The sequence below is a fragment of the Lycium ferocissimum genome, chromosome 10 (assembly GCF_029784015.1).
Source record: "Lycium ferocissimum isolate CSIRO_LF1 chromosome 10, AGI_CSIRO_Lferr_CH_V1, whole genome shotgun sequence".
Taxonomy (NCBI): Eukaryota; Viridiplantae; Streptophyta; class Magnoliopsida; order Solanales; family Solanaceae; genus Lycium; species Lycium ferocissimum.
Genome location: NC_081351.1, coordinates 12,733,967 through 12,806,055, shown reverse-complemented (window position 1 = coordinate 12,806,055; position 72,089 = coordinate 12,733,967). Strand labels below are relative to the sequence as shown.

The following is a 72,089-nucleotide window of genomic DNA, read 5'->3' as shown; positions in this document are numbered from 1 at the left end:
TAACACCGCTAATGGGGAATAAGCTTGACTTTATGGTTTCACTCATAGGGATGCGGCAGAAGACCCCGACGCCATGGTCAATGGTATTCTAACTATATGTTCTCTTGAAACATATTCGCTGATCAATTCGATTAGACTCTTTCTTATATAACTCCGTACTTTGTCCTGCTAGTGTCCTCGATATTACTTTTAGAATCTATAATGACTGTGCGGTGTAGTTACGGATCATAAGACTACTTTTGATTTGTTAGAAATAGGAATGGTGAACTTTGAGGTGATTATGGGGATAGATTGGCCTTCCAAGTGTTATACAAATCTAGGTTGCCGATTAAAAATAGTTAGGCTTGTATTTCTGGATGAACCCGTTATAGATTGGAAGAGTAATATCGTTAAATCTCGAGGTAGACTATAGGTGTGAATTCCTTAATTCATGCTTAGGCTTCTTTTGACGTATGTCTCTTTTCGAACATACTTTTTCAAATGTTTAAGGTGTTGTTTGGCAAGGTTTGTGTGCGTGAGGACAAGCCCACACTATACCTTTATGTGTATTATATTATATATATGTATACATGATTTTCCCTTATTGAAGGATGATTGGAATTGAAATATAAAACTTTAATCTTTGAATATGGATTGCCCCATAAGGGATGCTTAAACTTGATTTCTGAAGGCTTGGATTGCCTTATGAACGGGGTTTCTTTGAATGGAAATTGAATAATGATTTGAACTTGATTTTTAAATTAGTTAATGATTTTGGTATACCACTATTAATGGGATGATGAACATAAATCATAATGAACAATTTGGCTATCATGTCATTTGGCTATCATGTCATATTTGAGATTCGACTTCAATTTCATAATTTGTTATTCGACTATTATGCCATGATTCTATTGTCTGTGTTTTGCCTAGCTACTCGGGAGAAAGAGTAGTCACGATGGATCCTAGTGGGGTTGCCTAACCATTCGGGAGGAAGAGTGGCCATCGTGGGTTGCTAGCCACATAGGTGTGATTCACGTCTAGCCATTCGGGAGGAAGAGTGGTCATCGAGGATTCATAACCCCTATGTGGTTTTGCCTAGCTATTCGGGAGGAAGGATAGTCATCGAGGGTGACAAACCCCGATGTGGAGCTTCTACACAGTTTAGGGAACTTAAAATGGTCATCCCTTCGTTATATTGATATAGGCCTGTAGTGGGATGAGTTATACTTTGGTTGCCTGTGAGTGGCTTGTTGATGATCTTGAGTTCATGATTGAAAGACTTAAATGTGATAAATGACATAATGAGTTGAAATTTATTTATTTCTCCTTTAACGGTTTTCATTAACGGTGTTATTAAATTTGATTATTTATTCTATCTCTGAATTTCAAACTGCTTTTATTGACATTGTTTTATTGATCCCTATTATATTATTTTATTATATTAACTATTGTCTCGGAGACACTCACTGAGTTCCCAGTACTCATGATACTCGCACAGATTAGGAGCGGTCGCCACTTTCTAGACTATTTGGTGAGCCCACATGCTTGTTCGTGGGCAACCATCCTATTTTTTTTTTTATTTTAGTTCCTGGGCTACGTTCTGAAGTTAGTTTATGTTCTATTTATCATCTTAGCGGTCCATAGATAGACGTTAATTCTATGGGTAGTTGTTGAAGTCTTTGCTTGACTCTTTGGGTGTTGATACGTTTTATAACGATACATCTATGGCGGACTTCCGTTGATTTTATTATTTAATGGTGATCATGAGTTAGTTAGCTATTTATAGCGTATTGATATAATTGTTGAAAGATTATCGAAAAATATTAGACCTTTATTGAGTGTATAAGGTGATTCCGGTGTTGTTCATAGCATCGGATGCATGTTACGCCTAGGGTGGTTTTGGGCTGTGACTTCGATTTTGGCTTAGTTATGAGACTTTTAGCCACTCATACTCGGCTCTGATACCATTGCACGGATCTTTCACTTTGGCTAAAATAAGGCACAAATAAAATGCGAAAAATAAATATTTAAAAGAAAATACTTACAAAAGCTTGAAGCTTTTTATTCAAACATTGAAAGCTTGAAGGGAAAATTTACATAGGGAGAGAGGAGAGGAGAAGGCTATTTCGAAGTGGGGGTATTTCGAATTCTGCCCTCCTAGTTACAACTTGAGAACCTTATATAGGCCTCTGAAAATGATTAACATTCTAGGATGTTTACACTTGGACGACTATCTTTAAAGATGTCATTCTTCTTTTTGAAAAGTTAGGGTGGCTACTTTTGTAAAGTTGTTTGCCACACAATAAATGTCTTCTTTTGAAAAGTTGGTCGAGTACTTTTGTAAAGTTTATCGTACTTTTACTTCACGACTCTTGCTTGCTACCTTTTGAAGAGGCAACCTTATATGAGGTCATAGTCAAGATATGCCTGGGCCAATCCATGTGGGTCCAACATATCTCCGTTGTCTTTTGATGATGACGAAGCTGTATCCAATAATTCTTGAATTTCTAGTGGATCTGCTTAAATCGATCTGATTCAAAGCTTTGTAGTAACTTCTTCTTAAGTTAAATGTCTTGGATTACTGATCTGTTCTGCTTCTTTAGTTGATGGTTGTTTCCCTTTTTGCTTTTTATCTTTAGGGATCCATCCTTTAATTTTTATGATTTTTCTTAGATGTTTAATCCTATGTACTTCAGTGATATCAAAAGACCAACTGATTATATAAGATATTCTTTTAGCAACATAATATTTGCATAATTTAATATGTTGTGGTAATGTAGAGATCCCTTGTTCCGTCTGGAAAGTCTCATAATGTTTTAGGAAGCTTTTGGGCATGGTAAGCTCATTGCCTCCAAATCTTTTCCACCAGTCATAAAACCACCTTGGGATGATGGACTTGGAAAACTGTTCGCTGTATTTTACGAACCATGTATGGGTAATAGGACGTACATACATAAATTTGTACCATGCTTGTTTATAATTGTAATAGTTCTAGGTCTGTGGCCTATGTTCTTCTGATAAAATCATAGGGGTATGTAGGTGATCAACATTCCATTGAAATGGATTGATGACCTTATTAATGGTGAATTTTGAATATTCAATACTGTCTGGGTCATTATCATCTTTTAGATGGTGTTCAATAGTTAAGGATCTTGTGTCTGTCAGGATGAATTCAAAATATCTCCTAGTCTTGATAGGATCATCTGTATCAACATAATTAAAATTGGTGTAGCAAGGTTTGAGTAAATCTGCTACCTTCCAATTTTCATACTGCTTATCAAGTGCCAAAATCGGTATCTCGATTTTGCTGATGATGGCAAATTCTTCTTGAGATACTGTATTTTCTTCCTTTGCGATAGGGATGTTAGGGTTATTTGCCTGGTGTGAAAGACTACAGGGGTCTTCATTTTGTAACAACTGCTGGTTTGAATTTTTTCTTTTGATGAGCTGGCAGAAGGATCTTGTTCCTTCTTGAAAGGGGATGAAGGTTCTATTTTGGGAATAGAACTGAGTATGGTTAAATTTGGACTGGTCGCTGGTAATGTAGGCCTCATGGGCCTTAGTAGGTTTGGAAATTCGGCTAAGGCTAAATATCTGTTTAGGTTTGGCCTTGGTTGATTGGGCTTTTTGGAAAGGGGATGTGGGGGCTCTGGCCTCATGACTTCCACGTAGAAATTTCCTTGTAAGAAAATCTAGTAAAGTTTAAATCACCTTTTATAAATTCGATTTCAAAATCAAAAATGGATAATAGTGCTTGCCATCTAGCAAAAATCTGTTTTGAAACAAGATTTTTAACATCTTTTTGTAAAATCTCTTTAGCTGATTTGCAATCAACTCTTAATAAAAAAGTTTTATTTATCAAGTCATCTTGAAACTTTGTAATACATAGTACTATAGCTAAAATTTCTTTTTTTAACAGTACTATAGTTTTTCTGTGCAGAATTCCAGATCCCTGAGATGTAACGGACTAATTGTTCTTGAGAATTCAAAGAGACTCTTTGTTTAAGAATTCAACCGTATCCTTCATTTGAAGCATCGGTTTCGACAATCATAAAAGCATCTGGGTTTGGAATACCTAGACACGGGAGTTTTTTGACAATGGTCTTGATTTTTCTGACCGTTTCTGTTTGATCTTGACTCCATGGAACTGGATTCTTTTTTAGACGTTTATAAAAGGGTTCACAGATTTTTCTGACATTTGGAATGAAATCTGCAACATAATTAAGACTTCCTAAAAACCTCTGTAACTGGGTTTTATCGGGAATTTCATTTGGAAACTTGGATGAGAACTCAATGGCTCTCTGAGATGGGTTTATAAGTGCCTTGGTAGAGTCATGTCTAAGAACCTAATTGTTGTTTGGAACAACTTAATCTTCTTAGCACTGTTCACTAAACCATTATGTTTAACAATTTTAAAGAAAGTATTTAAATGTTTGAAATGAGAATCAATGTCCTCAGAAAACATTAATACATCATCTATATAAACTATAGACATATGACTGTAGGGATTGAATATATTATTCATTATATTCTGAAATTCTGATGGGGCATTTTTTAACCCAAAAGGCATTACATTACATTCATATTGTCCAAAAGGGACATTAAATCTTTTTTATATTTATCTTTTTTCGGCAATTTGAATTTGCCAAAATCCACGATTTCATATCAAACTTACTATAAACATTTGCTTTGTAAGTTCTTTTTAATAAATCCTTTTATTAGGTATCGGTACCTAATCCATTGTAAAACCTTGTTTAATGGTTTATAATTAATAACTAATCTTGGAGATCCTCTTTCTTTTTCGGCATTTTTATTTACATAAAGCATTTGAAACAGCTCAGGAGATTTTGAAGGTCTAATTATCTTCTTTTGCAAAAGATCATTTATTTCTGTTTTACAAACTTCCATTAGTTCATGATTCATTTGAATAGGCCTTGCCTTTGTAGGAATAGCCTGTTCATTAAATCCATCAATATATGGGAGTTCTACAATGTGTCGCTTTCTTTCCCAAAAAGCATTTGGAAGATCACAACAAACTTCTTTTTCAAGTTGTTCTTGAAAGTTTTTAATTCTCCCTATTATTCCCGGGGTTTTTAAAGTTTGTTCTATCTTTGTAATCTTAATTTCATGTTTTAAGAATGAAACTTGATTAGATAGCCAATTTATTTTGAAAATTGTTTGATTTTTAACGGAATCACTTTCCTCTTGGGAAATAGCTGTTAAATAAGGAAACTTAATTTCCTTGCCTAAAATGGTGGTATAGATTGCGTCTAAACCAGCAAAATAAGGCTTGATTTGAGTTATAAATGGAGTTCCTAGGATGATTGCTTCATTTATATCCCTAGTAACTATAAATTCATTTATAAAACAAATTCCATCATTACAGATATGGCCTTTTGAAAGCTTATAATTAATATTTAGCTTTTCACACATGTGATATAATTTAGCAGTACTTTTGTCTAAGTACTTAGTAGGTATTAATCCTTCCATGATGCAGTTCTTATCTGCTCCTGAATCTACTAATGCTAATTTTTCGAGTACAATGGTTCCTACTCTTAAAGTGACAAAGATGTCCCAACTTTGAGCTTTAATCATTCGTACTCCACTAGGTTTATCATTATTTGTATTGATAATATCATTGTGATCTGTGACATCATTTGTGACGTCATCATTTTTGGAATCTTGTGATGATTTATCGGATACATCATTTTCATTATCTTCTGCAAGAGATTCTTTTCTTGTCTGAGATATGATTTGATCAGTGATGTAATCCATCTCAACTTTATTAAGCCTTGTTTTAATATCCTTAATTTCGTTTTTTACCGAAATTAATTCTATCTGTAAATCTTGGACTGTAGGTTGTTGTTCTTTTGAAGAAAACCTATTCATAACATTTTTCATGTTAAAGGGTTCAATTGAGGGTTTATCCCTAGGATGATTAAGAATGATATCTTTTAATTTAATAAGATATTCTTTCTTAACATCTTCATCATTAATATGATTAATTAAATCAAAAAGAAATTCTTTTGATTCTTTAGTGATTACTTTTATTGAATTTTGTCCACAAGTACAAAAGTTCATGTGCAATAGCATTCTTCATAATTAGAATTGTTAGAGAACTATCGTAGCAACAAATTCAATATCATTATCTTCTTCTGGAGAAGATGAAGAATTATCATTTTCTTCAAGAATTGAATATAATTCATGCTTAACCTTGTCATCAACATCTAAAAGATTTATTTTCTTTTTCTTTTTAATGTTGATTCTACATTCACTAGATCTATGGCCTTTTTTGCCACATGTCCAGCATGTGTCACCTAAATTCTTTTTAGGGGTTCTTTTAAATCTTTTCTTTTTATAAGATTTTTCTGGATCTTTCTTTCTCCTATGTTTTGAAGAACTAGATCCTTTTATCATTTTACTCGACTTTTTGGAAGGGGCGGAAATCTTTTCAAAACCGAAGTCTTGACAGAAACTTCCTAAATCCTTTCGAGATTGATATTGATCTTTCTTAAGGGATTGTTTTAGTTTTAATTCTGTGCAGAGATCAAGTCCTGTCACATTAATAAAACTAATTATATCTCCGTAAGTAAGATTCTCGTAAGGAATTCTTCCATTAAATCTATCTTTAATTTTTGTTCTAACCTTTTCGGCGAACAAAGATGGTAAACCGCTAATAAATCTTTCTTTCCAGAAATCATTATTGCAGTCTTCTCTTATCATAACTTTTTCTAAAAACATATCTTTGTACCACCTAAAATCATCTAATTTGGGGCACCTAAGATTTTTTAATAATTCTAAACTCCTATCTTGGAAAAGTTTTGGTTCTCCAATAAAGTGTTTAGCTGTAAATTAATGTTGCTGAAGTATCCTCTCTTGCTTCGTCAACAGTTGTTTGCATATTACCTTCCATCTTTAAGGTGGTTTCTATTGATACAACTCCTAAAATTTGGGCTCTATTAACTTCAGTAAGATAATTATCCCACCAATTTTTTAATGTTCCCGTGAAGCAGAAACAATCATGGTTCTTTGCGTGTCTATCACCCGACACTTCTAACTTTGTATCTTAGTAATGGCAATACCCATTTCATGTAATTTTTTATAGATTTGGCTTTCTGTAAACCATCTATATTCCATTCATATATACGATCCCATTTGTGAGATACTCCGGTTGGATAGATATCTTCTTCAAATTTGAACGACTGGGAATGACAGTCTTTTGTAATAATTCTTTTTTACAGGATGTCTAGTAGTAGTTATCCTCTGCACTTCTTTAGGAGTTTGGGATAATGTTGTTACCTTTCCAGTTGTTGTTTTATCCTGGGTTTTGTTTAATTCTTCTAAAGCATCTAGCTTTCTTCTAATCCTTTCTTCTAATTCTTTTGAATTATCACCTGAATTGGGATTACTAGAATTACTAGAACCGACTTTACTAGCTAGCTTGGTTTCAGTTATTTTTGACTGTCTGTTAATCTTATCTAGAATATCATCATCTAGATTAAATTCTTTATTTAATTTTGGGAATTTCAAAAATTCTGGTAATTTAATAATTAGATGTTTCTCCAATTTTGATTCTGTATTTTTTACTGGAATTGCTTGTTTACTAGTATCTTTTGTCATTTGATTAGATACAGTATGTAGCAATTGGTTTGTATAATTATTTTGTTGGATTATTTTGTTGATATCTTTTGTTTTGATATCAGCATTTGAATCTAATCCTTCTCTTTTAAAAGGAGAGGCAGTTATGGTTTCTTTGCCTACTGGTATAATTATTTCTTCTAATGGTGGAATCGGGGATTCTATGGTTCCTCTATTCCTAGTATTCCATCTATTAACTATCATGGATAAAGATTCCTTTTTACTAGGAACTTTTCCTGTTTTCTCAAACCATTTAAAGAATTTTATATTCTTTTTGGTTCTTCTTATGTCATCTAACCATTCTATCTTATGGTTAAGTCTGGATTCAAAACTATGGGTACTTTTATACCATTCAAACTTCTTTTTATGACTTTTCATTTCGTCATCTAAAGCTTTGTAATCTGGTATAAAGTTATCTTCTCTAATCATGTCCAGAGAATCTTTTTTACCTTCTTTTTGTAAGTCCATATCACTAGCGGTTGGACTATCTGAATTATCATCTGATTGTTATGAATGATAATAAACTTTAGGGATAGTTTGGTTAAAATCTACTCCTTTAAGTTTTCCATTAATTTCATCCACAAAATTATCATGATTTGTACCTACTTCCTCCGGGGGTTTGAAAGAAAAAGGTCTTGAGAAAGACATTCTTTGGCTTGTCGAGGGTCTTGAATAAGACATTCGGCTACCTGAAGATGATTCATGAACCGAGTTAGATCTAAGGAACTTCAAGTCAATAGATCCATGCGGAATGCTTCCAATAACTTGCTCAATAGTTGAACTCTCTGGTTCAGCTTTTGGCTGAGTTATGGCATTAAAATGCCATTCATCTTTTGATAAATGTCATCGCATTTTATTAATTTAGGGACAAAGGTACTACTATGTTCTTGGCTTGATTCCATGAGCATAGTAACTCCTTTGGGAATTACAATTTTAGCTTTTGGAGCTAAGGTTATTTTCATTAGTGTACAAATATATTACGTATATTACAGTTATTTCTTTTGTATTAACTTTGCTATTTCATGTTTCTAGTTTTGATATTAAGGGTCAACGTATCTAGTACATTCTGATCATTAATATCCTTGAATAATTAGGATATCAATTAAAGTATACCGGGCCATTGGCTAAGTTACTTTGTAATACTCCTAATAATGAATCTTCAAAGTTTAATAATCTATCATCTCTTAATAAGAGACATAAAGGCGTATCTAAACCTAATCGATAAAGAGGTTTGACCGCAACTTGGATAAGTCCTATGTGCAAGAAATTGTAATTTCTTTGATATCTTTTAATAGCTTGAACTTGTAATAGTTTAATAGTTTCTAAAGAACTATTGATGGCTATGGTTGATTCACAAGTTTTGATATTGTAACTTTTTACAAAATCAAACTTTCCTGTATTATAAATTGAACGGAATGGTTCCTTAGGAATATTCCAATTCTGTAAATCATTTTCAACTTTAGCTATCTTAGTAGCTACAGCTGATAAATTATTACTATTTATTATCTCTTGTTTATCTGAGGTTAGACTCATGATTAATAAGAGTCTGAATAAAATTTCTTAAGTTGGTTGTCACACCACTTAATACTATTTTTAACTATTAGCAAATGTTCTTTGTTAAGTTTTATTAATAACTTAAATGTCTTGATTGAATCAGACACATCTTCTGGTGTAATGTTTCTACTTTCATCACCTCTGTCATAAAAGTAAAGAACTCTTGGGTTCTCTAAACACTATGTAAATTTTCCCTTCAAGCTTTCAATGTTTGAATAAAAAGCTTCAAGCTTTTGTAAGTATTTTCTTTTAAATATTTATTTTTCGCATTTTATTTTGTGCTTTATTTTAGCCAGTGAAAGATTCGTGCAATGGTATCAGAGCCAAGTATGAGTGGCTGAAAGTCTCATACTATCCTAGGGTTCAGTCGAAATCCTGTTATAATCTTGTCATGTTCTTGCAACATTGTAGTCAAGAACTACTGTTAAATCTTCCTCGATCTTTAATGTCTTTATTTTCCAGTGTCAAATAGTGTCAACTATCTTGAGGTCTTAGTGTGAGGCAACCAGATAAGTACCGGCTAAGACGTTGGTAAGCCTAAATAGACCGTTGTCGCTCGAGAAGCCAGGAGGGCGTAGATCCCAAGAAGATCGAAGTTGTAAGGGATTGGGTGAGGCCTACTTCAGTTACTGAGATTCGTAGTTTCGTGGGCCTTACGAGCTATTATCATCGATTTGTGATAGGGTTTTCATCGATTGCTTCGCATTTGACACGATTGACTCGGAAAGAATTTTCCTTTCCGATTAAAACGGAGTGTGAAGAGAGCTTCAAAAAAGCTCGATGCTTTGTTGACTTCGGCCCGATTGTGGAACTATCCGTGAAGGGTAAGGACTTCGCGTATATTGTGATGCTTCTCGCATCGAGTTTGGGTTGTATGTTGATGCAAGAGAGGTCGAGGTAATCGCGTATGCTTTAAAGGCAATTGAAGATTCATGAGAAGAACTACTCACTCTGTGATTTAGAGTTAGCAGCGATAGTCTTCGCGTGGAAGATTTGGAGGCATTATTTGTATGGGGTTCATTGTGAGGTATTTATTGATCACCGTAGTCTTCAGCATGTGTTCAATCATAGAATCTCAATTCGAGGCAGCGTAGATAGATGGAGTTGCTTAAGGATTACGATATCGCCATTTTTTACTATCCGGGCAAGGCTAATATGGTAGCTGATACGTTAAGCGAGCGATGAGAATGGGCAGCTTAGCTCGTTTGGTTGTTGATGGAGCGTCCTTTAGCCATGGAGGTTCAAACTTTGGCTAATAGTGTCGTGATCCGGATCACGGATCGCACGAGCGGCCCCAAAATCTCGCACTAGGTGGCGAACCCTTCCCTTATTCAATCATTCAAATTAATCATACCAAAGAAACAAAAAGTATCTAGCGGTCTCAAATCATATAAAGTATATAAGTGCGAAATAAACAACTACCAAGGAATGCGAGGTCAAGTCACAGTACAAGAGCTACTAAGTATGAGCATAAGTCTGAATAGTAAATACATCTAGTCTGAACAATATTGTCTTGAATTAAAGGGACAAGTATCATGATAGAAGAGTTTTTCGGGTAGCGGATCAGAACATGGCTCATGCTAGAAACTCCAAAAACGAATTAAAGAGACAAGTATCATGATAGAAGAGTTTTTCGGGTAGCGGATCAGAACATGGCTCACGCTGGAAACTCCAACTGACTGCCTCAGGAAACTCACTCATGAGGGGCTTGTGGAATAAGAATACGCAAAAACTACTTTCCGAAAAGAATGCACCAAGGTAGCATCGGTACAAATAACAATCTTCGGTAGGCATCATAGGCCGACAATAATTAATTAACATATATGAAGAAAAAAATCAACAAATAGACATGTAAGCAGTCAAATACAGTCACTAAGCACATTCACGTAAGACTCACAGCAATATGAACCACAATAGATCTCAGCAACCCACAATCATAGCCTAGGCGGAAATCCCTAGTCCTCGTATCCATCAAGTGTCTAGGTAAGTTATTAACACGCGCACGAACATCTCCAAGAATCATCAACAAAGGAATCAATGTGGAAATAAACCATGCAATGCAATAAATGCATCAACCAGAATCAGTGATACGATTAGAGGCAATATAAATGCAAGTGCGATGCAATGCAATGCAATACAATGCCCTGGCCAACTGTCTTATACCGTCCACACATGCTACGGACGAAAAACCTCCACGCCTCAGTAGTCATGACCCAAGGAAGACTTGCGAAGTCCTATGCAGGTCACTACACGACCCGAGAGATGACCTCCTGACACACCACTCCGCGCACGGCCCGGAGGTGGCTTCCACGTCCACGAGCTATTCCGTACGGCCAGGAGATGGCTACCATATCAAATCTATCCATAGTCACTCAGCACGACCCCGAGAGGTAACTTTCGTCCCTTCAGCACCTTATTATACGTTTCCATAATCTTTTTCCATTAACTTCTCCATTGGAGCCGCACATCACTATGAGAAATGCAGGATGAAATGTATGCATGAATGTCGAATTCAACAATGATCATGAGGGTGAATAAACATAACAATATCCATAAATCAATTACCAATACAAACTGATTTCCAAATTTGTGCAATGCCACGTCCGGAACAATTTTCCTACCGACCACATAGATAACGTCAAATAATATATGCAAGGAATGCCATATGAGATATGCATGTAGCAAACACCAGAATAAGAAGCCTCGGATGTTTCACTTTCTCTCTTGTCATTATTAGTATCAAATCACAGTTCATAACAATGAATAACGTAGAATGTGTATAAAAGATATGCATGATATGAATCTCAAGTATAAATCATAATCCAACCTAATTCGTGCCTCTCCATGAGCACACATCACAATAACAATATCAAATCCAATTCTTCCTTTATCAATGATAAATGACAACATAAGTGAGAGATGAACGTATATCCTGCAACGCAACAAGGCAAATAACCAACAAGCCCCGACAACACACATGGCAACAAGAAAAATCACAATAAGCGAGGTGACCGTACCCGTAAAGTCATCGAAGAATACCAACCTAAGAATATCCATCCCAACTTCATACCTGAAGGCTTAACATGCTTTCTCCATCAATAACTAACTTCTACCTATGCTTCGCTAACTAAAGTCTAACCGAAAAGTAAGTCGTAACCTACCTCGATGCCCATGAACAGTCAAATGTGGAATTGGTAACCCACAAGGGTAAAACTGGTATCTCAAGAGTGGAATTAGTAACCCAAAATTCTAGAAGCTCTGTCACGCCTCGAACTATGGCCTGGGCATAACACGGCACTCAGTGCCTTGCTGCATGTAGCCAAGCGAACCACATGGCTTGCTGAATCAACATGGGCATGAACTGATGCAGAATACACTTTAAAACATGGATAGTCTGAATAACATGAGTTATCAAAATATCTTTAAAAATACAGTTTAAACATGTGCGTAAACAGTCTGAAAATATAATAAGTACTGAGCCAATGTTGGCTATATGACTCTAAACATCTGACATGACATAACTAAACTTGTAACACCTCGTGCATTCGGTCTAGTGTTCGACTCGTAAGACAGGGGTATAATGAAACCAATATGAGGAGTATAGGAAGTTTTTGACATAAGAAGAGTCTTTGGACAAAGCAAACTTAGAAGCCACTTTCACGAGCATGTTTTCAAGTGAGTTTGCAAAAGGTCTTACTTCAAGCGACAACAACCCCTTCATTAATTAAGAATTTGGGAAAACTTCCTCGATGAAAGTTGTAGCCCTTTGAAATACATTTCTAACAGTATATTATAGAGGTCAACCGGACATACGGCAAAAAGTTATGGTCGTTTCTTGAAGGGTTGCCCGATCCCTCACATGCTAAATACGGACCAAATATACGGTCCGTATTTTGAGATACGGTCGGTATATATGGACCGTATTAAGTAAGAAAATCAACCTAACATTCTATTTTTGTGCCATGAGAATATACGATCCATAAATACGGACCGTATATCAAAATATGAACCATTTTACTGTCCGTAATTCTCCCGACGTAGTTAAGTATAAATTCACCAGTTTAGTCTTCTAATTCTATTTTTTCATTCCTTCAAGCCCCAAAACGAAGTTTCTCTTCTCCCATCAATCCAAGACATTAAGGTAAGCCATTCCAAGTCAATTCTAACATGTATTCATGTTATCTAATAAGGAAATCATTGTTCCTAACCCGGGGTTTTCAAGAAAATCCAAATTCACGGTTAAGGTTCGGGCTTTTGGATTTCTTCTTTGACACAAACTCTATTACGTATTATGGAGTGATTAGGTATGTAGGGTTTTCTATCTACATGTGGGAATATCATTAGTCTTTCCCACCGTGTTCTTCCATGATTATCTACGAGGATTCCTTTGAAACTAGTGTTCTAGACATGTTTATGATAACCCCCGAGCTCATGTACCATGATATACCATGTTTGTATTGATAATTCGTCATTATATGCTTAATATTCCTTTTTGGTTATTGAGAATCTGTCTGTATTTCATGAAAACCCATACTTTGCATTAAATGGGTTCTTAGATGGAAGATATGAACTATTATGCTTATCTTCAGGAAAATCCTACATGTCTCTATGTTTTCATTCAAGTGTATTATGTAATTATATATTCATGTTATATTATACTTACAATTTATGTCTACATATCATGTTTAAGAAAACTATGGGCTCAGATGCCACTTATTTTCATGTTAATATTTTTGGGAGTTGCACGGCGGAAGGCTCGGATATCCCGAAACTATAGCACAATCGTGAGGATAAGGATCGCTCCGCCCAGTTAGGACGATTCCTTCATGTTTTATTGATTGGATCCTTTCATGTCATGTTTATGTCTTATACCCCTGGCAAGGTATGAGATTGCTCTGCTGGTCGAGCCAGGTACCAGACTCCAGGTACCCACATGGTGATTCATGTTTTCGGTTATATTAAAGCTCTCCTAACTAAAAATGCTTTTACTCATGTTATATACATATATACTCATGTCGACGATACTCGTATTTATGTTCGGCTGTATGTGATACAGTTTTAGTTTAAGTTCTATTATTTCATGTGCCATGCTTATTTCATTCAGTTGCTTTACATACCAGTACAATTCGAATGTACTGACGTCCCCTTTTATTTGCCTGGGGCCTGCATTTCACGATGCAAATTTACAGGACGACGGATCAGCTCGTTAGGACTCTACACGTACCATCTATGGGTGAGCCCCATCTCATTCGGGGTTTTATCTTTATTTAATTATTGTCAGTTATGCAGTAAAGGTATGTCGGGGGCCTTGTCCCGGTAAAGAGTTTAGCAGTCAGACTCATGCCAGAGGTTTCATAGACTAGACTAGTCCAGTTTTGTCATGTCGAGATGTTGTTCGAGTCGTATGGCAGGTTGATTTCAAATTACATATTACGTTTTTGATTATTCCGCATTCATGATAAATTATTTATTTTCAGACTTATGATTATTAATCACCATGTTTATTACAAGTCATGCATGTGTTCGTATGTTCCGCGTCGGCCTCATGCCCCATGTTAATTCGAAGCCATGTGGTTCGCTCGGTCCTGACGATCGGCCGGCGGTTGTCGTGTTATACTCGCGCCATGGTACGGGGTGTGATAGAACTAGACTATGAAATCTATGACGTGAGTACGGTTGCTAAACGGTTTATCGAGACAAGGCCCCTAGCATACCTTAGGTGACATGAAGTAAATAAAGATAAAACTCCAAATGAGATGGGGCTTACCAGCTGATACGACGATAGTCCTAACGAGCGATTCGTGCCGTCCGGTAAATCAATCCCTGCATTATGAAATGCAGGCCCCCAGGCAATAAAAGAGGGCGCCAGTATACTTGAATTGTACTGGTGTATTAAATTATTTATTAAATTTAATAAATAATCAAATTTAATAACACCATTAAGGTGCTTCCGGTGTTGTTCATAGCATCGGATGCATGTTACGCCTAGGGTGGTTTTCGGCCGTGACAGTTTTGGCTTAGTTATGTTGCAATTCTGGGCCATGTTGTGTCTAAGGACGCAATTATGGTTGATCCCAAGAAGATCGAAGTTGTAAGGGATTGGGTGAGGCCTACTTCAGTTACTGATATTCGTAGTTTCGTGGGCCTTAAGAGCTATTATCGTCGATTTGTGATAGGGTTTTCATCGATTGCTTCGCATTTGACTCGATTGACTCAGAAGAATTTTCCTTTCCAGTGGTCCGACGAGTGTGAAGAGAGCTTCCAAAAGCTCAATGCTTTGTTGACTTCAGCCCCGATTGTGGAACTATCCGTGAAGGGTAAGGACTTCACCATATATTGTGATACTTCTCGCATCAGTTTGGGTTGTATGTTGATGCAAGAGGTCAAGGTAATCGCGTATGCTTTAAGGCAATTGAAGATTCATGAGAAGAACTATCCCACTCATGATTTAGAGTTAGCAGCGATAGTCTTCGCGTGGAAGATTTGGAGGCATTATTTGTATGGGGTTCATTGTGAGGTATTTATCAATCACCGTAGTCTTCAGCATGTGTTCAATCATAAAATCTCAATTCGAGGCAGCGTAGATAGATGGAGTTGCTTAAGGATTATGATATCGCCATTTTTTACCATCCGGGCAACGCTAATATGGTAGCTGATGCGTTAAGCCGAGAGGCGATGAGTATGGGCAGCTTAGCTCGTTTGGTTGTTGATGGAGCGTCCTTTAGCCATGGAGGTTCAAACTTTGGCTAATCGTGTCGTGATCCAAATCACGGATCGCACGGGCAGCTACCCAAATCTCACATGGTAGGCGAACCTTTCCCTTATTCAATCATTCAAATTAAGCATACCAAAAGAAACAAAAGTATCTAAGCAGTCTCAATATCATATAAAGTATATAAGTGCGAAAATACAACAGCTACCCAAGGAATCTGGTCAAGTCACAGTACAAGAGCTACTAAGTATGAGCATAAGTCTGAATAGTAAATACATCTAGTCTGAACAATATTGTCTTAAATTAAAGGGACAAGTATCATGATAGAAGAGTTTTTGGGGTAGCGGATCAGAACATGGCTCACGCTGGAAAACTCGAACCAACTGCCTCAGGAAACTCACTCATGAGGGCTTGCTGTGGAATCTGTAACAAACTCTGCACTCAAAAAAGAATGCACCAAGGTAGCATCAGTACAAATAACAAGTACTGGTAGGCATCATAGGCCGACAATAATTAGTTTACATATATGAAGAAAGAAATCAACAAATAGACATGTAAGCAGTCAAATACGGTCACTAAGCACATTCGAGTAAGACTCGCAGCAATATGGACCACAATAGATCTCAGCAACCCACAATCATAGCCTAGGCGGAAACCTCTAGTCCTCGTATCCATCCAGTGTCTAGGTAAGTTATTAACACGCACACAACATCTCCAAAGAATCATCAATCAAGGAATCAATGCAGAAATAAACCATGCAATGCAATAAATGCATCAACCAGAATCAGTGATACGATTAGAGGCAATATAAATGCAAGTGCGATGCAGTGCAATGCAATACAATGCCACAGCCAAGCGTATCATACCGTCCACACATGCTACGGACGAAAAAACTCCACGCCTCAGTAGTCATGACCCAAGGAAGACTTGCGAAGTCCCTATACTAGTCACTCTACACACAGCCCAGAGATGACCTCCACAACACCAGCCACTCCGCACACAGCCCAGAGGTGGCTTCCACATCACTAGCCATTCCGTACACAGCCCAGAGATGGCTACCATATCAAATCTATCCATAGTCACTCCGCACACAGCCCAGAGGTAACTTTCGTCCTTCACTTCCTTATCATACGTTTCCATAATCTTTTTCCATCAACTTCTCCATTGGAACCGCACATCACTATGAGAAATGCAGGATGAAATGTATGCATGAATGTCGAATTCAACAATGATCATGAGGGTGAATAAACATAACAACATCCGTAAATCAATTACCAATACAAACTGATTTCCAAATTTTTGCAATGCCACGTCCGGAACAATTTTCCTACCAACCACATAGATAACGTCAAATAATATATGCAAGGGATGCCATATGAGATATGCATGTAGCAAACACCAGAATAAGAAGCCTCGGATGTTTCACTTTCTCTCTTGTCATTATTAGTATCAAATCACAGTTCATAACAATGAATAACGTAGAATGTGTATAAAAGATATGCATGATATGAATCTCAAGTATAAATCATAATCCAACTTAATTCGTGCCTCTACATGAGCACACATCACAATAACAATATCAAATCCAATTCTTCCTTTATCAATGATAAATGACAAGATAAGTGAGAGATGAACGTATCACAACCGCAACAAGGCAAATAACCAACAAGCCCAACACAACACACATGGCAACAAGAAAAATCACAATAAGCGAGGCGACCAGCCCACAAAGTCATCAGCAATACCAACCTAAGAATATCCATCCCAACTTCATACCTGAAGGCTTAACATGCTTTCTCCATCAATAACTAACTTCTACATATGTTTCGCTAACTGAAGTCTAACCGAAAAGTAAGTCGTAACCTACCTCGATGCCAGCGAACATCAAATGTGGAATTGGTAACCCGCGAGGTAAAACGAGTATCTTAAGAGTGGAATTAGTAACCCAAAATTCTAGAAGTTTTGTCACGCCTCGAACCATGGCCTGGGCATAACACGGCACTCGGTGCCTTGCTGCATGTAGCCGAGCGAACCACATGGCTTGCTAAATCAACATGGGCATGAACTGATGCAGAATACACTTTAAAACATGGATAGTCTGAATAACATGAGTTATCATAATATCGTTAAAAATACAGTTTAAACATGTGCGGAAATAGTCTGAAAATATAATAAGTACTGAGCCAATGCTGGCTATATGACTCTAAACATCTGACATAATATAACTAAACTTGTAACACCTCGTGCATTCGGTCTAGTGTTCGACTCGTAAGACGGGGGTATAATGAAACTAATATGAGGAGTATAGGAAGTGTTTTGACAAAAGAAGAGTCTTTGGACAAAGCAAACTTGGAAGCCACTCTACAGATTATGTTTTCAAGTGAGTTTGCAAAAGGTCTCACTTTAAGCGACATTAACCCCTTCATTATTTGAGAATTTGGGAAAACTTCCTCGATGAAAGTTGTAGTCCTTTGAAATACATTTCTAACAGTATATTATGGAGGTCAACCGGACATCTGTACAAAAAGTTATGGTCATTTCTTGAAGGGTTGCCAAGCAGTCCGCTCACTGCTAAATACAGACCAAATATATGGTCCGTATTTTGAGATACGGTCAGTATATATGGACCGTATTAAGTAAGAAAATCACCCTAACATTCTATTTTTGCGCCATGAGAATATACGATCCATAAATACGGACCGTATATCAAAATATGAACCGTTTTACTGTCCGTAATTGTCCCGATGCAATTGAGTATAAATACACCAGTTCAGTCTTCTAATTCTATTTTTTCATTCCTTCAAGCCCTAGAACGAAGTTCCTCGTCTCCCATCAATCCAAGACATTAAGGTAAGCCATTCCAAATCAATTCGAACATGTATTCATGTAGTATAATAAGGAAATCATTGTTCCTAACCTAGGGTTTTCAAGAAAATTCAAATTCACGGGTTAAGGTTCAGGCTTTTGGATTTCTTCTTCAAGACACAAACTCTATTACGTATTATGGAGCGATTAGGTATGTAGGGTTTCTATCTACATGTGGGAATATCATTGGTCTTTCCCACACCGTGTTCTTCCATGATTATACGAAGTTCACCCAAAACTAGTGTTCTAGACATGTTTATGATAACCCCAAGCTCATGTACCATGATATACCATGTTTGTATTGATAATTCGTCATTGTATGCTTAATATTCCTTTTTGGTTATTGAGAATCTGTCTGTATTTCATGAAAACCCATACTTTGCATTAAATAGGTTCTTAGATGCAAGATATGAACTATTATGCTTATCTTCAGGAAAATCCTACATGTCTCTATGTTTTCATTCAAGTGTATTATGTAATTATATATTCATGTTATATTATACTTACAATTTATGTCTACATATCATGTTTAAGAAAACTATGGGCTCAGATGCCACTTATTTTCATGTTAATATTTTTGGGAGTTGCACAGTCAGGCTCGGATATCCTGAAACTACACTTGCCACCGTAGGATAAGGATCGCTCCGCCCAGTTAGGACGATTCCTTCATGTTTTATTGATTGGATCCTTTCATGTTATTTTTATGTCTTATACCCCTGGCAGGTATATATTTGCTCTGTTGTCGAGCAAAAACCAGACTCCAGGTACCCACGTGGTGATTCATGTTTTCGGTTATATTAATGCTCTCCTAACTAAAAATGCTTTTACTCATGTTATATACATATATACTCATGTTAGACGATACTCATGTTTATGTTCAGCTTACAGATACAGTTTCAGTTTAAGTTTTATTATGTTCATGTGCCATGCTTATTTCATTTAGTTGCTTTATATACCAGTACAATTCGAATGTACTGACGTCCCTTTTATTTGCCTGGGGGCCTGCATTTCACGATGCTAATTTACAGGACGACGGATCAGCTCGTTAGGACTCTACACGTACCATCTATAGGTGAGCCTCATCTCATTCGGGGTTTTATCTTTATTTAATTATTGTCAGTTATGCAGTAAAGGTATGTCGGGGGCCTTGTCCCGGTAAAGAGTTTAGCAGTCAGACTCATGCCTGAGGTTTCATAGACTAGACTAGTCCAGTTTTGTCATGTCAGATGTTCAGAGTCGTATAGCCAGTATTGGCTCATTACATATTACGTTTTCAGATTATTCCGCATTCATGATAAATTATTATTTTCAGACTTATGATTATTAATCACCATGTTTATTACAAGTCATGCATGTGTTATTATGTTCCGCATCAGCTCATGCACTATGTTGATTCAGAAGTCATGTGGTTCGCTCGGTCACAAGTAGTCAGGCACCGGGTGCCGTGTTACACTCACGCCTTTGTACGGGGTGTGATAGAACTAGACTATGAAATCTATGACATGAGTCTGATTGCTAAACGGTTTATCGAGACAAGGCCCCTAGCATACCTTAGCTGACATGAAGTAAATAAAGATAAAACTCCAAATGAGATGGGGCTTACCACTAGCTGATACGAGCAATAGTCCTAACAAGCAGATCCGCCGTCCGGTAAATCAATCCCTGCATTATGAAATGCAGGCCCCCAGGCAATAAAAGAGGGCGCCAGTATACTTGAATTGTACTGGTATGTAAAGCAACTGAACGAAATAAACATGGCACATGGAATAATAGAATTGAAACTGAAGTTGTATCTGTAAACTAAACATGAACATAAACATCATCTGGCATGAATATGTATATATGTATAACATGAGTAAAACATTGTAAGTGGGAGAGCCTTAGTATAACCGACATGTAACCACCACGTAAGCACGTGGCGTCTGATCTCTGTCCGATCAGCTAAGCCATTTTGTACCTTGCCGGGGTAAAATACATAAGCATGACATGAATGGATCTAATAGCTCACAACGGGTAAGATGAAGGAATCGTCCTAACTGGGTAGAGCAATCCTTATCCTACGTTGGCATACGTAGTTTCAGGCTGTCTGAGCCTTCTCGGTAATCTGTGCAACTCCTAAAAACGTGAACATAGATATAATTGGCTTAGAAGCTTATTAATTGAAACCCTGCATAATTTAATCGCTCCAAAACTTGCAACAATGTTTGTATCTTGAAGAAGAAATCCAAAAGCTTGAACCTTGAACCTTGAGATGGATTTTCTTAAAAATCCTAGGTTAGACACAATGAATTTCTATTTAGGATTGATGGATATACGTTAGAATTCACTTGGAATGTCTGGAATAGGCTTACCTTGATGTATTTTAATGGTGGGAGGAGCGAACCTTCGTGCTAGGGCTTGAGAATATGAAAAATAGAATAAAAGGTTGAAGTCCCGTATTTATACTTTTCCCTTCGTCGGTTATTGTACGGGCACCAAATACGGTTTGTACATGATTATACGGTCACAAATATGGTCCGTACTTCAATGTACAGTCCGTATAACCCAACCGTATTTCAATTGGTAAATTACAGAAACTAAGATTTTTCCCATGAGATATACGGACAGGAAGTACGGCCCGTACTTAGATATACGGTCCATATAACTTGCACGTACTTCAGGTGGAAATTTCCAGTAGCTAAGATTTTTCCATGCATCAATATGGACCAAAAGTACGGTCCGCATTTATTTATACGGTCAACTTTACGGTCCGTATTTATTTATACGGTCACCTGTACGGCCCGTATAACTGGGCGTATAACTGATACTTCACTGAACTGAAACGAATTTGATTCAAACAGTTCCCGTCTGGTTTTCTAACTCATGAATCATGAACACAACTTAGTTTAAAGGTACGAGGTGTTACAAGTCCAATTCTACTCTCCAATTGCTAAATTAGCTCAATTATTGATCAAGTTCATCAATTCAAAGCGAAACCCCCAAATTAGGCATAAACCATAGTTTTCCCGTAGTCAAATCATTAACCCAAAAATGGAGAGTCAAGCTTATTACTACTAATTATTGAAATTCCATGCTTAGATTAGCCAAATCCATCGATTAATCTCACATTCATAGCCTAATATTCAAATAATAAAATTTAGAGTTGAAACTCATCTTCTCCAACTATCTTTCTAGATTCACTATAGATTTCAAGCTTAGGAAGGTAAGTAATTAAGAACAAGGTGGGAGAGACTTATCCCAAGATGAATCCACTTAGAAGACACTTCAAATCTCCCTTGAGTCACTTGGAGAAATAAATTTTGGGAATGGAAAATGAATGGTTTGAATTAGGCATTTAATGAATCTGATTCAGCGTCTTTCGCTCCAGCGAAAGAGCTGCCAATGTCACTGACTCACCTCGGCCGAGGCCCATCCGTCAGGGCGGATTCTAGTAAACTGACATAACTTCCTCGCCCGTGGACCAATCCTTGCTGAGGCAAGTCCGCTGAGGCAAGACACCAGAAACCAATGAAATTCGGGTTTTTCACCAAGTTCACCCCAAATCCCGACATCCACCCGAGACCTCTCAGATACAAAACAGATATGCAGACATACATAAAAACACGTTACGGACTCACTTATGGTCTCAGAATTTGTATCTAAGACCTATTTGACCAAGTCAACCCCCGACAACCAAAAACCAACTTTCCAACCAATAGCCAAAAAAAAAAAAAAAAAAATTATTTAAATTTTTTTTTTTTTTTTTTTTTACTCAAAATTTTGCAAGACTTAAAAAAATGTATAAAATGTGAATATGTGATTTTAATACATACACAAAATTTTGATCTCAAAGCCTTGAGCGAGATATAAAAACACAAAAGTTTGAGCAATTTTTTTAAGCCTTAAATATTGTGTGAATATGTTGTTGTAGTTGTATTAATTGTCCGGAAACATAACATGAACTTTATACACGAAAATGTGAGTGAAATTCTAAGCCTTGATACACAAACAATTTTGAGCAAATTTTTAAGCTCACTTTCATACATTTTCGCACAAATTTTGATCGATCTTTTTAAGATTGAGCGAAATACATATTTCATACACCAAAAGCCATTTTTTTAAGCCTTGAGAGCAAAAATTAATTAATTTTTTAAATTATTTTTCAAAAAATATATGTTTAAAAAAATAAAAGTGAAAGTTTTATATATATTTTGTAAGAATATATTGTTATGTTTTGTAGTTGTATTATATTTTGTAAATATTCTTCTTATTATGTATGTATAGATCAATAACATGAACTTTCTATGTTTACCAAACCCAAAAGCCCACTTATAATTCATCATTAGTACACACATACAAGGACATTAAAAAAATGGAAAAGGGTTCAAAACACACGCAAACTATGGCCAAAGTTGCCATAACACACCTCGACTTTGCGGGGGTCCTATGACCCCCCTGGACTTATTTTTTATGTATTATTTACGCTTTTATATGGTGACCTGGACAAGCAAGTGAGCCTACTTTCTTTGAGCGCGTAAGAGTAAGAAACTAAATGGACAGTCTATATTTGCCACGTAAAATTGATTAAACCCACCAAATATTAACCCCAACAATGGCTAGAACTTGGATTCTTACCCAAATTAAAACCCCAAGATTGGATTCTTCCCCAAATTTCTATTTAAATTTCTTCTCTTTATGTTTGAAGAGGTAAGATTGGATTCTTACAATTTCTTTCCCCAAATTTCTGTTTAAAAATTTGGTGACTGTAAATGGACCAGTCGTTCTCACAAACATTCTATCAAACACTTTACGCGCAATATCCATTACCAACATGAAGATGATTTTGAAAAGGACCCATTTGTATAACATGGCAATGCACTATACTACAAACATTACAGTCACCAAACATACCACATGCCCTTATAATCAATGGAAAACCAAACCCATCAGCCAAATTACCAAATTCACATACGTTTACCTTTCGAAGGATAACAAATTTTGAACAAATCTGCTGAGCGTTCCTGATGGATTTGCCAACTTCCTGGTGCCCCCATATGATATATATATATATATATATATATATATATATATATATATATATATATATATGAATCTTTTAAGCTGTGTGGGATTACCCAAAACAGTCCAAAAGGTCCAAAACATGCTCCATATGTCACTTGCAACTGACTGTGTAGAAATAGATGGAGGTCCTCTGCTTCTTCTTTGCATTTGTACATCCATTGCACTTCTGTTTAGATTTTCACGAGTAAGATGGGCTTCTAACAAGGCTACCCAAGTGAAATAAGCCAACTTTTGTTGGAACTTCAGATTCTCCAATGATATTCCAGGCCCAATTTTCAATAAATCTACTAGCCCGTTACAAGACATAGTAAATAGTGTTTTGACTCCAAAATTTCCTTTCCCAACCCTTCTTCAATCTCTCTTTCCTTTGGGGGTTAATTGATATTTTCTAATTTGGGTAGAAATCGAGTGGGATGTGGAGAGGTTTTTGGGTTTCAATTTTGAGAAAGTTGAGAAATGAAACAAACACGACTAATTTTAACTTTTCAAGGGCGCGTGCATACACTCGTTTGAGTTTGGGTGGTTTTGTCCATATAAAGGCGTAAATAATACACAAAAAATAAGTCCAGGGGGTCATAGGACCCCCGTAAAGTTGAGGTGTGTTATGGCAACTTTGGCCATAGTTTGAGTGTATTTTGAACTCTTTTCCCTTAAAAAAATAAAGAGCTAGAGAGGAAGAGTAAAATGTACCTTCAAAGTGTGGTGAACAAAAATAGGAAAATTTTAAAAATATATAATATTTTGAAGAATCTGAATGTCTCAAGTTTTTTCACTATACATAAGTTATAGTAGCATTTAATTAGTACATTGAACGTGGTTTTGTATTGAATTGGTCAATTAAATATACTTTATATTGAGTTATCCAAATGAACTCCTCAAATTCTCCCCATCTAATAACAACAAAAAGAACTTCAAGATATTAAGTGCTTGGCTCAGTAACTTCACCCTCGCGTAATGTAATTATCATTTATTGAAATATAGTTTTACTTTTTGGTACCAAAATATTGTAGAAATAGTATTTAAGTAAAGGTTAAAATGATCGTTCAATTTTTTATGGACATTTTGGTAATTCAACTTTTTCCTTGAAAGGTTCCCACTTTTAGAATAGGTATGTGTACATAAGATATCATATCTTTAGGGATACCATAGCAGATCTTTAGGAATTGATAGAATTTTCTTTTGGTTATTTCCTTAATTAGCATAGCAAACAAGAGATCGGGCTAAGATTAAAAGAGGAATTCGGAAAGGTCAATCTAAATATGAAATAACACTTCCTGCATTACCAGGAACCCGATGTTTGGACATAGGGGAAGGGGCCCCTTATGACATCTGAAAGGAGTAAATGTATATGTATTTATCACATTGTGGAATAGAGAACATTGAAGTACCCTGTTCAATAACATCATATCGGATTGTAACGACCTATTTGGTCGTTTTGAGCTTCTTGACTTATTTCCCCCAAAATACCCTCCCCATAGTCTCTTTTCTATATTTATGACTTGCGAGGATGGGTGGCATGGTTCTCGAGGTAATCGGGCGGGTTGTAATGACCCGTTTGGTAGCTAGTACTATTTACCCTTTTACACCTGTTGACCCTTTCCTGCGGTCATCATGCGAGTTCTGGTGTGACTTTTGGAAGTTTGAGCCTTAAAGTGAGATATGTTTGATTCAAAGTTGGCATTTGGATAAACAGATATTTTTCGAATTCCATCAATTTCGAGAGGTCCGGATGATCATTTATAACTTAGCGGTATGTTTGATTCAGTTCCCAATGTACTTGGGAGCATGTTGGGACTTGGGTTGGAAACTTGGCTTTAGGCCATTGGGGGTTGACTTGATCAAATAGACCTCTGTTGAAAATTTTGAGGCCGCGAATGAATTCGTAGCGCATTTTTATATGTGTTTGCATGTTTGTTATATATCTGTGGGCCTGGGGTGATAGTCGGATTTCGGATTGGAAAGTATCAAAATCCGAAAAATTCGGTGTGCGGGGTCTGGTGCCCTCCCCGAGAGCGGCACCGGGCCGTCACGTGGCCGAGTGAGAGACCATTGTAGCGGTGGAAAGGAATTCAACGCGTACCACCCCAGCGAACGGTTATCCGCTGTGGAGTGCACGTTCTGGCGGTCGTGATACCACTGTAGCGAGGTTTGTTGATGATTGGGCGTATGCGTCATAGCGGGCTTTAGGCTGCCATGGCGGGTGTGTTGTAGCTGGTGCCCATACCGCTGCCCCGACGCATAACGGGCAATTTTTTGATATTTCCTACGTTAAAAACCCTTAAACCCTTGTCATTTCATTTCATCCTCTTCTAAGAACTTGGGCGATTTTGAGAGCTTTGGGACAGAATCTTCATAGAGGTAAGATCCTTGGTCTTAGAATTCATTATTTACCTTCATTAATCATTAATCCACGCAAGAAATCACTAGAATCAAAGAGGGAAAGATAGGTTTTATGGGAAATTCTTAAAATGGGTTTTAGATTTCCTAAATAGAAATTGTTGATGAGATTGGCTAGTATAACCATAGATTCTAATATATTTATTGTTGTTAAGCTTATATCTTCCAATAGTAGAGGTCAATTTGTGGATTGAAAAGTTAGGGTTCATATCCAAATTTGGGGGTTTCATTTAAAATCCGAATTTAGCTTAATCTTGAGTTAATCTAGCAATTGATTAGTGGATTTTGATTATCTAGACTTGAATTGCATATTCCACCTTAGATTTTCTCATTTTACCCTTGTCGGCCCGTTTTCCCAACTTTCATAGGTTGGATTTGATCTAATTTAGAAGCTTAGCAATATGGGTATTGTTCTTCATGGTTTCTAATCTAGATTACGTTTATAACTAGACATTGAGTATTTGGAGACGCTACGAAAGGGCAAGGCAAAGGTGTAGTTGTTCGTGGCTCTTGTTCAGCATTCCAGGTAGGTTACGGCTTACCTTATGGTTAGACTTTGGTTAGTAAAGCATATGTAGAATTAGTGATTGTCGGAGACAGCATGTTACGCCTTCAGGTATGAAGTTGGATTGATTCTTAGGTTGGTATTGTTGTTGACTATGGCTCGTCGCCTTATTGTATTCTATTGAGTCATTGCCTTATTGTGATTTGTTGGCTTGTTGCCACGTGATTGATTCTAGGGTTGATGCTTAGGGATTGTATTATGATTTGGAGAGCGTATTATTAATCGTTGAGGTTATTGTAAAGGAAAGTAAGGTAAAGTTATGATATTGATATTTTGGTTTGAGATATGTGTTCATGTGTGGCACGATTGATTTGATTTGCTGTCATCATTCATTGATATTATGCATTGCACTCATTCTCGCCTTTTATGATACTCTGATATGAATACTTAGTGATTTATTCATGATTATGAACCCGTATCTCTCAGTTATTGGTTATTGACTTTGAAGAGGAAGGGATTGATATTGATCTTGGTATTGGGATATGTCCATGTGTGGCATGGTTGTTCATTGATATACTCTTGTTGGCATTGATATCATGCATGCATTTATACTCATATATTTGGATCAGGTTGCGCGCGCAACATATATATATATATATATATATATATATATATATATATATATATATATATATATATATATATATATATATATATATATATATATATATATATGGACCGGAGTTGCGCATTCGGCAACATCCGCCTGAAGCATCCGTGTATCATTGTATTGCATTGCATTCATATTGCATTCACTCATACATTTGATTTCTGGTAGTGGTTATTTATTGTATTGTACGGTGTTCATGAACATTGACTCTCTGGTTGGTTACTGATTTGAGATCGTTGTGTGCCTGATTAATATATACTTGGAAATAAAATAAATTTGTGGATTAGAGACTTTCTCCTAGGTTAAGACTTGAGGTTTTGAAAATTATTGTTGGCGATACTAGAGTTTTTGGCTATTCTGAGGAATTGTGGAAAACTTGGCAAGACTTGGATTTAGATCTTCACTATAGGCTTTATCTAGATATAATTCATTGAGAGTTTCTTGGATATTTCATTACTTGAGTTGTTATTCTTGGATATGTGTTTATGCTTTATCCTTGATTGAGAGCATGTCTATTCTTCAATCCCTTCCTTTATATATGTTAACTAACTATTGTCAGCCTATGATGCCTATTCAATATGTGTTGTTCGTACTGATGCTACCTTACTACACTCCTTTTCGGGATGTAGACTTTGAGGCAGGCTCCCCTTCCACCTCTCGAGACTGATTTTCGGGGCCTGGTTTGCGAGCTTCTAAGGTGAGTATCTGACGAGTCGCTGCCCGAAGGATCATTTATCATGTCTTTATTTTCTTCCATTCAGACAGTTGTTTTAGCATTTGAGACTTGTATTTTCTAGACATTACTTAGTTGCTCTTGTACAAGTCAGACCAGTTCCTTGGGGGTTGTATTTATATTCCGCACTTGCGATTATTTATGATTCAGACATTTACTTATTCTGCTCTAGTTATTTTATTGTGATTGAAGGTATGAATTGGTAAAAGAGTTCGCCTACCGAGGTGAAAATGGTAGGTGCCCGCGCAACTTAGTGAAATTGGATTGTGACACAGGTCTTGGTTGGTTTTGAGGATTTTAGAGATTTCTAAATTGAATAAGTGAAAAAGAATTGACCAATAGTTGACTTTTGAGAAATTGCGTCTGAAATCGAATTCGAACAGTTCAGTTAGGTTCGGAATATGATTTTTGACTGAGTTGAGCCTTTGTTTCGAGCCCCGAAGTGACCGTTTGTGTTATGGGTCATTGGTTGGGAATGTTGGTTTTGGTTTCGTTAGAGTTGACTTGGGTCAACACCTAGTCATCTTGACCTATTTTGGGAAATCCGAGTGCACGAGCGAATTCGTAGCGTGATTTCTGATAAGTTCGCATTTTTGGTTTGTGTCCATAGGGTTCCAAATGTGTTCCGAGTGTCGGATTGGAAGTTGGAAGCTTGGGAACTTGCTAGTTTCTGGTGTTTCGCGCCCGCGAGGGTTGGGGCACCTGGGAGACCGCACCTTCGCTTGGTAGGATGCAGGTATGGAGGAGAGGCTTAGAGGCAGATCTTCGCACCTGCGAGCGGAAGGCTGCAAGAGCAACTTCGCACCTGCATTAGTGAGTCTGCACCTGCGGACCTTGGGCATTAAGTGGGCACCTACGAGTGTCTCTCGCAAGCGAATGACCTCGTAGGGCGGTTGGACCACGCGCCGCAAGGATCAAGCAAACGAAAACCTTTTTAGTTTCTTGTCAACCTTTTTAGTTTTTTGTCCCCAATTCGAACCTCAATCATCCTAAATCATTTTTAGACCTAGGGAGCTCGGTATAGGGCGATTTTGAGAGGTTTTCAACAATCATATTTTAGGTGAGTTTCTTACCACCATCTTACGTTTATGTCTTCAATTAGTAAGAAATTTAATGCTAAGAATCATGTTTTGGGATGGAGGTTTTAGCGGTTATGAACCCTAAGTTGAGTTTGAACTTTCTCTGACTAATCATGGTTTGTTTTGAGTAAATTTCCTACTATTTACTTGTTTAAGCCTTGGGTAAACTAATTTTATCACAAATTTCGATTTCAGTCCGGAGTTTCAAATGATTTGATTATAGGTATTGACACAAATTGGGGGTTTTGATAATTAGTGGAATGGAAGGTCAAATTAGGGTTAGATAGTCATGAAACTTAGGATTCCGACTATTTAGACCTTGGGTATCATATTTCCAACTTGAATTTCTGATTTTATCCTTGTGGGCCCGGGATTACTTTTCGGATTCCATTTAGAAGCTTATCAATATGGGTGTCCATAGAACCCTATGCTAATGTAGAAATTGGTAATTGTTAGAATTTGCTCATTCGGAGGCAATTCGAAAAGGAAAGGCGAAAGCTAGATAGTTCATGGCTCCTGTTCGGCTTCGAGGTAGGTTACAGCTTACTTATGTTTAGACTCCGATTAGGGAAACGTATGTAGATGGTACTTATTGATGAGGAAAGCATGATAGGCCTTCGGGCATGGTGTGGAGATGAATTCTAATTAGGTTGGTATCGTCAGTTATGTGGGCTTGTTGCCATGTTTGTTATACTCATGAATTTGATGTATTTATCTCTATCTCTTGAAATCTCACTTATCTCATGAAAGAGGAAGGATAATAGAGATGAATTGAGTTTTGATTTGCATTTCATGGCAAGTATTTGTGGATCATATGATATGCGGTATGGTTGAGGTAGATTTTATGCATGGCATGCATTAGATATGTCATGTGTAATTTGATATGAGATTGATTTGAAATGATGATAAGTGAGAGAGTGCAGCCTCCGAGGTCTTTGCCGGAGAGCGTAAAAGAGAGAGAGAGAGAGAGAGTGCTTATGATCCGAGGTTATTTACCAGAGCGAGAGAGTGCTCGTGTCCGAGGTCATTTGTCGGAATGAGGGTACATGGACTTCGCGAGTCCCCCATGGGTCACGACTTTGAGACATTGTCCTTAGCATGTGTGTACGGTACGGAGAGAAGGCCTAGGGGACATTTCATTTGCATTGCATTTCACATCATTGCATATTGCATGGTACATTTCCTCATTGATCTCTTGGTTGATGATTTATTTAAGTTGTTGCTTGCTTGTGAGGTATCTACTTAGAAACTTGACATTCTTGTGGATTAGAGATTTCACCTAGGCTTACAACTTGAGGTTATTGTGATTATCATTACTCTGAGCCTTTACTTGAATAATTATTTCGTGACTGTACTTGACTGCTTATCTGCTCGACTTGTTGATTTCTTCTTATTTATATGCGTTATTTAATCATTGTTGGCCTATGATACTTACGAGTAATAGTGATATACTCATACTACTCTTCTTACATCCCTTTTGGGGTGCAAAGTTGGTTCAGTTTGTCGTTCGTGACCTCGCGACTGATCTCAAGGATGCCCATCAGAGAATTTGGGGTGAGATACTATTGGATCCGTAACCCTGGATCTCTTCCTATGTATTCTTTCTAAGTTTTTCTATAAACAGTATTTATTTCAGTATTTGAGGCTTGTATTTCATTTTCAAACTGTGTATTCCATATTAAAAGCTCTGTAACACAATAAGACCATGTTTTGGGGATCTCTTATTCTTTCCGCCTTTGTTATATCACTATGTTATTTAGTGTTTTCATTGAACTTAATTTCCTCGCTTGCTTTGAAAAGGATCTAATAATTTATGGTTCGTCTAGATTAGTGTACGATTGTTGATGCTCTCATGAGTTTCTTCCATGAAATTCATAACAGTATTTGAGGCTTGTATTTCATTTTCAAACTGTGTATTCCATATTAAAAGCTCTGTAACACGATAAGACCATGTTTTGGGGATTGTAAACATCAAGTTATTCTTTCCGCCTTTGTTATATCACTACAACTGTTATTTAGTGTTTTCATTGAACTTAATTTCCTCACTTGCTTTGAAAAGGATCTAATAATTTGGGGATGGTTCGTCGTCTAAGAAATAGTGTACCGATTGTTGATGCTCTCATGAGTCTTCTTCCATGAAATTCACAACAAAAGCTCTTGTTTAACATTTACCCCAAACAAACACGCATGTCCATGATCTGATTCCTACACAAATATTAATAAACAAAAGACACTTACGGTCTTCTTTGCAACAACCATGGTGGATTCCGGGTGGGGAAACGACAACAGATATGTTTGGAATCATATCCGGAAGGATGCGAAGAGAAATACTCTACAACTAAATAGTGTTGCAATTGCATGACATATTGTAGCTACTTGGCCATGAATAGGTATGGACATACCAATTGTTAGCATTAGCTTATTAGCACGTAACACTTAAAAATATTTCTCCAATCACCTCTCCATATTTCTCTGATGCTAGAAACGGTTTACCCGAGAAATATGGACAAGGAGATTGGAGAAATATTGCTTTAGGTATGGACGCCATTACTTTTCAACAGTCTCTAATCGTACGAATTAGGCATTGGATATGAGTTTGGAGCCATGTCCAGAAGGATAGGAAGAGCAACAGTCCAGCACTAGAAAGTGTTGTAATTCCATGTTCTGTTGAGCTACTTGGCCATGAACAAGTATCGGGCATACCAATTGCTGAAGCATAAAAATATTTCTCCAATCACTTTTTCCATCTATCAATTCAATATTGATTCTTTTCTGGAAGTCTCAGCTAAACATAACATCCAACTTATATCAGTTGTTTTGCTTACATTTCCAAAACACAGAGCACACTAATATATAATAAAGAAAAAATCCTAATTAAAAAAAGATATAACAAATTAATAATACAATTCCTTAACAAATTGCACAACAAAATAATACTAGATGACTTTATCAACTGAAGAGTGGATGAGCTCACTGTACATACCTTTTGAGCTTCTAATGGTCTTGAGAACCGTTTATAATCCCAATGTATATTTTCCACTCTTCATACCAAGAGCGATCTATTTTTAATGCTCTCATGAGTCTTCTTCTGCGAAATTCATAACAAAAAGCTCTTGTTTAACATTTACCACAAACAAACTACACACATTTTCATGATCCGATTCCTACACTTGATAAAGAAGAGATACTTAGGGTCTTCTTTGCAGCAACCATGGTGGAGTCCGAAAGGATGCGAAGAGAAATACTCTACAACTAAAAAATGTGGCAATTGCACGACATATAGAAGCAACTTAGGCATGAATAGGTATGGACATATACCAATTGTTAGCATTAGTTCATCAAAGACATACCACTTAAAAATATTTCTCCAATCACCTCTCCATATTTCTCTGATGCTATAAGAAGCAACTTTTCCAAGAAATATGGCAAAGGTGACTGGAGAAACATTACTTTAGGTACGGACACCATTATTTTTCAACAGTCTTGGATATGAGTTTAGAGCCATATCCGGAAGGACAAGAAGAGAACCAGTCCACCACGTTCTATCGAAGCTACTTGGCCAATTGTTGAAATGACAAGTCTTGCAGCATTAGCTCGTTAGCACATAACACCAAATAAATATTTCCCCAATCACCTTTTTCATATTTCTACGATGCTTGAAGAAGCAACGCATAACCAAAATACATACACAGACACAACAGATATACGCATCTGATCATAAGCTATTCTAGGGATCTACATCACGCACCATAGCTACTACATATCAAGCAGTACATTGAATCTATAGTTAATAGTTAGCCTAGTGATAGAAAACAAGTTTTCCTTCTTCTCAACTCACTACATATGATATTGTTTTGCATCCCAAGACTATTTACACTTAGTCATCATTCATGTAGTTAATCCTATTAAGAGAATACAATCTTTCGTGGCATTCTATGAGCACCTTTATCGAACCCATACACAAATCCAAATAAAATAATTCTAAAATGATACTGTTAGAATATTTGCTTTTGGACTGCAGTAACTTTGTTTCACTGCTTTTGAATAAACTTTGTTTTATTGTTAGTAATTAGTTAGTTAGAAATATATTCTGCAGAGATATTCTAGGCTAGGTTGGTTAGTTAAAGATATAATCTGTAGAGATATTTTAGGCTAGTTTATGATTATCTTTTTATTATTTTTTTTCTATAAATGCAGAGCTAAACATAGCTAAATAATATAATTCCCTTTGACTGCATTACTATATATTTTTCTCTCAGCATTTTTTCTCTGTTATTTCCTACGTTTCTTTGTTAAAAAACCAACAATTGGTATCAGAGCCATTTTCTTGAGGGACCTGTGAGTGAGATCGATTCTGAAAATAGCTTTTCTCAAATAGCTCCTCCTGTCTTTGATTGTGAAAATTATCATCTGTGGGCGGTAAGAATTGAGACTTATCTTGAGGCTTTAGATCTTTGGGAAGTCGTGGAAGAGGATTATGATGTGCTTCTGCTGCCAAATAATCCCTCCCTGGCCCAGATCAAAAGCCAAAAAGAAAAGAAAATCAAAAAATCAAATGCAAAAGCAACTTTGTTTGCTGGTGTCTCTACAGCAATTTTCACAAGAGTTATGGCTCTCAAAACAGCAAAAGAAATTTGGGATTATCTGAAGGAAGAATACACAGGAAATGAAAGAATACGAGGCATGAAGGTGCTGAATTTAATAAGGGAATTCGAATTGCAAAAGATAAAGGAATCGGAGACCGTCAAAGAGTACTTAGACCGGCTTCTTGGCATTGTTAACAAGGTAAGGTTGCTTGGCACTAAGTTTAAAGATTCAAGAATCGTTGAAAAAACTCTTGTTACGGTGCTTGAAAGATACGAAGTATCCATAACTACCTTGAAAAACACAAAAGATCTTTCCGAGATTACTTTGGCAGAATTGCTAAATACATTGAAGGCACAAGAGCAAAGGAGGCTTATGAGGCAAGATGATATGGCTGAAGGAGCCTTGATAGCCAACCACAAGACTCAAAGCAAGGGTGATAATTCAAAGAAAAATTACCCACCTTGCCAGCATTGTGAGAGAAAAGGTCATCCTCCATTTAAATGTTGGAAGAGGCCAGATGCACCTTGTACAATCATCTGATGAAGTCTCATCAAATAGCTCTTCCACTTCCAGTGGTCACAAAGTTACAAACCCAAACAAACAATAAAAGTTCAATGGAAAAAGAAAGGAGTTTAGAACGAAACTATTTTTGACTTGGAATTCAAAGAAGTGTGATAAAGATGAGACCGTATAAAATGAATATTCATCAAATTTACTATTTTCGTGCAAGATCTGCAACTAACTTGGTCATGAAGCAGTGATTTGCAAAAACAAATGTCCAAATTATGAAGCAGATGCACAAGTCGCCAATGAAGAAGACGAAGACCACTTGTTTATGACAACATATTTTTCAACAAAGAAATCTGATTTTTGGATGATTGACAGTGGTTGTACAAACCACATGACATATGACAGAAATATTTTTAAAGAGTTTATGTCAATGAAAAACAAAAAAGTCAGAATCAGAAATGGTGACTATATTCCTACAAAAGGAAAAGGGACTATTGCAATCAAAATAGGTTTAGGTACACAAATAACTTCAAATGTTCTTTACGTGCCTGATATTTATCAAAATCTATTAAGTGTTAGCCATCGAGTGGAAAAAGGATTTAAATTGTTATTCGATAACAAGTACTGTCGAATCTTTGATGCCACTAAGCAAGAGATTTTATGAGTTAAAATGAGGGGTAAAAACTTCTCATTTAATCCAATAGAAGATAAACACATACCAGAAAACTACAAGACCAAAGATGAATTGACAGATTTGTTCACGATGTCAATTCCTGCCAAGTCTAGAGTTTGCAGTTCCAAAACCAAGGAGAAGTGTTACAATATTTGCTTTTGGACTGTAGTAATTTTGTTTTACTGCTTTTGAATAAACTTTATTTTAGTGTTAGTAATTAGTTAGTTAGAATTATATTCTGCAGAGATATTTTAGGCTAGTTTATAATTATCTTTTTATTGTTTTTTTCCTCTAAATGCAAAGCTAAACATAGCTAAATAATATAATTCCCTTTGATTGCATTACAGTTAATTTTTCTCTCAGTATTTTTTCTCTGTTATTTCCTACGTTTCTTTATTAAAAAACCAACAGGTACCAACACAAGAAAAACTACAAGCAGAAAACAAATGTTCTGAAAGAATTTTTAGAGAAGAGGCACACAAAAGAAAGAAAATCACTTCTTGAAAGCCATGTGTTGAAAACCATATCAAAAGAACGCCAAGGACACATTGTGACTTTGTGAGCATAAAGAGATATATAGATATCTAAACGAATGTAATGAATGACATGGACACACTTCCGTTGTAGTGGAGAACTCCAACCTCTGCAAACATAGCATTGTACTCTTATCTCGGACTTCCTGATAGGAGGACAATTGTTGGCAATAGTAGCAAGTTTTGCTGTAACAATCAAAGCAAGATATAGAAACCCAAGTTAGAATACAACAAAGACTACTCCCTCTTTATCAGGGAATCCATAATCAGGAAATTGGTATCCTTCTCCTTACTTATCTAAATAAACAAAACGTCCTATTACCCTCACAAAAATTTGCGAGTAACAGTAAGGTGATAATTGCAAGAAAATAAAGTAGATGAATAAGTTGCTAAGACAAGAATCAAATTAGATGCCCCCAACAAGGCAAAACAGATAGAGGATTCATACAACCGACCCCAAATATATTGGAATTGATGATACAAGCACCAATTTCTAATTAACCTTGCTATAAAAACTAGCCAGCATTGATGTAGTCATCCATTCCAGATTTCTCCTTAATTATTTAAGAAGGCTGCTACCGGTCATAGTTATCATCGACTGCTCAATTTGAAAGTCAAGGTAAGAAGTATGTGATTACCTTCTTGAGACAGTTATTATTGCATTTGGCCCATTGTTTAATTGGTTTAGTTAAATATCAAAAACTAAGATCTGATTGGTTAAAATTGAAAAGTTGTTTTCTAATAACCTGCACAAGAATCTAGCCAACCTTAGTTGTTTAGGGCCTTGTTAATAATGCTAAGGATCGAGGTAAACTTTTTCCTTATAAAAAAAAATATCGAGGTTTACTTTTTTGATAACTCAATCTTTTTGCTCGACTAGAGAGTGGTTGAGCTCACTGTACATACCTTTGGAGCTTCTAATGGTCTTGAGAAGAGTTTTGCATCCCAATGTGTATTTGCCCCTCTTCATAACAAAAGTGAGCCTATTGTTAATGCTTTCATGAGTCTTCTTCTGTGAAATTCACAATAAAGCTCTTGTTTAACATTTACCACAAACGAACACGCATGTCCATGATCTGATTCCTACACAAATATTAATGAAAAAGCTAAGAGACACTTCCGGTCTTCTGTGCAGCAACCATGGTGGATTCCGGTGTGAGGAAACGACATCTCATATGAGTTTGGAGTCATATCCGGAAGAATACGAAGAGAAATACTGTACAACTAAAAATCGTTGCAATTGCATGACATATCGAAGCTACTTGGCCATGAATAGGTATGGACATACCAATTGTTAGCATTAGCTTATTAGCACATAACACCTAAAAATATTTCTCCAATCACCTCTCCATATTTCTCTGATGCTAGAAGAAGCAACCTACCCGAGAAATATGGGCGAGGATATTGGAGAAATATTACTTTAGGTATGGGCGCCATTACTTTTCAACAGTCTCCGATCATAGGAATTAGGCACTGGATATGAGTTTGGAGCCATGTCCGGAAAGACAGGAAGAGCAACAGTCCAGCACTAGCAAGTGTTGTAATTCCACGTTCTGTCGAAGCTACTTGGCCATGACAAGTATCGGACATACCAATTGCTGAAGCGACAAGTCCTGTAGCAAATGCTCATTAGCACATAACACCTAAAAATATTTCTCCAATCACTTCTTCCATCTATAAATTCAATATTGATTGATTTCTGGAAGTCTCAGCTAAACATGTTGTTTTGCCTACATTTCCAAAACACAGAGCGCACTGATATATAACAAAGAAATAACCCTAATCAAATATATAACCCTAATCAAATATATATATATATATATATATATATATATATATAACAAAGAAATAATACAATTCCTTAACCAGATGACTTTATCAACGGAAGAGTGGCTGAGCTCACTGTACATACCTTTGGAGCTTCTAATGGTCTTGAGAAGAGTTTTGTATCCCAATGTATATTTGCCGCTCTTCATAACAAAAGTGAGCCTATTGTTAATGCTTTCATGAGTCCTCTTCTGTGAAATTCACAGCAATAAGCTCTTGTTTAACATTTACCACAAACACGCATTTCCATGATCTGATTCCTACACAAATATTGATAAACAAGAGATCCTTACGGTCTGCTTTGCAGCAACCATGGTGGATTCCGGTGTGGGGAAACGACTTCGGATATGACTTTGGATACAGTTTGGAGCCGTATCCAGAAGAATGCGAAGAGAAATACTCCACAACTAATAAGTGTTGCAATTGCACGACATATTGAAGCTGCTTGGCCATGAACAGGTATGGACATACCAATTGTTAGCATTAGCATATAACACCTAAAAATATTTCTCCAATCACCTCTCCATATTTTTCTGATGCCAGAAGAAGAAACCTACCCGAGAAATATGGACGAGGAGATTGGAGGAATATTACTTTAGGTATGGATGCCATTACTTTTCAACAGGCTCCAAACTCATCTGTAGTAGCTACTTTTCATGATAACAATTGGCAACTTTTGAGTGGAGGATCCAGAATTGCATCCAATCCAACACAGCCTCACTGGTCACCAGGCTATTAATAATATTAGAATCACCTGTAATCCAGAAAAGTAAACGGGGAAGACTCAAGAGATCGACAAGACAAATCAGTTGTTCTATGAATGCGGCCGGAGCAAGAAATACAATTAATTAATTGACAGTGTGAGGAATTCCACTATATGCCCACCTGGGTCAATAATACTGAGGCAACAGACTTTGAAGTATTTACCACAAGCAGTCCCCAAATCTACATTGTCTGAAACAATGTTAAACATATTAAGCATAAGAACTGTAACTGTGCCAACAAAATGAAAGCACTCTACCAATGTGATGACCTCCAAATTCACTAGGAGGTGTTTCACCACAAAATATAGTTCTCTTCAGGACTAAAAGCATGAATCAACAAGATCACACCATAAGAAACCATAACAGGCAAGAGAAACCACGCAGCACAACAGATATGCATCAGAACATAAGCTAATCTAGAGATCTGCATCACCACCTGAACTATTACATCTCAAGCAGACAGTTAAATCCATAGTTAATAGTAAGCCCAGTGACAGATATCGGGTTTTCCCTCGCAACTCACTACATATAAACTTGTTTTGAATCCCCAGATTATCTATACTTAGATATATTTTCATGTAACCGATCCTATTAAGAGAGTAGATTCTCAAATACACTTATCTGCAATTTTTGCCAGAAAACATCTACCTGAATGAGCACTTTCTCCCCATAATTCTACATGACGGCATACATAAATTCATCTAAAATTTCGGCATATTCCTGAACACGGAAAACAGGATCAAACAAAGTACATTAAAGAAATATTACATCCTCTATAAAAAAGTATGATAAAGTAAGCATGATCAGGAGTAAAAATCGCTGAACCTGTCCTGAAGCTATTCTTTGCCTTAGCCCAATGTAAAATTCATCGTTCAACAAATTCTTATTATTTGTACCCACATAAACGCTAACGGAAAAAGACTGAAAAGAAAGAGAGGATACAGGATTTCAGTTGATCTAATCTGATAGGTACAAAAAGCGAAAGCAATCTGATAAGACGATATGACTGATAAACCTAGTACTCGCACCGTCCCAAAGAATGGTAGAGATTGGAGTACCGTGGTCCTTAAATTGGAATTCATGATACAAGCACCTATTTCTAATTAACCTCGCTATAAAAACTAGCCAGCATTGATGTGGACACACATTCCAGATTTCTCTTTAATTATTTATGAAGGCTGCTACCAGTCATAGTGATCATCGACTGCTCACTATGATCATCGACTGCTCAATTTGAACAGTCTAGGTAAGAAGTATGCAGTTAGCTTCTTGAGACAGTGATTATAAAGTTTGCCTCTTGTTTAATTGGTTTAACTAAATATCAAAAACTAAGATCTGATTGGTTAAAATTGAAAAAACTGAAGAGTGATTGTGTTCACTATACATACCTTTGGAGCTTCTAATGGTCTTGAGAAGAGTTTTGTATCCCAATGTATAATTGCTGCTTCACCTAACAAGAGCGTGAGCCTATTGTTAATGCCATCATGAGTCTTCTTCTGCAAAATTCACAACAATAAGCCCTTGTTTAACATGTACCACAAACAAACGACACGCATTTTCATGATCCGATTCCTACACAAATAGTGATAAAGAAGAGATACTTACGGTCTTCTTTGAAGCAACCACGGTGGACCGGAAGGATGCAAGAAGAAATACTCTACAATGAAAAAGTGCGGCAATTGCACGACATATAGAAGCAATTTCTCCATGAACAAGTATGGTCATACCAATTGTTAGCATTAGCTCATCAGCACATAACACCTAAAAATATTTCTCCAATCACCTCTCCAAATTTCTCTGATGCTAGAAGAAGCAACCTACCCGAGAAATTTGGACGGGGAGATTGGAGAAATATTACTTTAGGCATGGACGCCGTTACTTTTCGACAGTCTCCAGTCAGACGAGTTAGGCACTGGATATGAGTTTGGAGCCGTATCCGGAAGGACGGGAAGAGAAACAGTCCACCACTAGAAAGTGTTGTAATTCCACGTTCTATCGAAGTTACTTGGCCATGAACAAGTATGGGCCATACAAATTGCTGAAGTTACAAGTCCTGCAGCAAAAGCTCATTATCACATAACACCTAAAAATATTTCTCCAATCACCTCTTCTATAATTCTCGGACGCTTGAAGAAGCAACCTATAACCAACAACAACAACAACAACAACAACAAAAAAAAAAAAAAAAAAAAAAAAAAGAAGTTATGGAATTTATTCCAGAAATTAGAACTTCAGGATCGTAAGCTTAAACCAATTAATCCGGAATAATCAAAGTTAGATTGTCAAGTAAAATTCTCAAGTACACTTATCTGCAATTTTTGCAGAAAACATCTACCTCAATGAGCAATTTCTCCCCATAATTCTGCTTGACGGCGTACATAAATTCATCTAAAAGTTCAGCATATTCCTGAACACGGAAAACAGGATCAAACAAAGTACATTAAGGAAATATTACATCCTCTACAAAAAGTATGATAAAGTAAGCATGATCAGGCATAAAAATCTGTGAACCTGTCCTGTAGCTCTTCTTTGCCTTAGCCCAATGTAAAATTCATCGTTCAACAAATTCGTATTGTTTGTACCCACATCAACGGTAACGGGCAAAGACTGAAAAGAAAGAGAGGATAATCAGGATTTCAGTTGATCAAATCTGATAGGCACAAAAGCGAAAGCAATCTGATAAGACGATATGACTGATAAACCTAGTACTCGCACCGTCCCATAGAATGGTAGAGATTGGAGTATGGGGGTCCTTAAATCGGAATTCATGATACAAGCACCAATTTCTAATTAACCTCGCTATAAAAACTAGCCAGCATTGATGTAGACACACATTCCAGATTTCTCCTTAATTATTTATGAAGGCTGCTACCAGTCATAGTGATCATCGACTGCTCAATTTGAACAGTCGAGGTAAGAAGTATGCGGTTAGCTTCTTGAGACAGTGATTATAAAGTTTGCCTATTGTTTAATTGATTAAACTAAATATCAAAAACTAAGATCTGATTGGTTAAAATTGAAAAAACTGAAGAGTGATTGAGTTCACTATACATACCTTCGGAGCTTCTAATTGTCTTGAGAAGAGTTTTGTATCCCTATGTATATTTGCCGCCCTTCATAACAAGAGTGAGCCTATTGTTAATTCTCTTATGAGTCTTCTTCTGCAAAATTCACAACAAGAAGCCCTAATTTAACATTTACCACAAACGAACGACACGCATTTTCATGATCCGATTCCGATAAAAATATTGATAAAGAAGAGATACTTACAGTTTTCTTTGCAGCAACCACGGTGAACCGGAAGGATGCGTAAAGAAATACTCTAACAAAAAAGTGTGGCAATTGCACGACATATAGAAGCAACTTGGCCATGAACAGGTATGGACATACCAATTGTTAGCATTAGCTCAGCAGCACATAACACCTAAAAATATTTCTCCAATCACCTCTCCAAATTTCTCTGATGCTAGAAGAAGCAACCTACCCGAGAAATTTGGACGAGGAGATTGGAGAAATATTACTTTAGGTATGGACGCCATTATTTTCAAAAGTCTCCGGTCAGACGATTTAGGCGCTGGATATGAGTTTGGAGCCATATCTGGAAGGACAGGAAGAGAAACAGTCCCCACTAGAAAGTGTTGTAATTCCACGTTCTATCGAAGCTACTTGGCCATGAACAAGTATGGGACATACCAATTGCTGAAGTGACAAGTCCTGCAGCATTAGCTCATTAGCATATAACACCTAAAATATTTCTCCAGTAACCTCTCCCATATTTCCCGCTTGAAGAAGCAACCTATAACCCAAAAAAAACATAAAACTAAAAAGTTATGGAATTTATTCCAGAAATTAAAACTTCAGGATTGTAAATTCTACCTAAACCAATTAACCCGGCATAATAAGAGTAAGATTATCAAGTAATATGCTTAAGTACTTATCTGCAATTTTTGCCAGAAAACATCTACCTGAATGAGTACTTTCTCCCATAATTATTACTTTAGGTATGGACGCCATTATTTTCAAAAGTCTCCGGTCAGACGATTTAGGCGCTGGATATGAGTTTGGAGCCATATCTGGAAGGACAGGAAAACAAAGTACATTAAAAGGAAATATCACATTCTATAAAAGCTAATGATAAATAAGTATGGGCATAAAAATCTGAGAACAAGTCCTGCAGCATTAGCTCATTAGCATATAACACCTAAAATATTTCTCCAATCACCTCTTCGTATTTCTCTGATGCTAAAAGAAGCAACCTATCCGAGAAATACGGACAAAGACTGATAGAAACGAAAGGATAATGCATTACTTTTCAACAGTCTCCGGTCAGATCGATAGGCACTGGATAAGTTTGGAGCCATATCCGGAAGGACGGGAAGAGAAACAGCCCACCATGAAAGTGTTCTAAACCATGTTCTCGCTGGCCTTGAACACGTATGGGACATACAAATTGCTAAAGTTCAAGTCCAAAAATTGCCTGAGCCCAATGTAAAATTCATCGTTCGACAAATTCTTATTGTTTGTACCCACATCAACGGTAACGGGCAAAGACTGAAAAAGAAAGAGAGGATAATTAGGATGTAGTTGATTTAATCTGATAAGCACAATAAGCGAAGAGAAATCTGATAAGAAGATGATTGATAAACCTGGTACTCGCACCGCCCCAAAGAATGGTAGAGATTAGATTACGGTGGTCCTTCAATTGAAATTGATGATACAAGCACCAATTTCTAATTAACGTCGCTATTAAACTAGCCAGCATTGATGTAGACACACATTCCAGATTTCCCCTTAATTATTTATGAAGGCTGCTACCAGTCATAGCGACTGCTCAATTTGAACAGTCTAGGTAAGAAGTATGTGGTTAGCTTCTTGAGACAGTGATTACAACGTTTGCCTATTGTTTAATTGGTTTAACTAAATATCAAAAACTAAGATCTGATTGGTTAAAATTGAAAAAACTGAAGAGTGATTGAGTTCACTATACATACCTTTGGAGATTCTAATGGTCTTGAGAACAGTTTTGTATCCCAATGTATATATGCCGCTTTACATAACAAGAGAGTAAGCCTATTGTTAATGCCATCATGAGTCTTCTTCTGCAAAATTCACAACAACAAGCCCTTGTTTAACATTTACCACAAACAAATGACACGCATTTTCATGATCCGATTCCTACACAAATATTGATAAAGAAGAGACACTTACGGTCTTCTTTGCAGCAACCACGGTGAACCGGAAGGATGCGTAAAGAAATAATCTACAACTAAAAAGTGTGGCAATTGCACGACATATAGAAGCAACTTGGCCATGAACAGGTATGGACATACCAATTGTTAGCATTAGCTCAGCAGCACACAACACCTAAAAATATTTCTCCAATCACCGGTTAGCATTAGCTCATCAGCACATAACACCTAAAAATATTTCTCCAATCACCTCTCCATATTTCTCTGATGCTACAAGAAGGAACCTATCCGAGAAATATGGCAAAGGTGATTGGAGAAATATTACTTTAGATATGGACGTAATTACTGTTCCACAGTCTTGGATTGGAGTTTGGAGCCATATCCGGAAGGACAGGAAGAGAAACAGTCCACCACTAGAAAGTATTGTAATGCCATGTTCCATCAAAACAAGTATGGGGCATGCCAATTGCTGAAGTGACAAGTCCTGTAGCAAATGCTCATTAGAACATAACACCTAAAAATATTTCTCCAATCACCTCTCCATATTTATCTGATGCTAGAAGCAACCTACCCCAGAAATATGGACGACGAGATTGGAGAAACATTACTTTAGGTACGGACACCATTACTTTTCGACAGTCTCCAGTCAGACGAGTTAGGCACTGGATATGAGTTTGGAGCCATATCGGGAAGGACATCAAGAGAAACAGTCCACTACTAGAAAGTGTTGTAATTCCACGTTCTATTGAAGCTTCTTGGCCATGAAAAAGTATGGAACAAACCAATAGCTGAAGTGACAAGTCCTGCAGCAAATGTTGTAATCAGGATTTCAGTTCATCTAATCTGAGCACAATAAGCGAAGAGAAATCTGATAAGACGATATGACTGATAAACCTAGTACCCGCACCGTCCCAAAGAATGGTAGAGATTTGGAACAATATTTTTTGCTTACTTACCGTCTACCGAACACCAGAAAATAGGTAAGCAAACCACTTATTTTCCTGGAAAACATTTTCTAGGAAAACAGTTTCCTTCTTACCAAACACACTACTAAAGATAAAAGATTAGATTGTGAAAGGAGTCAAGTATTTTTCCTTTTATAAGACACCAATATATTTGTGAATCATTTTCATTTTCCAAAAGTTCACATGCCAAATCAGCTAAATTTCCATTAATCTTTCAGAAGTAATTTTTATTAGAAACTGAAGAATAACATGCTCTTTTGTTAATATTCTTGGTCCAAAGTGAACAGAAACCTTATTGAGCTTAATAAAGACAAGCAAGAAACAAGCATTTAGTCCCAGATCAATAGGGCCAGTTCGAAAATCCTTTTTCAATTAAGATATGAAACTCATTCGACCAATGAACGATGCATAAATGTATAAATTTAAACACTAAGAACTAAATTAGATAATTAATAGCCCAATAATTTGGTCCTTTACGGAAAATATATAGGACATTCACCTTTGTTCCTTCTTTGTCTTATCAACCCCTCTTTGTTGTTCTATTTCTGCTCTTAATAGTCCAATATAAATATATATAGATTGGCCTGGAGGTCTGCTCATGGTATACCAATCAATTGATGAAGATTGCAACATCACTTCAAGAGATCATACATCACAATTATGAACTAGTTGAAGATGTAAAAGATATCGAGTTCGGAAATGTCACTCAATATGCGAAGTGATTATACATCATTAAAAAGAGTTGGCCAAAGATGTAAATGCAGTTGTATATGGAAATGTTCCTTTGCCTCAAAATATATATCTCAGAAATTTTGAGGCATAGGAACATTTGCAAACTGAATAGCATTTTTTTCCCCTATACTAGACATCAAATTATATTTGCGGCATTTTCATTTTGCCAAACATTTCACATGCCAAATCGGCTTAGCTTTTCTTTCAAAAATAGGTTTTATATCCTTCGGCAAAGTGACAGAGACCTTGTTAGGCTCAATAAAGAAATAAGCATTTGGTCACAGAGAAATGTCAGCCGAGGCAATTTTGAAAATCCTTTTGGGATAAGAATCATTTTATTCAACCAACAAGCAATGCATAAATATTGAAATTGAAATGCAATCAACTCAATTAGGTAATCAGGACCAAAATAATTTGGTCTTTTAAGAAAATATATAGTAAATTCACCTTTGTCCCTCTGTCCAAGCACCCTTTCTTTGTTATTCTATTTTTACTCTTGAAGGCTGCGTACAATAGACCCTTGTGGTCCGGCCCTTCCCCGGACCCCGCGCATAGCGGGAGCTTAGTGCACCGGGCTGCCCTTTATAGTCCAATTTATTTATTTAACGAGAGATAGCAACATCACTTCAATAAATTGTACAGCATTATAAAGAATTAGTTGAAGATATAAATGCAATTGATTCTGGAAGTGTTCCTTTGCCTCAATATGTGACATATATATTGAGACAACGGAACAGTTCTAGACCCAACTTTATTTACATCTTCAACTAATTCTTTATAATGTTGTGCGATCTCTTCAAGTGATGTTGCAATATTCACAAATTGATTACTATCCAAGGAGTAGATGACCAGGGCATTCTCGAATACTCTGTCCTCTGCAGTCCAGAAGAAGGTACTGTATATCTAGTCGGTGCTTGCTTCTTTCCCGATCTACAAGAAAGGGCTCAAGCATGATTAAACGGTTGTCATTTTCCATAGACAAATACTGCAGCTAGTATGTCCACATCCAGTATAATATTTCCGCATTCATTAACATTTGATAAATGAACAGCCAGACTTCTAGTCTTCGTAATCAGTGGAGACTCAGATGCAGTAATGGACGAAAGATAAGGGGAACGGGCAGATCCCACCCAAAAACACAACGAACACATGATGAAATACATAAATTTTCTAGATGTTAAGTTGAAATAAGGAAACAGCTTTGTTAGGTAAAGATGAGCAAGAAAAATGATATTCAAGACAGAGCTAAACTATAAGGAGCAAGAATTCGATAACAAGTTAATTCACCACGGTTGGAAATTTTAGCTGTAACAAGATACTTTTGGTAGCTTACCCACTTAAGTACCTAATGGGTCCCACTCAAAGAATATGGAGCAAACAAATGACAAAAAGAATTGAGTCTACTTTTTCTATAAGAAGGAACGAACTTAACAAGGAAGAAGATTGCTCAGAGGAGGATAAATTGCCCTCAAGCTAAACAAAGGTTACATCAACTAAACAAATCTTTCCATCCTCGTTAAGACAGTTAAGGGAACAATGTAACAGGAATCTAGGCCTAGCACCACAAAGGAAAAGAAACCCACCAATCCAAGATATTGTGTATCGACGATTACTAAGAAGAGGACAAATCCAACATGTGTTATTACCAAATTTCAGCAAGCTATTGAAGCTATTAGTGTAGTTATCATACTAGTGTAAAAAATTTACACTGTGAGGCATTATGTGGAAGTTCTAATAAAGGGTATTTTTTTTTTTTTTTGAGTGAAATAAAGGGTATTTGTGTATAAGAATATTGATACAAACAACAACTATGTGTCCATCCCGAGCAAGTTGGGGTCGGTTTTCGACCGAAATATAAATCTCTAACCTTGACTAAAGAATCCTAGCAGATATTGGACCTAAACAAAACATACTGACATGATTAACACTTAATGCTAACTAATTGTATGCTAATATAGATCCTTTTTTACCATTGTACACTATTTTTTGCTAGGTTTGCATGGATTCTAGAGATTGTATGCCTTTCAAGACACCTTATAACCATGTTACTTTAGGTCTATTTGTCTCCTTTAAACACCTTCACTCACCAACCTACAAATCAGTGCATCTGAAGGTTGACTTAAGACATGGCTTAACAATCTTTTATTCTTTATATATATGTGCTACTTGCATCTTCTGCCAAATGTGATTATTTTTAATCTTGTCTAATTTTGGATGACCACAAAATCACACGGAACATATTGTTATCCTCACTTTTATTGTGCAGTATTCAATGTATATCTATGTTTTAGATAGAAATCTGTAGTGAAGTCTAAATTCATAAGTTGATGCAAGTGACTTAAGAAACTTGATGATTAGTACCTCTAATATTACTTGGTTTTTCCCAACTAGCTCTAGTTATTGACACCTAAAAATTGAGTATTGAAGCAACATAAAAAGGTTTAAACCACATACTCAATACTCGAGAGCAATAACCGATTTATGCCATTTATTTCTTTACCAGCATCAATAGAAAATGCCAATGCTTAATTCCATTACACTGAGCAACTTGGTTTTACTCTCAACTTAGTGACAATGTAATAAAGGTCTCAAATTTAACTTATCCACATTCTACATTTCCTTATCCATTTGCTTTTTGGATCAGGGCCAAGAAGAATGGATGTGTAAGTTACATATATAAGATACGATTCCACCACTACATTAACCTAATAATTGAGTTTGGAAGACAAATAGGAACTTTGGAGTTTTAGGAGACGAGCACAAATTCACCTAATAGGCTAATACCTAGATTACTTCTGAAAAGGCTATTCACCTAATGCCTTCTTTTGACTGGTGTGGCTTGAAGACATAGATCAATACGGCTAATGGATGTTAACTTGTGCAGGTATATTTGCCTTACTGTAGCAATGAGTTATATTGAAGACAAGGTGGTTTCCATTCTCCAGACATTTAGTGATCACCATTGAGTCAGTTGTAGGAAGAATCTCGAATATAGGAAAGAAATTCCTTTAGGTAATGTTTCCAAAGGAGTTGAAAATGGAGAAGCGAGATTTTATGAGTTCCTGGTACAGAAAGTATCTTCAGCCCCCTTCCACAATTAATATCTTTTAAGTAAAAGAAATAATGAGCTTTCCATTTGTTCTTCCCGAAGACAATCTTCCTTCTGTTAGCACATTTTTAAGCAACTCGAAAGAAAATTGGAAAATTCAAGAATAAGTTTATTGGCCAATGTCGGAAGAATCTAGAATATGGGAAAGAAATTCCATTCAGGTAATGTTTCCAAAGGAGTTGAAAATGGAGTTGCCGAGATTTTCGCGAGTTCCTTGTATAGAAAGTATCTTCAACCTCCTTCCATGACTACTTACATTTCCTATCGAGTGTCTTTTTGTTTTATGAATATAATCAATCAGAACTCCATCAATTGTAGCTAGTGATTGCCTGGTTCAGTGTGTGATCACCAAAGGTGAAGTAACCCGTTGGATGCTCTCTCCTCCAAAAGTTTTGTGAACAACGTGGTTGAATTTATTGATTCTCGGACATAACTCTCATTATAGTAACCAAAGGTGAAGTAACCCTTCAGTTATCAAACTCTCATGTGCGGTAACAGAGAAATCTAGGTAATCGACTCCCTCTAACCATAAGACATCTCGAGAAGCAGAGTCTGGTTTCAATTCAAACTCTTCTCCCGTTCAAGTACTAATGTTATGGCCTTAAAGGTGAAAGATCCTCTCTTCGTTCAACTTAACTTGAATGAAGAGTGGGCGAACAAGTAAACAAGAATGACATATCTATGAACGCGCTCCTACTTGATCGGTAATACCTTCCACCCTTTTTTTGGTAGCTAACGAAAAGGAATTTATCGCATCAAACCAGGAGTGGCCATTATCGTCATTTGCAGAAAAAATTCAGATCCCTTTCATCATCAGCTAAAGTGGAATGTAGGGAATTTTCTTCGATATTGATGCTTCCTACTTTGAATAGGCTACAACTATTTAAGTAAGAAAATCGAATTGTATTTGGAGAGAAGTAAGTTTGAAATGGAGATAAAGTAATCTTTTGAAGAATTTAAAATTTTGTATTGCAAAAGTGATTCCATTATATCATTTTAACAATACAATATTGAAAAGTAACAAGAAATATAGGCGAGAAGCTTCCTTATAAATATACGGACAAAAGTTCAGTATAACTCGGAGAAACAAAAGACAATAAGTTGAGGACAAGGAAAGGGAAAAAATGAATAATTCCTTGCTTAGCACAGGGGAATGCAGGATAGTAACTAAGAATTATTAAGTTAATATCTTACTAAGTTAAGCCATGACAGAAAGAGATGCTAACTAATTGTAAAATCGGAAAGACAAAAAAAACAATTTGGATGGCTAAACTAGGATTCCAAATTGCTAACTTGTCATGCTTTACGACTCTTCTTTCCCATAGCCACCACTTCTGCAGATTCATCACTCATTGTCCCACCATCCATTAGTTCATCAAATTTGCTTAGCTAAAATGGCGGAATTCACCGTGTTCAGTCCTCCTTTTGAAGAGATAGATTTGAAACCCCCAGCACCAATTTATTCTTGATTAGTAAAGAAACAAACTTTCATTAAAACAGGCTGGGAAAGTCTACGCACATATTAACCCTGAGTTGTTGGGATCATAGTGCTAGTTTAATAGCTAGAAAAGGATTTGATTTTCCTGAAACTATAAAGTTAAACTCGATGGATCTCAACAATACCAGTAGGGAGTGTATCAAGAGATAAATCAATCATTCCGAGATTGTTATTACATATATCTAGTGTCTTCTACATTTTGATAATATGAAAATAGTAAGACATGGCCAGTTTAAGTACAATACGACAACAACTGTACGCCTCAGTCCCACATAAGTTGGGCTTGGCTCTATGAATCCTCACATACAATGTTTCTCCATTTAAATTTATCTCATGCAATGTAGTTTAAGCACAATAATGTACATATATGAGGAACGAATTATTATAAATGCCCTTATAAAACAATCCTAGACACTTCAACCTAAAGTAACATTGAATGTGAAACTCGTACCTCGAGTAGAACTCAAAAGAAGGCAAGATAGAAGTTCTTATTTTTTCCCTTTAAAGAACCACTTGCACGGCTACACATTAATGGTTGGTAAATGGAAAACATCCAAAAAGGTTAACATGTTAGCACATCTAAAAGAAACTCATTATAACAAAAGTACAATTAAGTTAACTTCTATAGCTCAGATATTTAGGTTGGGCTTGTAAATGGATCAACTGCAGTTACAAGGCTTCATTCATGGAAGAGTGAAGTTGACAAGTGAGGATTACTCTAGTGGTAGGAGTAGCGGCATGTGTCACTGGTAGTGGGTTGTTGATTCCCGTAAGGTCGGGGTGGAGTAGGGTGAGGATGGAGCGTTGGAATAGCTAGAGTAGTTAAAAACAAAAATGAGACACTAAAAGAGGAAATGATTTTTTGTAACCAGTTACAATTTGCATTGAAGAAAATGATCATACAAAAATCTTTTGTGTTTTATTTAATGATATCTTATACTCCCTCGGTTTCAATTTGTTGTCTGGTTTTGACTTGGCACGGAGTTTTAAAAAGTAAAGAAGACTTTTGAATCTTGTGGTCTTAAACTAAAGATATATTGAATGTACCAAAATGTCCTTTAATCATGTGGCCTTAAACATGTCATGTGGAAAGTTAGAATTAAATAGTTGTCAAAAAATGAAAGAGGCATTTTTTAAACGGAGTAAAAAGGAAAGTAACACAAACAAATTGAAAAAGAGCGAGTATTATTATTTATCGATATCATGTAAAAGATGGTCATATACAACTACAAGAACATGTCATAAAACCGATCTTTCCCTTTTGATCAAAAGGATGGAAAATCTTGTAGAAATAGCACTGACTGGCAACTTTTCGGTCCGATTTTTTGAAAAATAACCGCTATTATGGAGTTTCAAATTTCACAGGTTAAGCTCTATAACTATAGGCAACGCCTATAGCTAATTTTAACTATAAGGGGTGGAAAATGGATATTTGTGAATTTTATCGAGAATCTCATCACGTGTTAGGTGGACCAACTTACGGGCCAAGCAAGTTGGGCTGGACATGAATGTCACAGAACCTTTATCTATCTATACAAAACTTTTTGATAACAAGTTCATCATTAAAACATGAAACACTACCAACATCTAAGAATCTCATTTTTGTACAACAACAACAACATACCCAATATAATCCCACGAGGTGGGGTTTGGAGAAGGTAGAGTGTAAGCACACTTTACCCCTACCATATATGTGAGGGTAAAGAGGCTGTTTTCTATCACCCTCGTCGGCTCAAGAATCTCATTTTTGTAACTATCAAAATTCTGAAAATTAAAGAAGCAAAGTAAAAGATGCACCCCGCCTTGAACAGATTTATAGTTACCTCTTTTTGCAACATTAAGCCCCATTGTCACGTCTTTCTGCCAAATTTAATTCTGAATAAATGGGAAACCTTTGAAATCTACTAAGAATTTTCATGTGAGTCTTGTTTCTTGCCATTGCTTTCCAAGTTGTAAGCACTCTAAAATGGAAGTTGTTCTCTTATTTTCTGAAGTAAGTAGGAGGTTTGGTGACAATAACAATGTAAACTAGTATTTGTTTGTATCCTTTTAGTTGTGCCCAGTTTACGTTCTTGCTGTGACATTTGTGTCAGTTTGGTGCCAAGTTTAAGTTGGGGCGACAATCACGATGCTTAAAAAGTGTGTGTCGGTTTCAGTGTATAAAGAGGAAAAACGTGAGTGTCACTTGTAACTGAATACGGTTTTTTCCCTTTTGTCCTTTTGTACTTCTTGTTTGGTTTTGATTTTTTTTTTATTTTTTTTTTGGAGTGCCACGTTTCTTTGTTTTCCGAAAACATGCGTTACAAATTACAGAGTCGAGAAAAATTTTGACCATAATATTTTTAAATTCATCTCAGTTATGTGACTTCTTTTGCTTTTCGAAAGTCAATTTAACTAAACTTTGATGCTAAATTGAATTAAATTAACTCGATATATTAAGATTAAAATTTATATATTTAAAAACTACATGAAAAAGTATTATAACTTGCAACTTTTCTCATATCAATTTAGTAAAAAAAAATACATCTTAAAATATTGATCAAAGTTCATGCAATTTGAATCTTGATAAGTGAAAGGTATCATATAAATTAAAATAGATGGAGTATTTTTTAAATATTTTAAGTTATTAATTATTGTGACTTATTGTACCTTAGATGGTTTCTAAATATGTGACTGTTATTTTATTTTTAAATTGAAGTATGACCGCTAAACATTAATTAGTTTGATTCTCATACTTTAAATTAAGTCAGAAAATTAAAACAGAGGGTGTGTATGATTAATGGTAGTACTCCATCAATTTCTTTTTTACTATATTAGAAGAGTGGGTTGGATCGTCGTCCACTCACTTTTCTAATATTAGTTAAAACAAAAAAAAAAATTAAGATAGGGCCCACTCTTCTACAATAAGAGAGAATTAAAAAAAATAAGGTGGGGTCCACATGAAAAATTTGGAGACAATGCAAAAATATATATATATTAACGTGGGGTCCACGTCAAGAAGTAGGAGATAATAGCAAAAAAATAAAAAATAAAAATAGGATATTTAAATAATGATAATAAGTTCAGAAAATGGTAAAGGTACGCTTAGAGAAAATTTAAAGAAGAGAATTTCATAGAAAAAAAATAACGATTTAAATTGAATACAAAAACCGCTAAAGAAGTCATAAAACCAAAATATTTAAAACTTATACTACATTTTTTTAAACCGCTAAGGGATTATTTTTTAAAAAAAATAGAGTTTCCACATTTTTTAAAAAAAATCAATTTTTTCATATTTGTATAAAACTTCAGTTTTAATCCACTTGTTTCCAGTTCCTTTTTAAATAAATGCCTTAAAAGAATCATGAAAATTTGGATTTTTTAGGACACTTTTAAAAAAAATATCAAGTTTTCATTTTTCTTTAAAAAAATTCATTTTTACAGATATTTTAATTAAAACTCTAGTTTTTCAATTTTTTTTTTAAAATCTAATTTTCCAGATTTAAAATAAATATTTCATTGTTCCAGATTTTTTATTCAAAAAAATTAGTTTTACCATTTTTTAATAAAAAAGAATCAGTTTTACTTTTTTTTTAAAAAAATAATTTATTTATTTGGAGGACACATAGGATGAAAATGCCAAGTGGACGATGAGTGCATTCCACTTGTCGTGGCATGTATATGCGGGGGTGAATTAAAATCCATTTAGTCAAATATTATGAGTATTTTTAAGTGTGACAATAGTTCAGGAACTGAATTACGAAACCTTGCCAAGTTTAGGGGTGTTTTCATCACTTCAGCCTTTTTTAAAAGTTTCAAAATACTTAGTCCAAAACAACTAATTCGATTAGTCTAGATTCGTATCGTGTAAAGCCTGCTAAACAAGGATACATTTTTGTTAGGGATTTTTCCATTCTTAAGGATTGAACTTGAAAGATTTACAAGGCCTAAGCACATAAACGAGTCAATTCGATGTTCGACTCAACTTATTTGTGCTTTAACTCTAGCTTGACTCACCTCAATTTTTGTCAAAGTTTTGCTCGACTCGACCTGAGTTGATGAAAACTCAAATACGACCCGACTAAGCCGGTTCAGTTGACTCGATGAAATCTTGAGATTAATACTCAAAACATTAAGTTCAATTATGACGTAAATGAACAATATGTTAATTTAAGGCAAAAGACATAAATTGCACCCTGAACTATATCTGAAAAGTCGAGTTCACACTCCAACTAATTAAGCGACCTATTACCTGCCCGGCCATCCAGAAGTGTATTTATTACCTCCCCGGCCATCCAGAAAGTGTATTTAATACCTCGTTCGTACACATATAACTAATTGCACAAGAAGAGGTGTTACACACTCGGGCGCTACATCAATGCCTTAATTTTATCTTTTTTCTTTTCTTTATTCATTTGATTTTTCTTTTGTTAATTATATTTACACTAATTAATCTCTAATTAACCATTAAAATCCTTTAATAATTATATCTTCTTCATCATTAAACCACCTCACCATCCCATCTCACTGGAAACACTATATCCGCCACTGCCGCCACCACCACCACCACCATCAAAAAATTTATCTTCTAAAAGTTTCATTTTGTTATTGGCATCACAATTAATTATACTTATTAAATATCATTTCTTATAACTTAAATCTTTTTTCTTTGTTTCCTTTATTTTATTTTTTTCCGAAAGTGAGTTTGGGTAGGGGTCCGACAGCCCCAAGTGGAAAACCAATGTGAAAAACATTTTCCGAAAAACATTTTCCACCATACCGAACAAACCCTTGCTAGAAAACATTTTCCGAAAAATATTTTCTACCATACCGAACAGACCCGTAATCAATCAACTATTTATGAAGTTAATTCTTTGCTTAATTTGTTACCAATTTTTTCCCCTAAAGGAATAGCACTGTAGCACTTAGGTGCAAAAGAAAATATTATAGCTAATCTTTATCTGATGAGAAAATCAAGCTAGGTTATATACTATAACAGCTACATCAAGCTATGGTCCGAGTATTGTAAGCAAGCTCGGTTTGATACCTGCAAGGCAGATTTTACCCTTTTTCAGGTCCTAAAAGAGAAAATTAACTAGGTTGAAATTTCATCAAGAAGTTAATTTCCCAGAAAGCAACACAGGATGTGGGAATTCAGCATACAGAACAGATCAAAGTTGACAGAGCAGATTGAAAGATAACTCGGGAAAATTGTTAAATCAGATTCAACATCATCAAAAATTTCTTCCAAGTGATCAATGAAGTTGCCGTGCTCATCTATAGTAGCTACTTCCATAATAACAATGGGCAACTTCGGAATAAGATCCAAAACAGCATCTAATCCAACAACACCTCTCACTGGTCACCAGGCAAGCTCTTAATAATATCAGAATCACCTGTAATCCAGAAAAGTAACAATCCTTGAGAAATCAACAGGACAAAAATGGCTTTTTTATGAATCCCGCGGCTAGATATACAATTAATTAATGGACACTATGAGGAATCCCACTATATACCCACCTGGGTCAATAATACTGAGGCAACAGACTCTGAAGTATTTACCACAGGCAGTCCCCAAATCTACGTTGTCTGAAACAAAGGAAAAAGCATTTAAGCATAAGAACAATAACTTTGCCAGAAAATGATAGCACTGAACAATAAGAAACTTAGTTTCCAATAAGAGGGTGTTTCACAACAAAATGCAGCCCTGTTTAGAACTAAAAGAATAAACAAACTCAATTTTCTTGACTTCTTGAATTCAAGGTGAATCAACAACACAAGAAACCATAAGAGGCAACAGAAGCCAAACAGACGCAACAGATATGCCTGAGAACATAAGATAATCTAGAGGTCTATGTATCAAGCAGACAGTTAAATCTATAGTCAATAGTTAGCCAGTGACAGATATCAGGTTTTCCCTCTGGACTCACTACATATACACTTGTTTAGCATCCCCTGGATCTTCTCATGTAACCAATCCTATTGAGAGGGTAGAATCTTGTGGGTTGTGCCATTCCATCACTATTATGAGCACTTTATTAAACCCATACACAAATCCAAAAATATCTTTCTAAAGCGATACTAACACAAGAACTTCAGACGGAAACCAAATGTTCAGAAAGAATTTTTAGCAAAGAGGCACACAAAGAAAGTAAATCACTTCTTGAAAGCCATGTGTTGAAAACAACATCAGAAAAAACACCAAGGACACTTTCTGAGCATAACGAGATATAGAGATATCTAAAAGAACGTAATGAATGACATGGACTCACTTCCGTTGTAGTGGTGAACTCCAACCTTTGCCAACATAGCATAGTACTCTATCTCGGACTTCCTGATAGGAGGGCAATTGTTGGCAATGATAACAAGTTTGGCTGTAACATTCAAAGCAAGATATAGAAACCCAAGTTAGAATCCAAGAAAGACAACTCCCTCTCTAAGAGGGAATCCATAATCAGGAAATTAGTATCTTTCCCCTCTTATTTTAAATAAACAGAGTCCAATTAACCTCACAAAAAATTGAGAGTAACATTCACATGGAAAAGTAGCAGACTTCTAATTAGTATGTGATATTTGCAAGAAAGAAAGTTGATGATAAGCTGTTAAGACTAGAATCAAATTAAATTAGCTCAAATGAAGCAAAACAAATAGGGGATTCATATAACCGACCCCAACTACATTTGGGATTGATGATACAACCACAAATTCCTAATTAATTCTCCATGAAGGCTGCTATTTTTTATAAAGATCAGTGATACTGTAGTTATCAAGTGCTCAATTTGAGCAGTCTAGGTAAGAAGTGTGTTGTAATGCTCCCGAGACAGTGGTCATTACATTTTGTTCTAGTGTTTAATCGGTTTAACTTTTAAAAACTAAGATCTGATTGGTTAAAATTGAAATGTTATTTTGTAAATACTAGCCAGCCTGTTGTCTCCTTAAAAATGACATGGATTGGGCTCAACTATTTTGGATAACTGATTCTTGTTATGTTCAAAGTGAAAATAGCCAGATTAGATTCATGTCAGATTATTGACACTTAACAATCCAATGTTTCTTACAGATACATCTACTGAATAAGTGTAAACGCAATCCTATATCTCAAACTCAATATTAACCTTTTTATGGAGGTCTCAGCTAAGCATAACATTTAGCTATAGATCAGTCTTTTATACCTACATTTCCCAAGCACAGCACTGATATATAGCAAAAATAAAACTACAAATCCATAAATTGTGCATCAAAATCCACACATTAAAATACAAGAGATGACTTTTTGCCTAACTGAAGAGCGATTAAGTTCACTAAACATACCTTTTGAGCTTCGAATGGTCTTGAGAACAGTTTTGTATCCCAATGTATACTTCCCACTCTTCATAACAAGAGCGAGCCTATTGTTAATGCTCTCATGAGTCTTCTTCTACAAAATTCACAACAACAAGCTCTAATTTAGCATTCACCACAAACAAACAAAAAATACGCATTTACTCCTACACAAATATTGATAAAAGAAGAGAGACTTAGGGCGTATATTTTATTTTATTTTTATGACATGGGAACCCGCAGACACTACCCTTCGGGTGCGCACAGGGTAAACCCAGCTCCTGTACAAGAACTCGCAAACTACACAGAAAAGGTAACCCACACTAGGCAAGCCCCGTGTGACGAGCTCGACCCAGAAGGCAAATCCCTGCTGACGTAGGCAGGGGGTTTCAAACTTGAGACCTTCATTATGAAAGTCCCATGCTCAACCAACTGAGCCACCCTTGCGGGAAAAAACTTAGGGCGTATATAGCTATGAAATCTTAGCTATGGATTTAAAAATTGTGGCTATTGCGTAGTAATAGCTACAAAAAATTGTTTTCCGTGGCTATCTACAAATTCGTAAAATTTATTATCCACGAAAATCAAATAGACAAAGCTAATTCCTCGTTTATGCTATAATTGCTCACAATCGTGGCAATAATTTACCTAAAATAACTACAACTTTATTGCTACAATAAAAATTTGTAGCTGATCACACGTTTTTGCCACACGATAAAAGTTACGGTAGCAATAATAAGTCTTTTTAGCCACAGTACATTACTTGAAACTAAATAAATATTTTTGCTTCAAGTTATAAAAATTCAGGCAATAGTTAAATGATAGGGAAAATTAAGCTCTATGTCTATTTTGAAAAATATTTACTGTCATGTATCCCATACATTATGTATAATGCTTTCCCCCAGGTATAATATTGTATATTGGTGTAGGAGTAAAGAGTTTGTAATTGAAGTCAATGGAGGGCTAAATAGAGAAATTATCTGAAATGACACAAAAAAGGGCTACGCGAATAATAGTGTTAGTAGTTCGTGAGGCTAATTTTTACAATCTGACTCCTACACAAGGGATACTTAAGGCATATGTAGCTACAAAATCTTTAGTTATAGCTATAAACATTCGAGTTCGTAAAATTTATTAGCCACAAATTGACAAAGGTAATTCCTCTTCATTTTTTTTTTTCTACAATAAAATTTTGTAAGTGATGACAAGTTTTTGTCAGTAACTTACGGTTTTCTTTGCAGCAACCATGGTGAATTTACGGTGTGGTTAAACGACGACGTCGGCAAGGTTTGGAAGAAGCAAAAATGCGTAGGCGGCGGCGAGCGAACCCCGAAATGTTGGGAGACGTTTGGAATTTATAGGTAGTAGTGTGCTTTAGGGTTTGGGTTGAGGACTGATAAGCCCAAATTCTCAAATGAAATATAAAGTTTGAAATTTTTTTTTAATTCAGTAATAAATTTTTTTCTAGTAAATTACCACATAGGTAATAAATTTTCCCCCTTAAACCTGTCAAGGTATTAAATTAAAACTATTTAGAAAGTATTAAATTTAGTATTACCATATTATCAATTTTTATTTAGAATTCAAACCTCAACTTCTAATTAAATATTTCAATTAGACACTTTGTTCAAATTTTAAAAAAAATCCATTGTGTTTTAATTTATCTATTAGGTATTTAAATTAATCACATAAAATATGTTATCTCTTTTAATTATAAGCATTTACCTCAATAAGCCATAAAAATTCAACTATTTTCTACTTGAGGTTGATGCATATAATTAAAGAAGATAACATATCTAATGTGGTTAACTTAATTATTTAATAGATAAATTAAAATACATGTAATTTTTTTTTTCAAGATTTGAAACTAAAGGTATCTAGTTGAAACACATTATTAAGAATTGAGGTGTTTAATTAAAACAAAATTTAGTTTGAATATTTAAGTGAAATATAATGACAAGTTTAAAAGATTGGCCATGTTAAAGACTAAATTTTATGCAAAGAAGAATAAAATAATTAACAGGATGTAAAACCGAATAACACAGCAAAGAAGGATTAATGGAAAAATTCACAAAGGGAACACGTACACCAATACCATAAAGTGTACTGTGTACACTATACGTGTCTTTATAGAAAGGGTACACATGGTATAAAAAGCTTAAGGATAAAAAGATAATAAAGAATTGGAAAGTATTCTTAAGAAAGAACGTTGTACAACTCTAACTGCATGTGCTCGTCCACATTCCCCGCTTATATATAAACTAGACGGCCTATGCCCGTACTGCGCACAGGCCCAACACTTTAGATTATAGTATATTTATGTGTATGTAGTTGTGTTTAGATAGTGATTATATATATATATATTTTATATTACTAATAAACATACATAAATTTGTATATATATATATATATATATATACTACGTTCAAAACACGATTAATATAACATTGTATTTTGCGCTCCATATCTAAAAATTTATTATATTAGTGTTTGCTACGAGTACAAAATCGGCAAAAATTTATTAATATTTTTTAAAAGAGAAGACTTGTTTAAAAGGAAACTATTTTCCTCTCTTTGAGATAAAACAATAACAATATTTAAGCATCGGTGATACTTTCAATTTTAATTCGATTAATTTAAAGGTGTAAAATACTTATTATTTTTTATCAAATTTTGATTTGGATAATTCTAATTCAAATTATTAAATTAATTTTACATGTTTAAAACGAAACAAAGTAGAAATTGATTTTCTATTTAAACGAAGAAATACTATTTTTTAATTTTTGGTAAATATCGGTTTAGCTCATTTTACTTGTCATGTTGTCTTTTGCATGGTTTTTAAAAAAAAAACGTCGATTAGAATTATAATTTGACTAATTTACCTTATTCATTATTTGATCTCCATTTGATTATTTTTTTTACGACATTAATCTCTTTTCACATCAGGCTAAGAATAAAAATGAAAAAGTAATTAAATTCTATCTTTTTTTAAAATATAAATATTTTAAGTATATTTATTTTAGTAAACATAACAAATAAATGACATGGCGCAATAGCAAATACAATAGTTCAATATCTAGATTAGATCTCAGGCTAATATAAAAAAAGAAAGAAAATTATATGGTAAGAAAGAAAATTATATGGTTTGGCTACTTAACCTTTTGAAGAAAAGCAATAATATGGGGTTCATGTTTTTTGTTGTACAATAATTTCATTTACTCCCACTGATGAATTGATACGCATGTGGTAATGAATCCATCATTATTGACTTAATGGGATACTTTGAAAATTACATGAATATTGTTTGATTTTTTAATATGGGGCGCACTTTTTTTTTTTTTTGGGACATTATTAGTTTGCACTGTTTTTATGCATACATATATATACTATGTTCAAAACACAATTAATATAACATTGTAGTTTGTACTCCGTATCTAAAACTTTATTATATTAGTGTTTGCTACGAATACAAAGTCTGCACTTTTTTTTTTAACATTGTTTTTTTTTTTAATATGGGATTCACTTTTTTTTTTTTATTGCTTGATTTTGTTAATATGGGGTCTACTTTTTTTTCCGTGAGTTTGGAGATGGTGGGTTCCGCTTTTTTTTTCTTTTTTTTTTATATTGCTTGGTGTTGTTTAGTATGGGGCCTACCCCTTTTTTTTTTTTAATGGACGACGAACGACGAAGCATACGAAGCATGGGTTTAAACCCATGCTTTGGACACTATTAGTTTGCACTGTTTTTATACATATATATACTATGTTCAAAACACGATTAATATAACATTATATTTTATATTCCGTATCTAAAACTTTATTATATTAGTGTTTGCTACGAATACAAAGTCTGCACTTTTTTTTTTAACATTGTTTGTTTTTTCAATATGGGGTTCACTTTTTTTTTTTTATATTACTTGATTTTGTTAATATGGTGGTCCACTTTTTTTTCCCGTGAGTTTGGAGATGGTGGGTTCTACTTTTTTTTTTTTTTTATATATATTGCTTGGTGTTGTTTAGTATGGGCTCACCCCTTTTTTTTTTTTTTTTTTTTTTTTATGGACGACGGACGACGAAGCATGGGTTTAAACCCATGCTTCTAACTCACTCTTCTATATAGTTAAAATAATTATAATATATTATTATTATTATTATTATTATTATTATTCATGAGGATGAGCCATTATGCATTATTGTCCTAAAGGTCATTACTTCCAATTTTTGCTCATAAACTGAAATTATAATTTTATAAGGATGAATTATTATAGGGATAATTAAAATACCCCCCATTTTATAAGGATATTACCCCCTGGACAAATTTTTTCGAAAATTATTATAATACACACCGTCGTTATCAGTTCTTTGATGAGACGCCAACTAAAAGTACTATTTAGATAAAATTTGAACATTTTTCATCTTCACCCCATTTAATATTCATCCCCATTTTTTATTGTCAAAATAATATCCATTATAAACGAAAATCTCAGAATCCACATATGATTCCGGAAACTTTTAAAGAACAACTTAATGAAAATCAAGAAAAAAATGAAAAATCAAGAAAGAAAAAAGGAAAAATTTAAGGATGAAAAATCTAATCTTGAAAGAAAATCATGGAAGTTGCTTGTTTGGAGTTAAGCAATGTTGCTTGGTTGGAATTATTTAAGCACTAATTCTTTGAGTTGATTTGGGGAGAAAATTAAACTCATTTGGAGAAAGCTATGAAGAACACCAAATGGGTTTCTCTAAATTCTTGATTGTTTAATCAAATTAATGATAATAAAAAAAGATTTGGGTTTGTTTGGATTAGATTTGAGCAAGTTGGTGTGATTTTTTTTTTTTAACTCCTAGTGAAGATGATGATGATGATGATGATTTGATGAAGATGAAGGAGAATTGGGTATGGGTTTTCTAAAAATGGAGTATGGAAAATTGAGAGATTTTTTTTTTTTGAAGAAGAAGAGAGTTTAGATATGGAGGAAGGAAATTAATAAAAAATTGGGCAAAATTAAACACGTGGCACGTGGGCCGTGCGCGTGTGGACAACCGCCATTTAATTTTGGGGGTTGGCGGATTACTACATCGGCAAAAAAAAGGTCATTTTGTTGCGAAAAATTTGTCCGGGGGGTAATAGGACCCACTCAAAAAAATCGGTAAATTGGCATATTTTTAAACTATATTTTGACTATTATCTCAATTATTATATGTCGTTATGCTGAAGAGCTTGCTTTTCATTTTTTCGGCTCAATTGTGGAATTTATAACGGAGGAGCGAGTCTAACTTTTTTATCTTAATGATAATAAAAAAGAATGTTAGCATGATACGATGATTATTTTTCGGTTCTTTGTTCATGATAAAATGATGCATAATTAAAAGTATTATTTAAGTCACTATAATGAAAAATACTACATTTAATTTCGGATCATAAGAAAGAAAAGCGTATTTTTAGACTATCCTATCTAGTTTTAGTTTTAAATTCTTTTACTGAAGCTTTTTTTATTTACGATTTATAGTTATGTATCAAATTAATTAGAATATATAATTGCAGGGACCAAATAGTTAAAAAGAATATCATAGTATTATATTTGGTTATGCACAAAAAGTTTGTGAAAACTTAAATTTGTCAATATAATATTACATGGAATTCATTAATATTTTAAAAAGAGACAATTTACATAAAAAAAAGAACTCCTTTCCCTCTCTTATTTGAGACAAAATAATATTAGTATTAACAATTATGAACTAATTTGAAAAATAATGGAAGCAATCTGTTATAACAGATGAAAAATTGATTTGATTAATTTTAAACTATAAAAATATTATATTGTCAGTATTATAAATTGGACCCAAAGTAACACTTGTTTATCAAATTTTAATTTGGTAAGTTTGAAAAATAAATTAAAATTTTATTAGTTCATAATACATATTCTATTTAAATTTATAGCTAATCTTCCGTTTCAATTCAAGTATCTTATTTTTTATTTTTAGTATGCCATTTTTATTTGGTTCTTTAATTGGAAGAGAGTTTAGGTATATTACATAATCTTAATTTAATATTTATAAGATTTAAAAAAATTCTTATTTTTTAAAATTCCATATCTAATTTTTCTATTGAACCTATTACTACCTCCGGATAAAAAAAAGAGTCTATTTAGCCATTTATACACCCCTTAAAAAACTACTCACTCAAAAAAAATCTCAAAAAAATGTAAATTGACTAACTATTCCTTAGTAAATAGACATTGTGATTTGATCACATAACACTTAATAGGGACAAATTTGAAAAGATAGAGTTAATTGTTTTTTGATTTAATAAGTGAATACTTTTTTTGACTAAAAAAAAAAAGAGCTAAGTAGACACTTTTTTTTTTTTTATCCAGAAGGAATAGTTTACTTTAATTGAAAGTAGCAAAATAAAATAATTAATTACAGTAGATGTCATGCTACTTTCTTTTTTTTTAAGTAAGAAAGAAAAAGAAATTGATGGTCTTGATTCTTGAATTCTAGTGGGGCCACGTTTAGGCACCCACTTTTCAGAAATGGCACAGACTATTTGCTCGTCATCATACACACACATGGCAATGTGTACTTGTTGGAGGCACGTGAACTGAATGAATTGACAGAAAACCTTGGAGTCGTCTACCCTCACTTTTCACTTTATTTGCGAAAATGCCATGACTGACGACGAAAAAGTGAGCAAACTCACTCTTCTATATAGTTAAAATAAAAAGTGGGGCCATGTTGAGGCACCCACTTTTCGTAAAATGGCACAGACTATTTGCTCGTCATAATACACACACATGACAATGTGTACTTGTTGAAGCCACGTGAACTGAATGAATTGACAGAAAACCTTAGAGTCGTCTACTCACTTTTCACTTTATTTGCGAAAATGCCATGACTGGCGACGAAAAAGTGAGCAAACTCACTCTTCTATATAGTTAGAAAAATATATATATATATATATATATATATATATATATATATATATATATATATATATATAATAAATTTGTTTTTTTTTTTTTTTTTTACAATTTTGATACCAACGGACCAGGTGATTGAGTACGTTTATTTAACCTTTAATTATACGTAGGTGTATATGGTCATAGATTTTAGATTTTTTTCACACTTTATTTGCCTGTAGGTGAAGGTAATAATGTCATGTTGTTCTTCTTTCTTTCTTTCTTTCTTTTGGGAAAATATTATCGGGCTTTCTTCTTTTATGACATGTCGGTTGACTTAATTGCGAATCCTAGACAAAATTTACAAAAGATTCACAGGGATAATGAATATTATATGTATTTTGTGTATACTAGTCTCTATTGACGTGCGTTGCCACGTCATCTACCAATTTGTGTAATTTATTTGAAATTTATTAAGCAAGGAAAAAACAAAGGAGGAGGTTATAAAAAAATGTTATCTTGCCAAATTAAACTTGATATTACCTGAAGCTTGTTACCAAATCAATCTTTACATCCTGACCGAAAATAAAGACAATCCTAACATATATTACATAGTTAAAATTGAAGTGGAAGTCCTTAACATAAGATATATCCTATGTTAATTACTAATTTTATCAAGTAAAAACGTTGAATCTGTAAGCATGTGTATTACAAGTACATTGTTTTGAATTATAAAGTAGAAAGTAAAGCAACAAAAAATGGGTATTACAAGTACATTGTTTTGAATTACCTGAAGTTGTAATTTTTATAAAATAAATAATGATATGGCATCAATTTATCTAGGTGGATCTGATATGTCCTCCAAGCCAGGGCAAGTGAGCGACACACAGCATTAGAGGGGTTTAAAATACGTGTTTTGATTGAGTTGAGGGGTCTGGATGAAACTTCGAAAAATACGAATACCGGCATGACAAAACTGGACAAGTACAGGGACCTCCCAGGCTATTTCGCCTGTAATCTAAAATTTCTAATATTCTAGTAGATTTTTACATATATATCCATACCTTGTGTCAAAAGTTATGGATTTAGATAAATAGTAGTGATGCGAATGATGAGGGGGAAGATGTAGATCCGATAGTTTGATAATGAATTAACTGAAATCCTTATGATAGAAGAACAAATGAAGATCAATGACCCAAATCTTTTTTCCCAGTAGATTATATTCGAATTTACGAGGTGATGGTATTTAATTTAATTTATTTATTATTTTTGACGACATTATTTATCTATTAGTTAGATGAGGTTGTAGTTGGTTAACTTTGAAGTTTAGTAGATAGATATTATGTTCCATATGGGTGCTAGTTTGATGATGAACTGTTACACCTCGCCCTCCCAGGAGCTAAGGACGTTCCGTACTTATGGCGTATTTTCGGAGAAGGAGCTTATGGAAGGTTAACGTTGTGAGCATACGAGGGGTATAAGTCATGACAAACGGGTGTTACACCTTGGAAGAATTTCGTATCGTTAATACCGTTACTAAATGAACGTGAGCCCAGAGAGACCATGGAACTCTTAAAAGGCTAAGAAATACCTTTAACAAGTGTTAAGAGAGTATCTAAAGGTTTCGGGGTCAAGTGAGTTGAAGAAAGTAAGTTGTCGAAACTTTGGGAAAACTTGGCAGAATTACGGATGGGATTTCTGGTCCAACTTGAGCGAGGTATATCTTCTAGCATATAAGGAGATATTGTCACGACCCAACCGGAGGGCCATGACGGGCACCCGGAGCTAACCCACCGGGCACCTCTCATCATACTACCACAATCATAACTAGGTGAGCCACATGGCCTACTCATAATCTCTAGGCATCAGTAATACACTTTCCATCGGGCTAAGGCACTTTTGTGACAACATCAACAACTATGCCCATATATATACGCAAGCCGACAAGGCTATCAAAATGGTATACAAAATATGAGCCGACAAGGCTAAGAGACATCTAGCTATACACAACTGTCTACGAGCCTCTAGAAAGAGTATGTAACATCATAAAGACGGGACAGGACCCCGCCATGCCCATATATATACACAAAAGAATAGTACCAACAGCTGCAGCTCCGAATCAAATGGAGCTCCTCTAAGCAGTCTCTGGATAAGAAGCCTAAGGATCAAGTCTATCTTCCTGTCTACCTGCGGGCATGACCCAGCGTCCACAAATAAAAGGATGCCAGTACGAATAATGTACTGAGTATGTAAGGCATAATCAATAACATAATAAAAGCATGGAGGATAACATAGGAGAGAAGAGTCACGAAATAGTAAAGTCGTGAGATAGTAGAGTCATGTATACCTCTTGGGACGTTCATCGTATTTACTTACCTTTTTTTCTAATGGAAACCTTCCATACATATGCATACATATATAGTAGTACCATACCCGACCATGGAGGTTCGGTGTCACACATACCCGGCCATGGCAAGGCTCGGTGTTGTCCATACCCAACTGCAGTAGTGTGCGCGCAATGAATATCATACCCGGCCATACAAGCTCGGTGTTACGTAATGACCATACATATATACATACATATACACATAGGAGTACATAAATAGCGTCAACATCATCATCATCAATATATCTTTCTTTAAAGGGCCTACTATCGTAGGATGAGATCAACGATCTCATGAGAGAATCAAGAATTATGAGCTTTAGCACTTCTAGAAATGGAGGCGTCATGAAAGACATCATGGAGTTTACATATGTGTATACAATAATGGAATCATGCCTTAGGAAGGAAGGGTTAGCCTTACATAACTTTATGTCTTCTTAACTACTTAACGTTCACCTCCAAAGCCCGAGAAATCTACATTTAAGAGGGTTCATAGCAAGGTTAGGTCTTAAAGACACCCTTTAAGTTCAAACTAGTATAATTCGTAAGCTAGCGAAAATTGGGCAGCATTTCCCCTATTTCATCTACTTCTACCAAATTCCAAAACAACTCCTAAACAACAATGACATTATTAACAATACCATAATCAAAAGGCTTCATTCAAGTTAAGCATCATCCAATCCTCAAAACCCCTTTTCAAGGTCATTCATAACAATAGCTACAACACCACACCATATTTACTTACATACAATACTTCCTCAATATCATTAGCACCACCCAAAACAAGATTATACTCATAGCATGCTAACAATCATAATTCAAATTAACGTATAGCTCACAATATCCTCAAGTTCATACTTGGACTCTATTCTCGCTTTTCTTCCTTCAACTACATGGTATAACAATCAAACAACCTTAACCATATGTAAAAGATGTAAAATCTTACCTTAATCACTTAAGAACAAGTCTTGGATCAACTCACTCCACTAGAGTAAAGTCTCCAACATCAACACCATAGGAAATCTTGAGTTCCACAAACCCTAGCAAGCTTCTTAGCACTTGAATCTCTTGATATTAGCCTCTTGATCCTTGGTTTCACTTTAGATTTGTATTGATATGCTTGGAGAATAGTTCTAGGGCTTTTAAGAGTTTGGGGGAAAGTGGGGAATGAATTAAATGAACAAGGGTCGCTCATATATAACACAAAAGAATAATCCCACCAGGGGTTCACCCTTCTCTGGAATGGTTTTACGGTGGGGATCAGCCAATTATATGGGCCGTATGAATTATACGGTTCGTATAAATGACAGTATAATCCATTGTTTTCCCGAAACTTATTCTCGTCAATTCTCTCAGCCCCCAATCCTTATGGAACCTTATTGGCACTTGTGCAACACTTCATTAACCATCTAAGGGGGCCTATAGCTCCTCCTCAAGTATGTACTAAACAAGGTATAACTCAATTGTTGCGAAATCATCCCAAGCATGACTTACATTCTACTTCCTTCGACGAACTTAATTCCACCGATTCATATGACTTCAAAATCTTATGGTACGCGCTTAAAATTATCAAATACTCTCCTTAATCTCATAAGGACTTCATGTTCACCTTAAGCTCGCATTAGTCTACTCACAATGCAACAACCCAAAATCTCCGAGATGTAACATTCTTCCCCTCTTAGGAACATTCGTCCTCGAATGTTAGACTCTTAGGGATTCTACAAAAATTTTGCCAGAGTTTCTCCTGTAATATGGCACTACCATCCTATCATAGCATCCCAAAATATATCGTCTCACAGGGCTACAACAACAACATCAACAACCATGGCCACACACGACCAAGAAGGCATCAAAGAAAGCATTACATACCTGGAGACAATGGCGTCTCTGCCTGAGTCTCCTCTGGAGAGGGAAATAAATGTGGGTGCCAGAACTTCATGTCTTCTTCTGCTTCCTATGTCATTTCCTTTCTATTATTATTTCTCCATAAGACTTTAACTGAAGCTACATCTTTGGTTCTGAGTCTCCGCACTTGCCTATTTAGAATGGCAATGGGAACTTCTTCCTTCAGGACAAATGGTTCTCGGTGACTTGAACATCATCTACAAAAGGTACAATCGGGAAGGATCTCCAATACACTTACGAAGCACGATACATGGAAAATCGGATGGACTGACTCCAAATCCGAAGGTAGATCTAATTCATAAGCCACTTGGCCTACCTTGCGTACAATCTCATAAGGTCCAATGTACCGAGGACTAAGCTTGCCCTTTTTGCCAAATCTCATGACTCCTTTCATTGGCGACACCTTCAAGAATACCCAGTCCTTCACTTAGAACTCCAAGTTTCGTCGACGATTATCTGCATAGGATTTCTGACGACTCTGAGCTGTTAATAATCAATCCTGTATAAGCTTGACATTTTCTATAGCTTGATGGACCAAGTCTGGCCCTATCAATTTAGTTTCTCCCACTTCGAACCACCCAATTGGCGATCTGCACTTGTGCCCATATAAAGCCTCATACGGGGCCATTTGGATGCTGGAATGATAACCGTTATTATAAGCAAATTCAATAAGCGGTAAGTGATTATCCCAACTACCTCCAAAATCCAACACACATGCCCGCAACATATCCTCGAGAGTTTGGATGGTATGCTTGACTTTTGCCCATGCGTCTGTGGATGAAATGTTGTACTAAGACTCACTTGAGTCCCCAAACCTTCTTGAAAAGACTTCCAGAAATTGGCGGTAAACTGTGTCCTTCTATCAGAAATAATAGATACTGGAACACTATGGAGTAGCACTATTTCTTTGACATAAAGCTTTGCATAATCTTCCGCTGCATATGTAGTTCTGACTGGTAGGAAGTGAGCTGACTTTGTAAGTCTATCCACAATTACCCATATAGAATCGTACTTACGTTGAGAACGAGGTAAGCCTGCGATGAAATCCATATTAATCACTTCCCATTTCCAAGTTGGAATTTCCATAGCTTGCAACAATCCACCGGGCTTTTGGTGTTCAATCTTCACTTGTTGACAATTAGGACATTGAGCCACGAATTCCTGTATATCTTTCTTCATTCCATTCCACCAACATATGGATTTAATATCATGGTACATTTTCATTACTTCGGGATGAACAGAATAATGGGAACAATGGGCTTCTTTCAAAATTTGATGGTGTAATCCTGCAACATCGGGAACACACAACCTACCTCGACATCGGAGAACTCTATCTCCAGAAATCTCAAAGAATGACTTCTTCTTCCGAGGAAGTGTATTTCTGTAATGAATTAGTATAGGATCTTCGTATTGGCGCTCTTTCACTTCAACCACTAGTGACGAGACAACTGAATTTTAAATGGTAGCTCCCATATTGCCCGAGTCCATTACCGAACTCCTATCAAAGGAGCTCACGAGCTAACTCTTTCTCTAGTTGAACATCACATAAACTTCCCATAGATCTACGGCTAAGAGCATCAGCCACAACGTTCGCCTTCCCGGGCTGATATAGGATATTAACATCATAATCTTTCAACAACTCCAACCATCGCTTTTGCCGTAAATTCATTTCTTTCTGCTTGAAAATATATTGAAGGCTCTTGTGATCCATATAAATATCAACATGGACACCATACAAATAATGTCTCCACATCTTCAATGCATGGACCACCATAGCTAACTCGAGATCATGGGTTGGATAATTTTTCTCATGTTTCTGCGATTGCCTTGAAGCATAAGCAATCACCTTATCATGCTGCATCAACACACATCCTAACCCAACGCCGAAGCATCACAATATACAACATAGCCTTCCAATCCTTCAAGAAGTGTCAGAACTGTGGCCGAAGTTAATCTATTCTTTAACACTTGAAAACTGCGTTCACAAGCATCCGTCCACTGAAACTTAGTTGATTCTGAGTTAGCTTTGTCAATGGTGCAGAAATAGAAGAAAAGCCTTCTATAAATCTCCTGTGTAACTCGCCAAACCCGAAAACTACGAAACTCCGTAGGTGTTGGCAAGCCTTGACCACGTCTTCACAGCTTCAATCTTCTGGGTATCCACCCGAATACCATCGGTACCAAATAACATGCCCCAAAAAAGTCACCAAATTCAACCAAAATTCACACTTTGAAAATTTTGCAAATAGCTCCTGAGTCTGAAGAACTCTAAGAACGGTACGTAAATGATCCGCATGTTCTACTTTGGACCGAGAATATACCAGGATATCGTCAATGAACACAATCACAAATAAATCTAGGAAAAGCCTAAGCACATTGTTCATCAAGTCCATGAATACTGCCGGTGCATTAGTTAGCCCAAATGACATTACCCGAAACTCGAAATGACCATATCTTGTTCTGAAGGCCGTCTTAGGAACATCTTCTTCCCTAACTCTCACCTGATGATACCCGGATCTCAAGTCTATCTTTGAAAACCATTTGGCACCCTGCAATTGATCAAATAAATCATCAATCCTTGGAAGCGAATATTTATTCTTGATTGTCACCTTATTCAGTTGCCTGTAATCAATACACATTCGCAAGGAGCCATCTTTCTTCCTTACAAACAACATGGGTGTTCCCCACGGGGAAGAACTAGGCCTAATAAAGCCTTTTTCAAGCAAGTCCTTCAATTGTTTCTTTAACTCTTTCAACTCTACGGGAGCCATTCTATAAGGAGGAATAGATATAGGTTTAGTATCTGGTAGCACATCAATGGCAAAATCAATCTCTCGCTGCGGGGGGCAAGGCTCGGAAGCTCATCCCGGAATACATCATCGAAACTCATTCACTACGAGGACGGCATCGAAGAGTCGGCGATTTGGCTTCTATATCTTGAACCCGGACTAAATGATAAATACAACCTTTAGCAATCATCTTCCTGGCCTTGAGATAAGAAATAAACCAATCTCTTGGAGACGTTGTATTTCCCTTCCATTCCAAGACTGGTTCTCTTGGAAACTGGAAGCGAACCATTTTTGTTCTACAATCCATACTGGCATAGCAAAAAGCCAACCAATCCATGCCCATAATAACATCAAAGTCCACCATTTTTAACTCCTGTAAATCAACCATAGTACGATGATCACAAATCACAACTACACAATTTCTATATACTCGGCTATTACACGGCTTCTGCACAGTGTCGATACCTCGAAAGGTTTGATTGACTCCGATTTTACCCCAAATCGACCAGCAATATAAGGAGTAACATATGACAATATGGAGCCCGGATCTATTTATGCATATACATCAAGAGAAAATACCGATATTATACATGTGACAACATTAGGGGAGGACTCAAGATCCTGCCGTCCAACCAGTGCGTAAATACGGTGCTGGGGACCACTCGAACTGGGAGTTCCACCTCTACCTCTACCGCGACTAACTGGTGTCTGTGAGCCTTGCCTCGGAGGGCGTATGGATGACGAAGACCCAGCTGCTGACCCTGTGGCTTAAACCGTACCTCTAGTACCTCTCGAGGGGCAATCACGCATGATATGGTCTGGCCGACCACATGCATAGATAACATCATAGCCTAATTGACACTGGCCCCAATGTAACTTTCCGCACTGAGAACATCGTGGTATGGGTGGTCTTGCCTGGTCCGAGTCACCCCTGTCATGGGAGCCTGAAGCTCTGACCCGATCCGGAGTGAATAAGTCTATCAAATCTCTAGCCCGTGAACCGTGGAGGCGCACTAATTATGGAATGGCCTAAATGCCTAGAAAACTGCTGTTTTTGCCCTCCTCTAAACTCACTAGCCGGACCCGAAGATCTAGCCCTCTTGCTATAACCTCTATCATGCTCACGCTCACTTCTTTGCTATTATGTGCTTTCCTCCAAATTCTGGGCATGGGATTGAATGCGAGAAATGTCCATATTGTCCTGAAGTGATGCAGTCAAGCACTTGTCC

At 35.8% G+C, this 72,089-nt stretch overlaps 3 protein-coding genes across 28 annotated transcripts; 1 reads left to right on the top strand and 2 right to left on the bottom strand.

Annotated features, from left to right (window-relative positions):
• Positions 1–31,517: 31,517 nt before the first annotated feature.
• Positions 31,518–44,112, bottom strand: LOC132032503 (large ribosomal subunit protein eL30-like). Of its 26 annotated transcripts, none has more exons than XR_009408464.1 (11): positions 42,737–44,111; positions 40,602–40,792; positions 40,426–40,497; positions 39,479–40,230; positions 38,916–39,011; positions 38,739–38,810; positions 38,212–38,280; positions 37,824–38,080; positions 36,615–37,142; positions 36,406–36,505; positions 35,446–35,685 (listed from the first exon to the last, which is right to left on the bottom strand). XR_009408464.1 is itself a non-coding variant. In XM_059422135.1 (6 exons), the coding sequence occupies exons 1-5, from the start codon at positions 43,431–43,433 to the stop codon at positions 40,201–40,203; spliced, it is 441 nt and encodes a 146-aa protein (XP_059278118.1). In that variant the 5' UTR covers positions 43,434–44,112; the 3' UTR covers positions 31,518–31,758; positions 40,037–40,200. The 26 variants fall into 26 exon arrangements, 5 of the variants coding, with proteins under 5 accessions (XP_059278118.1, XP_059278116.1, XP_059278120.1 ...); XR_009408466.1 differs by adding exons at positions 41,146–41,251; positions 41,361–41,834 and having other exon boundaries at positions 38,212–39,011; positions 40,602–40,697; positions 43,508–44,111; XR_009408470.1 differs by lacking the exon at positions 42,737–44,111 and adding exons at positions 41,146–41,251; positions 41,361–41,804; positions 42,056–42,075 and having other exon boundaries at positions 38,212–39,011; positions 40,602–40,697.
• On the top strand, positions 32,619–34,957 carry LOC132034611 (uncharacterized). The gene is made up of 3 exons (XM_059425001.1): positions 32,619–32,627; positions 33,514–34,309; positions 34,542–34,957. Exons 1-3 carry the CDS (start codon positions 32,619–32,621, stop codon positions 34,955–34,957), a joined length of 1,221 nt encoding a protein of 406 aa, XP_059280984.1.
• Positions 44,113–54,732: 10,620 nt separating the features above from the next.
• On the bottom strand, positions 54,733–58,270 carry LOC132032502 (large ribosomal subunit protein eL30-like). Its single transcript, XM_059422131.1, has 5 exons — positions 58,110–58,270; positions 56,874–56,979; positions 55,835–55,936; positions 55,083–55,151; positions 54,733–54,958 (listed from the first exon to the last, which is right to left on the bottom strand). The coding sequence occupies exons 1-5, from the start codon at positions 58,128–58,130 to the stop codon at positions 54,918–54,920; spliced, it is 339 nt and encodes a 112-aa protein (XP_059278114.1). The 5' UTR covers positions 58,131–58,270; the 3' UTR covers positions 54,733–54,917.
• Positions 58,271–72,089: the final 13,819 nt, after the last annotated feature.

Coding starts and splice junctions, on each gene's coding strand:
- LOC132034611 (XM_059425001.1), top strand. Junction 34,310..34,541: donor GAAGAGGCCAGATGCACCTT/GTACAATCATCT, acceptor GTCATGAAGCAG/TGATTTGCAAAAACAAATGT.
- LOC132032503 (XM_059422133.1), bottom strand. CDS start 36,674: ATGAGATGTCGTTTCCTCACACCGGAATCCACCATGGTTGCTGCACAG. Junction 36,506..36,614: donor CTGCACAGAAGACCGGAAGT/GTCTCTTAGCTT, acceptor TCACAGAAGAAG/ACTCATGAAAGCATTAACAA. Junction 35,686..36,405: donor GACCATTAGAAGCTCCAAAG/GTATGTACAGTG, acceptor TGATTGTTACAG/CAAAACTTGCTACTATTGCC.
- LOC132032502 (XM_059422131.1), bottom strand. CDS start 58,130: ATGGTTGCTGCAAAGAAAACC. Junction 55,152..55,834: donor AGTTCACCACTACAACGGAA/GTGAGTCCATGT, acceptor CCTTTGTTTCAG/ACAACGTAGATTTGGGGACT. Junction 54,959..55,082: donor CCTCAGTATTATTGACCCAG/GTGGGTATATAG, acceptor TCTGGATTACAG/GTGATTCTGATATTATTAAG.